Source organism: Martes martes (genome assembly GCF_963455335.1).
Source record: "Martes martes genome assembly, chromosome: 2".
Taxonomy (NCBI): domain Eukaryota; kingdom Metazoa; phylum Chordata; class Mammalia; order Carnivora; family Mustelidae; genus Martes; species Martes martes.
Genome location: NC_137889.1, coordinates 100,748,572 through 100,820,660, shown reverse-complemented (window position 1 = coordinate 100,820,660; position 72,089 = coordinate 100,748,572). Strand labels below are relative to the sequence as shown.

Genomic DNA, 72,089 nt, shown 5'->3' with positions numbered 1-72,089 from the left:
TAATACTCCTCCCATGTACTAGCATCAGCCATTAAAGGACTTAACATTACCTACTGTTATTTCTTGTTACACTGTCTGAGTCCTCCACTAAACCAGAAGCTCTACGAAGACCAATTCTACATCACGCTGCTCTCCAATTTATCCCCACCCGTACCAAGTCTTGGTACATATTAGTTCCTCAAAATATATTTGTTGAAAGAAGGAAAGAACTAATGAATGGAAGTTGACTGGCCAGGGAAAATCACTTCTGCTTGAATTCAGATTTTATGTTTGAACATATTTATGGATTCTTGTATAACATGTTTAAATAGCTAACCATAGGCTTCACTTCTCTTCCATTCTCCGAAATTGCTCCCACTGCTGGCAAAAAAAAAAAAAAAAAAAAAGCAGATGTTTAACTGAGAACAAGGCAAAAGATTATTTTAAATGGAAGCCACTGTAATTGTAAATGCCTCCCTGAACATTTCTCTTTATAAGTCTCAGCAGATAAGGCAGCTTCCGTGCCCCTAAATCTGGACCGCACGCTCTGGGGCTTCCTGCTCTGACCAACTTGCTATTTGTTTTAACCAAAATATATTCAGCTGGTTTTACTAAAAAAAAAAAAAACAAGAAGAAGAAGAAAAGAAAAAGAAAGAAAAGAAAAGAAAATTAGCTAATATTCAAAGTATTATAAAACATATATAACATTGAATTCTTTACTTAAATTTATCATATTTACTCTTTAAAAGCTAAGTAACTAAAATGTAATTTCCACTAAATTCTCTTTTTCTCAGGCTAAAACCAAACATGAGTTCTGACAGTTCACAAAATTTTAGTTTGTCATTTCACATTTGAAAATACAAAAGCATTTTTATCATGATCAAGTTGATTTATGGAAATTCTAATTCCACGTTATAAATCATTATATTGGCAATTATCTACTTCTGTTATGATATTATGTTTTTTAATACCCGCTAAAATTGTGTTGTGTCTAAAGTACTTTCCTGCTCATTGTAGGAAGTTTACATGAATACAAAGCAAGCAATTATAGGTTTAACGCTTATAATTAGAATGATGAATGATGAATAAGGACATTCATTAAATCCTCAGGATTCATGTATCTATTCAGCCAATTATTTACTAAACACCTATTAGATGTCAAACACTATGCTAAGCATGGACATAATGGTAAACAGTACAGATGTGGAATAGCCTCTTGGAACAGAATGCAAACATTAAAGGAATTTATCTCAAATAAATACATAATTAAAATTTTGATAAAGTCTATAAAGACAGTAAAAGTGTTAATAACAGAAGAAACCTAATTAAATTGGGGTGTTAGGAAAGTCTCCTCCAAGAATGTGATATTTAAAATGAAATTTAAAACAAATTTGACATCAATTCTACACAAACTCTTCCAGAAAATACAAAACAAGAAGCACTACATTAATCATGTAATAAGACCAAAGTTACCCTGATACCCAAACCAGACAAAGATATTACAAGAAAGAAAGAAAATGCCATAAAATGTCCCTCATAAAATAAAAGCAAAAGCCCTCAGCAAAATATTAGTAAACTGAGTCCAAGAATATAAAAACAGGGATGCATCATAAGAAGACCTAGGGCTTAGGGTGCCTAGGTGGCTCAGTCAGTTAAGTGTCTGACTCTTGATTTTGACTCATGTCATGATCTCAGGGTCATGAGATCAAGCCTCTCTCTTTTTCCATCTGCCCCTCCCCCATACATTCTCTCTCCCTTCCTCTCTCTGTCTCTCTTGTTCTCTCAAATAAATAAATAAATACCCAAATAAATCTTAAAAAAAAAAAAAAAAGAAAATGTAAGGTTCATTCAACATTCTAAAATCAAAAGATGTGATTCATCACATCAACAGATTAAAACAGAAAACTGTGTAACCATCTCAAAAGATTTTGAAAAAAATATCTGACAAAATTTAACATCCATTCATAATAAAACCTTTTAGCAAACAGGCAACAGTAGAGAATTTGCTCAGTCTGGTAGAAAGCATCTCTAAAACACCTACAGCTAACCTCACAGTTAATGATGAAAGGCTCAATCCTTTCCCCCCACCAGTGGGAATGAGGCAAGGATGTCCTCTCTCACCTCATCCATTCAGCCTCACACTTAAGGATCTCGTCATTGCAATAAAGGAAAAAAATCATAATAAAGACATACAGATTGGAATGAATGAAATAAAACTGTCTATTTGCAGATTGTGGAGAAAATCTCAAAGAATTTATTTAAAAATAATCAAATTAATAAGTGAGTTTAGCTAGAGTAAAGGGAACAGGTCAATATATTTTTCTTTGGTAAGCTGTATTCCTGCATTTCTATATAGTATTTCTGTTCTTCTGTTATATTTCTGTCCGTTAGCAATGAACAATTGGAAATTGAAATTTTGAAGTAACATTAAAAGAATGAAATATTTAGCTATAAATCTGACAAAATTTATGCAGTTTCTGGATGTTGGAGTCCATAAATCTGTAAGGAAAGAAATCAAAGAAGACCTGAATAAAGTAGAATTTGTATCACGTTTATTGTTGGAAAACTCAAGAAAGCTGAGATACAAATTGCTCCAAATTCAATGCATTTCCAGTCAAATCTCAAGAGACATTTTCTTTCAAAATAAATAAGTAAATTCTAAAAGCATATGAAAATGCAAAGGAACTAGAATGCCCAAATAATTTTTTAAAGATTTTATTTATTTAAGAGAGAGCACACAGGCAGGGGGAGGGGCAGAGGAAGAAGTAGACTCTCCGCTGAGTAGGAAGCCTTCAGGTTGTTGTGAGTTGGGGTTCCATCCCAGGACCCCTGGGATCATGATCCAAGAGGAAGGCAGAAGCTTAACTGACTGAACCACCAAGGCACTGCTAGAAAGCCAAAAAATTTTGAAAGAGAACAAATTTAGAATATTCCCACTACCTGATTCTAAGGCTTGTGATACTGATGAGAAGATAAATATATAGATTAATAGAATACAATAAATACCAGAAATAAAGTGATGTGTGTGTGGTCAATTTATTTTTCATAAAGATGCAAAGGCATTTCAATGGAGAAAGTATGGCTTTTCAACAAATGGTACTAAAACATTCGGATATCTATATGAAAAAAAAGTTTCAACCCACACTTTATGCTGTATATAAAAAGGAGCTCAAAATAAATCATATATAAGCACATAAAACTATAAAATTTCTAGAAGAAAACATGAGAAAAACCTCTTTGATCTTGATTAAGCAGAAACTTAGGTATGACACCAAAAATGTGACTTAGAAACATATTGATAAATTGGACAATATCATAATTTAAAACTTCTCTTCAAAAGATTCTGTTAGAAGAACAAAAACACAAACCACATACAGGGAAAAATTATTTGCAAAACACACATATGATAAATGGTTTGTATCCAGAATTTCTAAAGAACACTCAAGCCTCAAAAAATCCGATAAAAATACAGAGGCGAAAGATTTCACTATACATTTCACCAAAGATGAGATACGGCTAGTAAAGAAATTCACAAAAGGATGTTGAACGTCATGGGTCACTGGGGAAATAAAAATTAAAACCACAATGAGATATCTTTACATTCCTATTAGAAGTGCTAAATTAAAAAAAAAAAAAGGTGAAGGAGGATGATAGTATCAAGTTCTGGCAAGGATATGGCATGTCTGAAACACTCATACACTGCTGGTGGGAATGCAAAATGAAACCGTTTTGGCAGTGTCCTACAAAATTAAACATACACTTACCATGTGATTCACCAAGCCTACTGCTAGGTGTTTATCTAAGAGAAATGATAATGTATGTTCATAGACAAACCTGTGAGCAAAGATGCATACTGGGTTGACTAATCATCATTAAAAACTGGAAACAGGGGCGCCTGGGTGGCTCAGCAGTTAAAGCCTCTGCCTTTGGCTCAGGTCATGATCCCAGGATGCTGGGATCGAGCCCCGCATCGGGCTCTCTGCTCAGCGGGGAGCCTGCTTCCTCCTCTCTCTCTGCCTGCCTCTCTGACTACTTGTGATCTCTGTCTGTCAAATAAATAAAAATTAAAAAAAAAAAAAACTGGAAACAACCCAAATGCCCTTCGACTAGTAAATGAATAAACTAACTTTGGTACATCTGTACGGTAGAGTAGTACTCAGAAATAAAAAGGAGAAAACTACCGATGCCCATAACAACTCAGATGAATCTCAAGTGCATTTTGCTCAATAAAAGAAGCAAGACTCAAAGGTCTGTATAGTGTCATCCCATTTGTCTAACACTCTGGAAGAGATTATTGATTGCCAAGGGCCGCCACTGAGGCAAGAGGTTGATTGCGATACACACAAGGTAATATTTTATGGTGATGGAACTGTTGTACACATTGAGCGTGGCGTTGGTACTTGCATGACTGTAGGGACCGTTCAAAATTCACAGGCCTCCATGCTGAAAAGAGGGATATTAATATATTTAGAGCATACCTCCACAAAACTGACCCCCCAGTATTGGTGGTTACTACTTACTGAGTACACTTTCAAGAACTTTCAAATCCTCATACGTATGGAAAAGAGCTACTATTTTTCCTAAGACGAAGTGAGAAAGTTTAAGAGTGGTGTTGTCCTGTATTTCTTAAGGTGAGTCATACCGCAAGTCATATAGAACATTTTAAGTTTTCTAGTAGCTTCTACATAAAAAGAAGCAGGTGAAATTAATTTTAGTAATATATTTTATTTAACCCAATATATCAAAATCCTACCATTCCAACATGTAACTAACACAATAATCATTAATGAGATTTTTATGTTCTTTATATTCAGTTAAATCTTTGAAATCTGCGGTGTATTTTATATGACCTCACTTTGGACTAGTCACATCTTAACACTTGTCACAAGTGCGTAGTGGCTATGGAATTGGACAGAGCAGACCAAGAACATTCCCCAGACTGCACTGGAGTCCATGCTCACACCTGTAATCAGTAGAGACACCCACAAACATTTGATGTACTGCCTTGAATTTAATTTCAGATTCTGCTGTGAGCTGTAACAAAGGCATGGTTTGCAATGAAAAGAGAGAAACGTCATTTAACTATTTGAACATCGAAATCAAGTTACAGGCATCCTGTAAGTTTTTTATTGAAGGATATTTTTTTCTGCTCTGATGGATATTTTCTCCTTAACAGAAATCAAAGGGCCTTTGGCTTCAATAAACACAGCAATGACCCCCACATAACAGAAAAATACCTGATTGACAATATAATACAAGTAGTGGAAAATTATATATATATATATATGCATTCTAGTTGCCTGAGATGGCCGATCAGTAAAATCATATGGTCATTGCAGGTATGGCCCCACTGCTTTCCCTCAAAAGTCAGGAATCAGGGACGCCTGGGTGGCTCGGTTGGTTAGGCGGCTGCCTTCGGCTCAGGTCATGATCCCAGCGTCCTGGGATCGAGTCCCACATCGGGCTCCTTGCTCTGCAGGGAGCCTGCTTCTCCCTCTGCCACTCTGTCTGCCTGTGCTCACTCTCTCTCTCTCTCTCTGACAAATAAATAAATAAAATCTTTAAAAAAAAAATAAAAAAAAAATTAAAAAAAAATAAAAAGTCAGGAATCAGGAAGTGTATAATACAGCTCCAGTTTTTCCTGAGAATTATCATTAACACTTCCCATTTGTAGTTTCCCTCTTTTTAAAATTAGGATAATAATATCATTCCTACCTAGAATAAGAGAAATTACTACTCCTTAACAATGAGTTTCTAGGGGTGCCTGGGTGGCTCAGTGGATTGAAGCCTCTGCCTTCGGCTCAGGTCATGATCCCAGGGTCCTGGAATCGAGCCCCACATCGGGCTCGCTGCTCGGCGGTGAGCCTGCTTCCCCCCTCTCACTCTGCCTGCCTCTCTGCCTACTTGTGATCTCTCTCTGTCAAATAAATAAATAAAATCTTTAAAAAAAAAAAAAAAAAACAATGAGTTTCTAGGGGCGCCTGGGTGGCTCAGTGGGTTAAGCCTCTGCCTTTGGCTCAGGTCATGATCCCAGGGTCATGGGATCAAGCCCCGCATCGGGCTCTCTGCTCAGCAGGGAGCCTGCGTCCCCTCTCTCTTTGCCTGCTTGTGATCTCTGTCTGTCAAATAAATAAACAAAATCTTTAAAAAAAAAAAAAAACAGTGAGTTTCTAGAGCGTGTAAAAACAATACAGAAAGGTATCATATATGCTTAAAATATATCTGAAATAAATGAAGACTTGTTTGAGAGACTATGAGGAAACAGGAATTCGTATGCTCTCCTGGTAGGTGCCCCAAACTGGACAACTGCTATACGGATAATTTATCAAGATGTTTCAAACTATATTTTGCCCATTAATCCTTTGTTTCACAAGTCCCTCCTCTGAGTATTTATCTTATAGGTATACTTGCCCAAACCAGAAGTGACTTATGAATAAGATTATTTGTTACAGCACTGCACGTAATTGCAAAAATCTGTAAATAATCAAAATGTCCCTCTGTGAGGTACTGGTTAAACAAAAGCAGAACATTGCATAGCTGCAAACAGAGAGAGAGAAATGTAGTCATATGGAAAAATCTCAAGCTATGTTGTCAGTGCAAAAAGGTAACATACAGAACCTAAGTATGATATTTCCCTTTCGAGTGAAAATGAAAATATATGTTAGTATGTGCTTTTAATTTCATGAGGAAATTCTAGAAGAACACATAAAAACTAACAAGTGTGGCTACTTTCTTTGGGTAGGGGGCAAAAAATCACATGACTGGGAGTCCGTAGGAATTTGACTTTTCACTTTGTAATTTTTAAATCGGCTATTTGCAAATTCAAAGTCAATTCTGTTTTATTCTTTATCACTTTGTTTCAAGTTTTCCAGACCTTCTTCAGCAACACTTCCCTGGACTACTTATTTATTTATTTTTTTAGAAGGAATAGGGGCAGAGGAGCAGGGAGAGAGAGAATCACAAACGGGCTCCACACCTGGTGCAGAGCCGGACATGGGGTTCAACTTCACCACTCTGAGATCATCTCCTGAGCCAAAATCAAGAGTTGGGTGCCACCAGGCACCCTTCCGCCAGACTACTTTAGAGTAAGACAAATATTTAAGGTCATTCTTCTAAAACTAATTTTTGTAGTTAAATTTGTGGGATTCTACCTACATCATTGCCTAAAAGGGTTGTAGCTTTATGATGTCAATCTATAAACAGCTCCCTGATACGGAAAATACAAAAATATTCCTGATCTATAGAGCTTTCATAGTAACTGTTTAAAAACAGAACACATTAAAAATACTTTTTAAGAAGAACTTTATATAGAGATTTCTTGGTAGGCAGCAATATTTCAATAATGGTTAAGCTAAAAAAAAAATGCACTAGATAAGGAACTCTTACGTTACACATAAATGCTAAAAGTAGGGCTTCCAAGAAAGCTTCTTCAAGATACGTACACTGAACAAAAAAAAAAAAGAAAAAAAAGAATGTATATTTTAGAATTAAAACTATGGCTGTGCTGGTAGATAGATATAAATAAGATCAATCTTAGTTCACATGGTAGTTACACAATTATAAATACTACTGCTTTGCTATTTGCTAGCATAATATCTGGTATTTCTCCTTTATTCCACCAAGGAAGAAGTTAAGTTGAATGCCAGTCATTCTCACCCCCCTTACCATCCTCATCCTCCTACTCCATAGACCCAATGCTCATGTGGAGGATTTGAATCCAATGCAATGTTGAGACTTCGGGCATGGGGGTGGGGGGAGATGAGACAGCCACCCTCTAGTCATTTGTCTCCCACAGGTTAAAACCAAGATGGCCATCACTGGTGCCCTCAGCATAGCATCAGGTCTGGTTGTTTCCTGCTATTCTATGTGATCCTCTGGGCACAACAGGAATCGTTCTCAACTATGGGAACCCTGTCCACTTCCTCTCTTTCTACCTCCTAGACACACTAAGCCAGGGCCTAGGCTCCGCTGCTCTTAAATCTATAGACAACTCCTGTCCAAAGACAGAGTTCAAGCTAGCATAAAAACTATCATGTGGAGCCAGGTCTCCTAATCCTCCAGCTAGAGCACTCTTTTTTTTTTTTTTTAAGATTTTATCTATTTATTTGATAGAGAGAGAGAGAGAATGAGAGGGGAGAGGTCAGAGGGAGAAGCAGACTCCTCACTGAGCAGGGAGCCCAACGTGGGACTCAATCCCGGGACTCCAGGATCATGTCCTGAGCCGAAGGCAGTTGCTTAACCAACTGAGCCACCCGGGTACCCCATAGCTAGTGCACTCTTGACTGTTTATCATGGGCAAAAGAAAACCCCCTATCATCCTGAAAAACCCAACATGGAACTTGATGAATTATTATAATATGCATTAGAATTTGCATTCACATGAGCAAATTTACAAACTATGAGTTTTGGGGATAGCCACCTTGGACTTAGCTCTTAATATGTAAGACTCTTGTTGCCAGAAACTTAACATACACTGTTCCACTGAGCCTTCCATAGTCTAGATGAGAAAGCTGAAATTCAAAGGATTTAATTTAATTGCACCACGCCTACTTGTATCCAAACCAGACTTGGAAGCCTCATCTGGTTGAGTTAGAGCCTAAGGTCAGATCACGAAGGTGGGCTGTTCTGTTATACACACAGAAGTGAGTATTTCTTTTTGTATTTAGTATATGGACATCAAAACCTACTGCAAAAGTAGTTACGTATTGCTATACACTAATCTGTTAAGTACCATTCATTGCTCAGCTTACATATCATGCATCAATAATATCACACAGCTGAATGCACTTCAATGTGCTTACAGCTACACTGACATCTCCCAAAAGGCTGTTTCAGCAATATGATTTATAACCTCCACCATAACCTACATGCCACCCATAAAAATAGTTCTCAATTACCTGCACCATATTTCAAAACACCGAGGCAATGTTTTAAAGTATATTTTATGTTATAATAGTGGAAGAGACGAATACTTGCATAACTGTATTTACCCTCTCCAGTAAATTTGGAAGTAATCAGATCTATATCTTTCTGTATTACACCCTTCCTTCCAAATTTGTTGTCTGCAAACACAACTTTCCGCAGAGTGATTATTTTAAATACACTTAGCAAAGTAAGCCCATTCCATATGTTACATAATTGGCTTCCATTTCGACAAGGTTGAAACAATTTACAGTTTGACAGTGCCTCAAGTTTATTAAACAGGATTTTATTTTTATACAATACAATCTACTCGGAAAATCAGACTGTTTTCATGTAGCTGGGCATGATTTTATGAGCTGGGCCCAAAGGTTGAAAGCCACACAGCACTGACTAGATTCATTCGGGCCATGATGTCTGACCAGAGCTATGGAGAATCAGCAAACACTTATCTGACCCACCTATTGGTCAAGGCCACGCTTTGCATATAGTAGGAACTCAATAAATTTTTTTTTAATTAATTGGCCTAGAATCAGTTTTACAAATGCTGAGATGGCCTTACTGGTTTTTACTCTTTAATCTGTGCTTCTCAAATTTTAATTGCATGCAAGATGAATCATCTAGGGATCTTTTCAAAAAGATGATTCTGTGTCAGTTGGGTTCAGGACTGATGTTCTGGATTTCTTACAAGTTCCTGGAAGGTGTTTGTGCTACGGGTCCAGGAAACATACTGAGTAGAAAGCATAAACCTTCCTTCAAAGTATGCTAGTGCTTATACCATTAGCTGCCATAGCTCCCTATAGCACCCTAACTTATCACGCAAATTATAACCTCATTATTTATTTGTCTACATTCCTTTCTAAACTACAATCTCCCAGGAGACAAGGACCTATTGTATTCCCAGTGCCTAACGGACAGTTAATACTCAACTAAAACTTACTGAATGTCAGTTGGCCAACAGATGAATACATTAAAATTTTATACATACCCTCGAACACATGAGAACACTTCCCTTAGCTACCTTTTCATAAAAATGTCACCGAGGCATTGGGGATTTTTCAAAGTCAGAGCAAAATTCGTAATCATAATCAGAACTATTATTCTCTGAGTGTCTTGCACATTAACTATTTTAATCCCCACAACAGTCCCGCATTTGGAACAGTTATTATAATTCACATTTTTAAAGGTAGAAATGGAGACACAGAAATGTTAAGTACCTTATCAGAGTTTATACAGCTAATTAATGTCATTGCTAGGATATGGCTAGGCAGTTAGGCCCCACAGTCCATACACCTAACCACTAAACCATGAAGATTAAAAAAAAAAAAAAAAAAAAAAAAAAACAGAATCTCTCTTTGACTTCGTCAAGCTTTTTTTTTTTTAAAGGAGAAATACAGTTCTTGTTCTTGGGATGCTTACGGTTTAGCTAGTGAGAACATACATGGGATTATTTGCAGTGATAGAAAAGTGGTCAGTGTGGTTGTGGTTTAGGTAAGTGGTTTTCTTTTTTTTTTTTTTTAATATTTTATTCATTCATTTGACAGACAGAGATCACAAGTAGGCAGAGAGGCAGGCATAGAGAGAGGTGGAAGCAGGCTCCCCGCCGAGCAGACAGCCTGACACGGGGCTCGATCCCAGGACCCCGGGACCACGACCAGAGCCGAAGGCAGAGGCTCTAACCCACTGAGCCACCCAGGCGCCCCCTCGTCAAGCTTTTTAACATTAATGTTCTTTATAGAATGGGGATCAGACCCACTCTCAAGACAACCAGATTTTTCTATCTGGTCTACACATGGGCATTCTTGGATTTAATTATTTTCTTGTGCAATCCCACAGGGTTATGTCACAAAGCAATGTGGAACTTTTCCGGGACACCAATGTGAATGACAAAAATTGTGCAAAGCTTGTCCATCAGAATAAGACACTTGGCTAGTACAGGGAGGGGGACCAATGAAGGACTACCATCTACCTGAACACATAACTATATTTTCCTCTTCTTATCTGTACGCACACACGAATTCCAAAGGAATGGTATACCATGGTGGTATTCCCCAACTTGGAACTTGCAAAGGTTTTAAGGTGTATCCCTAGAAAAGTGTCAAGGACCTTCTCCATGCTCCTAGCTGACATTCTTTTATGCAGGCTCCTGAATTATAAATCTTTGTATAATAGAGGAAATCAGAGATGGTGTCACATTTAAGCATGTCAGCTTTCTTTATTTCAAGGGAGATAATACATAACATTGTTTATGAAAAGAAAAAAACATACAACTATTTTAAGAGATAAGTCACTATGGTAACCATTTCTCTGCTTGAATTTAAAGAGGCAATGCCTTCTGCTACTGGAAGGTTCTCTCAGCTTTTAGTTGCAGATATTATGTATTATTTTCTACTGGTTTTTTTTTTTTTTTTGGTCTTATACCAAATAAGTCTTCATGTTACCTTACTTAATGGAAAATCTTGTTATTCTATAAACTAACTCATTGCATATTTCATCATTAAATGGAAATTTTATTGGTTGGAGCACCCTCAAAGACAAAAACAATGATGACATATCTCATCCAGTGTTCACAGGGGGTCATACATGCCTTGAAACGTTTGAGTGCTTCTTTAGGCAATGATCTCAAATATCTGTGATTTTTTCCAGAAAACCAATTCCTAGATTAATATAGGAAAGTTAATACATATAATTCTGTATTTTGCACCAAGACAACTTTGTACCCACATTATTTTCTTATTTATCATTAAAAGTCTCCTTCCTGCACTCCCATTAAGTTACGCATGTACTATCATAGAAAAAAAGTCATCTTTCCCAATCAGTGGCAAATATTTCCCGTACTTCCTACAAACAGGAAAGATGATAAATTTTGTTCTGTTTTAACAATACTTCCCCAACCCCACTTAGCCCCATTAGCACTTGCTGCAATAAACAGAGAACCACAATCTCAGAATAATAATTGCAGTAATAACAGCTATCACTCATTAAGCACTAGCTCTGTACCAGACCCTGTTCCAAAAGTGCACATAAGTACTATATTTACAAATTTGGCATAACCAAGGAGAGCCAGAGATAATGTGCATTTATTTTAAAGATTTTATTTATTTATTCAAGAGAGAAAGAGAGTGCGAGTTACCCGGAATTGGGGGAGGGGGGAGCAAAGGGGGTGGTAGAGAGAATACGAATCAGACTCCATGGTCAGCTCACCACAGAGCCTGATCCCACGATCCCAAGATTAGGACCTGAGCCAAAACCAAGAATCAGATGCTTAACTGACTGAGCCACCCAGATGCCCCAATAGTGTGCATTGAAAGATCCTGGATTTCTTTATAAAAAAAGAAATAATATTTAGCATTGATTATAAGGGTTTCTCTTTTCATCTCATGACAACCACATGAGCTTGCTAAGGGCATTCCGTGTCCTGTGAATCTTCCCTGAACCCCTTGTACAGATTAGGAAACCCAGTCATTTTTCCTCTGGTGTCATAATTCATGAAATGAAATTAGCAGTGCACTGGATGTAACCGTATTAATAAGACCTCAAGAACAATGGCTCGTACTGGATAAGGAGAGAAAATTGGCTGATAAAACATATAATAAATATTCAACACTCCAAGTCATGAATGCACAAAACACCACTATCTCCCAGAATATTATATTAAAGCATCATATTCGTTTTTCATTTTTTATAATATCCCTGGTGTTCTGAATTTATGCTGTATGTAAGCAATGATATTATGAATACTATATTTAGACAGGAGGGGGTCATGGAACTTCCATATTTGTATATACATCAGATGAACATACGGTTGTCACGTGTTACCACTATTTTTCTTTTTTAGGTGGATGAGTAAATCATAGTAACAAAAAAAAATCATGCTTAAATCAAAGGCCTTACTTATGACTTTGGTAGTTTGTTATATTACACTGGTTTATGCAAGACAGTCAAGTGATTTAACCAATCTCTCTTCATATTCAACTACCGTTTCCAGCAAGCACCCTCACAAACTCTTTTTACAACCCTAGAGAGCATATAACAAAAGAGCAATGAAATGTACTTCAGCACTAAACACCTGATACACCCCTGTGAACCTTCCATGATATTTAACTATATCCAGAGCATGTAAAAATTAATGGACTAATGGTAAGCAGGGCTCAGAATCCAGGCCTCCTCTCTGTTCCCTGGGCGATGTGCCTCAACCACGAAATGTTCATGGCTGGCTGTGGCTGTGGTCCCTGACTGTCTCCTGTTGTAACGTACATCAACCTTTCTCCTAAACCGGGCAAGTGTATGCACGTTCTAGGCCGGTCATCTCTTTACAAGACTACGATGGCATTTGGCTCTATGATTTATTTTTAAAAGTCGGGTCCCGCAGAGATGAAAACTGGTGATAGAATGGATTTTTTTTATCCCTTAAAAAGTAGATGAGAAAGACAATCTCCACTAATTATCCCAAGTATGTGTTTCACATCATCATTCCTTATGCCCTGTAATTCCCCAAAGCTAGGCCCATTCAGCCAAAGAGAATATTATTCAGTCTTTCATACATAGGTAAATTATTTTCTGCAGTAAAATCCCAAAGGGCTTTGCAAAATTTCAGTTAGTCGGGTGAGCGAAGAGTAACTGCTACGTTCTAGAAGGCCCAATAATCTTTCTGGCCCTTCGGGAGTACTTAGTTTACACATTTTGCCTAAATACCTAAGGGAAATGAAATGGGTAATTTCTTTATTTCACTGGTGTAGGTTCAGAGCACTCATTATATTAATCCTAATCACTCTCCTTGGAGGCAGGGAGGTGGCCCCTGCATTAATATCGCCACCCAGTTAAGGAAAGGACTCTTGATGGCTTGCGCATCCCCTCCTCTCCCCCCAAGACAGCTAGGCAGCTGCCCTGGGAGATGGGAACAGGGGCCCATCTATGGGTCCTGAGCATACTAGCCACTGAAACTGCTTTTTAATCAGCTTAAATGGGCTTGTTTATCTCCCACTTTTCTGTTATTTAACTAGAAGTGGAAATCTGCTTTCAAACCAGCCTATCAGCATCTCCCTCCTTGGCTGGCCTGACCTTCCGGCAGTGCAGCTGCCTGAGTCGAGTTAAAAATGGACTGTCAGGCTGGCTTTCATTTCTGCTGCCCTGCCTCCCAGGGTCCTCCCACTGATCTGTTTATCACACCCTCCTTACCCCTTCTGTTGTTGTTTTTCTTACTATGAGTGTTTAGCCTGGACAGCTGAAACTGTTTTTCAAGGCCCTAACCTACAGATCCTTGTACACATAATCCAAAAAAGACCAGGAGCCAACACTAGATCCTCCTACTTGTACACAGTCTTCCCCTCCAGGCATCGCCTCCCTTTCCCTCCTGACCCACCACCTTCTTCGGGAGTGACCACTCTGAGCAGACCACCTCCTACCGCACATCAAAGCAGGAGAAGGGCGGCGTAGTAACTTTGGAAGAAAACATAGTATTTGGCCTCCTGCTTAAGGGTTGTGCGAGCATGTTGCGTCTGTGCACGGTCCTTCTGCACGTGCGCTCAGGTTCAGAACTGCCCATCAAGCCTCACAGGGAATATTCCTGGCAGTTTCTAAAACTCCTCTGTATCTTCACCCTCCAAGCCCCTTCAAGACTGCCCAGGAGCACAGGACTGGCCAGAAAGTTCTGCCTCTGGGTATGACAACGGCTCCAGGCGATCCGGAGGCCAGCCGAAAGAAGCAGCTAAGGTCCCACCAATGGTTTTGCTTAGTTTTTGGCAAACTCCCCTTCATTCAAGCTCCCGGCGCTCTGGAGCCAGGTCTAATTGGAAGAGTACCAGGCTCACCCTTCTAGCGGAGAAAACGCATTAGTCATAGATGAAACCACCTTAGGGTGCCAGGAGAGGAGTGGAAGATGAAGACCCTTCCTAAATTGCTGGAGAGCCTCCGATACGGAAAAGGCGAGCTAAATCTGATCTCGGGCAGGAGGGAAAGATGTAGAAACCCACGGAGTAGAGTTGACTTGGTTAGAGGCCAGAACTAAATGCATAAATGATGTTCATTGAACATCCAAACAGATATTAACAAAGTTTCAGTACGACACAGCGAAGCCTCAGGTCAGGGTAATAGACAAAGGACGGAAAGCTCTCGCTGCCCGGGACAGAATCTTAACACGAGCACCAGAGGCGTGAGCGTGAGCGCGCGCTGGGGGTGGGGTCGCGCTGAAGAATCCAAGCCTGTAGTGGAAGCAAGTGGTCAGTTTTCGGTGGGTCGTACACCCGGAATTGCAGCCTCGGTGACCTGCGGCCCACCCAGGAAACAGCAGGTGTCTACCCTGCCGCAAGCCTATCCTCAATTCCCAGCGGCTCCCCTTGGGCCGCTGCAAGTGTCTGGGTTGAAATGCAATCCGACCCCGGGAAGGGCGGGGCGCAGGGCTGCGGAGGGGTGGTGCAGGTGGGCGGGCCGCGGCAGGGTGAGGAGGCTGGGCCTATAAAGCCCTCCCGGCCCCAGGGGCGATGCTGCTCAGTGGAGCGGGTGCTGCGTGGGTTGGGGGTCGACCAGTGCTTGCGTCTGCAGGTCCCCGAGCCTCCGAGGGAGGAGGTTATTGAGAAGAGTCCGTGCCTCCGCTTACCCCGCCGCTTTGTCCGCGAGCGCCCGGGTCCTAGCGAATTCACGGCAGGTGAGCTAAGCAGCGGCCTCTGGGGACGGAGCGGGGGCGGAGGGCTTCGCTGCTCCCCGCCCAGCGGTGCGTTCGGCGGGTCACGTCGGCTCTGAGTTTCGCTAACTTTGACTTAGTTTTAGGTCGTGACTGTAGCTGGCGTCTCCGCTCCCGGGGCTTTGGAAACTTGAGTTGAGGAGGCCGGTTCTTCCCCTTTGGAAACTGACTTCCTCCGCTAGTGCGCTCCCGGGGCGCTGGGCGTTTTAGAAGCCTCTGCACGTCTTGCCTGCTTTGCAAATCCGTCCTTCTTCTCTTCTTTTTCCAGCGCCCCGGAAAGGCCGTTCCGCCCCCGCGAGGGAAACAGAGCCGTTGACCATGGTTGCAACTGGCAGTTTGAGCAGTAAGAACCCGGCCTGCATTTCGGAGTTGCCGGACCATGGCTTCCACCGGGAGAGCCTCCTAAATGGTGAGTGTCTCAGCTGCCTACCTCTCTCTCCTCCAAAAGTCGCGGCCCCTGGATAGATGAGATGGGAGAGTGGGCGATGTGGCCCCCTTCCTCGATGTAGGGTGTGCCGCCAAATCCCTCTGAAAAGACTTCTTTCCAAACTTTCTAGCATCTTCTGTTCATGGTAGTGAGAAACAAAAGTAGCAAACACACACACCCAAAAAACAAAAAACAAACAAACAAACAAAACGAAGACTGCACGGTTTAGTTTGCGGCTAAGAGGGTGTTTGGGGGTTAAAAGTTAGAGAGGTTCCTTAAGGGGTTGTGAAGTTTTGGTGAATTTGAAGTGTACAATTTTGAATTTTAACAACGTATCCCCCTTATAACCACTGCCATGGCTCTCTACCCCCAAATTCCCATGTGCCCATTTGCCATCAATTTTCCACTCTCCCTCTCCCCTGTCCCCAGGGAAACACTGATCTGCTTTTTGTCACCATAAATTAGTTTTGCCTCCACAGTTTCATACGAATAGAATCATGTAATACGTACTCTTTTGCATCTGATTTCTTTCTGGCCGCTTCATAATTCTGAGGTCCTTTAAAGTGGTTCCTTCCACCAGTGTTCCTTTTTATTGCTGAGTAGTATTCTATTTGTGGATATACCCAGTATTCTGTTTTTAATGCAGGAAGGAAATTTTGAAACAGCAGTGGTGATGGACATACTTTGATTTGCAATTTTAAACAGCAGTTTCTAGGTTAGCATCCTGCTCTGCCACTAAGGAGCTATGTGGCATCTGCAAATTGCTTAATTTCTTTGGGCCTTCCTCACTTAGAAGGCCAAATGGTTGATGATCTAATTTTATAGGCCAAAGCTCTAAAATGTTCTGTCTTCAGTATAGGTAAAATATGGAGCCTTCTCATTTGGAGTACATTTGTTTCATTGAGTTGTAAAAACGAGAACAAAAACAATGACCTAACTGAATAGGTGATGTGGGGAGAGGAAGAGACAGTAGCCAATGAAGGTGAAGTATGCTTAGGGGGAGGGGTTGCCCAGTTGACTGCGTGTGTGGTGTGTGGTGTGGCATCCTGCCAAGAGGTAGGATTAATTTGGAAGGTAGGTGACCAAATGCAGAGCTATCTCTTTTCCTTTGAGCAAATCTAATTTTATTTTCCTAGGACAGTTTTGTTTTGCTTGGCGAGGAAAACTACCCAGCCAGTTATAAATATCCTGGTGGACCTCAAAGGTCTTCCCTTTGAGCAATTTTTAATCAAAGAGGTTGAAGCTAAAATTGGGATCCATAGACCATTCCCATAGAGACTTTTAAAGAAAGACACAAATTCGATATTTAATATAGCTCATCAAGTTCATTTTAAGTTCATTAGTAAGGAGCAGTAGCAGAAATCCTGCATTTTACAATTACAAACACATGTAATTCTTAGAAACGAACAGTCTCTTCATCAAAAAAAAAAAAAAATTATGACCATTTTTATTCCCAAAGTGAAGCCTGTTCTCTGTGAAACAAAATTAGAAAACCCTCAGAGCAAGTAAGGAAGCAGGAAAGAAAAGACAGTCACTGGTGTTCTAGGAAAACCATATATAGATTTTTGATCCAGCCTGTAAGACACATGTACATTTAAAGGAAAAGGGTCCAACCTATTTATCAAAACTTCCATAGATGCATTTTCAATCTGCGAGAGGTTCAGTGACTTGCCCTGTTACCCAGCTAGGCAGCCCCAAAGTGAAGTCTGCTGACTCCCCTACAAATATGAGCAACAGGCTGGCATGGTAGATCGAAGTAGCCCGCGTTGCTATCTTGGTGTGCTTTACCCACTCTGGAATTTCTTTCTTTCTTTCCTTCCTTCATCTCGAACTTCTGCTTCCTACAGATTTTGACTACTGGGATTACGTTGTTCCAGAACCGAACCTCAATGAGGTGATGTTTGAGGAGACAACTTGCCAGAGTTTGGCGAAAATGCTGGAGAACTGTCTGTCCAAATCAAAGCAGACCAAACTCGGTTGCTCGAAAGTCCTCGTCCCGGAGAAACTGACCCAGAGGATTGCTCAGGATGTCCTGCGGCTGTCCTCCACGGAGCCCTGCGGACTGCGAGGTTGCGTCATGCACGTGAACTTGGAAATCGAAAACGTATGTAAAAAGCTGGATAAGATTGTGTGTGATTCGAGCGTGGTGCCCACTTTTGAGCTGACCCTTGTGTTTAAGCAGGAGAACGGCTCGTGGACTAGCTTCAGGGACTTTTTCTTCAGCCGAGGTCGCTTCTCCTCTGGCCTCAAGCGAACTCTGATCCTGAGCTCGGGATTCCGACTTGTGAAGAAAAAGCTTTACTCCTTGATTGGAACCACAGTCATTGAAGAGTGCTGAAGAGCAGAGATTTCAAAGGTCCTTTTTATGATTGGGTCCTTAACACTACGCAGCTGCTCCAAGAGAGTCATTTTAGTCACCCTGCCTGCTCTCTACGAGAAACCCCAAACTGAGTCATCTCCCTTCCAGGCTTCATATTTACGGCAACCCAACTAAAAGGCTGAGTTCATGGCTTTGAGAAAGGACCAGAGAAAGTGTACATTTTTTTGCCTATATCACATGTTTTTACAAAATGGCATGGAATAAAAGAAGCAGTCCACTTTAGTTTTATATTTGACCTTGCTTTTTCCAGGTAGTCTTGCTAAATAGACGATAAACCAAATGTGCCTAATTCGATTTTCATGTGGCTTTTTTTTTTCTGTGTTTTAAGGATAATCCTTTCAATCACAGAAATGTCATGATGCTTAGTCCGTCGAAACTTCCAGAAGCCCACACCACTTTCCTGCCCCTACTCAAATATGAAGGGTTCTTAGACTGGAGGTTAGAACTTTGTGGGTGAATGTAATTAAAACTTCACCCCATGCAAGAGTGAATAAGAAATGCCGGAACAAGAACAGAACTACTTCTGCGTTTCTTTGCATTTTCTCTATGCTTCTGTTTTAGAGGTGGCAAAAGGCTGTATTGTCATCCATGTAACCACAGTATTGTTTAAAATAACTTTATGGTACATTACAAGCTCCGTATTTCTAGTTCTCAAATACTGAATGTTATCTTTAAGCTAGAGAAGTGGAAAGGGTTGAACAGATTTTTTTTGCAGTACAGTTGATCCCTCTTCCTTCCCCTGAGGGCATGGTGACTGTGTAAGGGGCTGGGAAGTGAGTTCTCAGATCTACTTCCTTTCTCATTCATTTGATAATCTAGCCTCTTTTCATTATCACAGATGCTTATCCTCAGATGAAGCATCTCACCTGGTCAGTGATATCTGGCTCTGAACTCTCTTGGGAACTGAGGTGTTTCTCCTTAACTTGAATCTTCAAAGGAGATCATAGGTACATGTTACCATTTTCTTGATCAACATGGGCCTATTTGTAAAGTCTTCTCTGGCTAAGGATAGCTGGTGTACAGTACAGACCAGGGAATGAAAATCATGGTCTAGATAACCAGTTTTCTTCAGCCCTGGAGACGTGTCCCTCGGGAACAAGAAAGGCCTGATTTTTTTTTCTTGTTCCTCCTAGGTAGGTCCTTAGCCATTCTTGTTTTATGTTAATGAGAGAATGTAGCCTCCAGACTGCAGTATTCAATACAGCGAGGCCCTCATATTTTTGCTGTAAATCACGGAGAAGGAGCTCGGTCACGTCTTCTGCCCAAATTATTAGTACCACTTTAGGTGCCTGAAGCCAGGGTTATAGGGACAAATGTCTTCATCCTGGTGTTGCTCAAAAGCGGGTATGATCCTGTTACGGATCCTATATGTGACCTAAAATTTCACAACTCAAATCAAGCAGTCTAAGAAATCTAACTCCTCACCTGTTTGAAAAGATGCGGCAAGGCAGATTCTTACGGGACTGGGCCTGGAGCAGTCGACCTCATTTGCATGTCTGTTACTGTTTTGGGCTTAAAAGTCACCGTGATTCTGTGGGCATGGCTTCTCTGGCTTGGATGTAGAACCATTGTCCTTCCACTAACAGTCGTCATTGACTCTTGTCTTTTGTGCTCACAAAATGGTGATGGCTTATGGAGATTCTTAAATTAATATTCCTGTTAAAGGAAATTAAAGTTTGTCTATTTTTGACAATAAAGCATCATATATTTTTAATTCTGTTGTCTTCTTTGTCTTGAATGAGTTTATGAAATAATCACCCGAAAATGTATCTGACAATATTTAAGGGAAGATGACAAAACAATTACCCCTTTTTGACAGGACTCTTTTTACCCTTACTTATAATATTCCTATTGTATTTATCACATGTGCATATGTATCAATAATGATTTGCCTCATAATTTTCGATTACAATAATACTTTTTCTAGAAAAACCTTAATAATTTGCGTTCCTTTGGCAACCACTTTTTTGCAAACCAAACATGACTGTGTAAACTTTTTCTGTAGTTTTTTGAATGACCAAATGCAGACATATCAGACTAAGATCAGTGTACATTTTGATTTTCCTCAGTTTATTCCACGTGAACAATATGTCTTTCTAATTCCACTCTTACTCATCAAGTTGAATTTTTAATCTTTTTCACCCATCTTTTCTGTCTCCTTATGGTCATTAGCTCAGATTTCTCACACTGCTGAGCCCACATTTAATGAATACTGAGTATTGGGCCCCGTTCTGGATGCTTTACATAAATGATCTCCTTTACTTCTCCCAGAGCCCTATAAAATGAGACCACTGTCCTCTTCATTTTGTAGGTAACTGACCAGACACAGGTTTAGTAACTTGCCCAAAGTCACCAAGTTATGCTGGATAGCCAGAGAACTCTGTAAAACCAAGTCAACTCCAGAGACTTTCTTAGCTCACCATGCTGACACCAAGTGCCCAAGACAGGACAGAGACCTTATCCACATCACCGAAAGACTGGAAGAAGGATGTCAGACACCTCTGTCTCTCAATTCAAAGAAAGAATTAGTAACGTGGTTTCTTTTCAGGTAGGAAAAATGAGGAAGCTACTATCAATATTCACCATTCACTGGAGCAGAGCTATGCTTAGAACAAAAAAAACATCCAAATGTTTGAAATACATGCATTTCAGTCCTGGCACCTGCATGCCTATCTTATATAATTGACCTGGCTGCTTTCTCACATGCCTTCACAAAAGTTATAATCTTGGGGCACCCGGGGGGCTCAGTCAGTTAAGTGTCTGCCTTCAGCTCAGGTCATGATCCCAGGGTCCTGGGATCGAGCCCCACATCAGGCTCCCTGCTCAGCTGAGAGCCTGCTTCTCCCTCTCCCTCTGCCTGCCACTGTGCCTACTTGTGCTGTCTATCTCTCTGTCAAATATATAAATAAAACCATTAAAAAAGAAAAAAAAGTATAATCTGTCCCCTATCTCCTCCAGCAGAGAATAAACCCTTAGCTAGAGTGGTGGCCACCTAAAATAATGGGATGTTTTATTTTCCTCCTATAAACAAAAAAATAGTATTACAGTAACGGATTCAGTCTCCCGAATCTATTTCACCAATAATAATCTAGATCCTCATGGAGTCAGCTTCAAGTCGCACTGCTGACAGTTTCCCATTTGCATAGCAGAAGAATGTGCAAGCATAAAAATCTTAGGTCTATGACACTTAGTTCTCAATGATCCATGTTAGTTTAAACAAGTGATGATAACAGAAGTCCAAGGCAGGTAGATGGCAGGATGAGAAGGGAAAGGTACATGGGGGTGCGCGGGGAGGACCATCACATAGATATTCAGAACCGCATACTCAACTAGATTCTGCCGTTGATTAGATAGACTCACACAACTCCATTGGATCCCCCTCCATCTGCTACAGGCAAGGGAAGAGAGAAACTGGAAAGGATTTCATGGGAAATTCAGGGGCCCAGTGTGGAAGTGTTCTACATGATTTCCGTCCACATCCCCTGTAGAACTTAAGTCACCTGCCCCATCAGTTCCAGAAGGGGCTGGGAAATGTGGTGGGGTGGGGCCAGAAGGAGGTGGGCTTGAGGAACTGGTTCTGTCACAGCAAAATAAGTTAGTCTGTGAACCAACAGAGAGCCCAGACCCAGCGCTAGCCATATAAGGAAAGTTGATTTACAGCAGAATTGGCACTTCAGATCAACTGGTAAATGATGGTGTTTTTAAGTAATTGGCTATAATAAGCATTTATCTGCATGAAAAAAAATGGAACTGGATGCCTACACATCAAGCATAAAAATCCATTCCAGAATGATAAAAAACTCAATGTGAAAGGGAAGCTTTCAGAAGACAATATAATTGTCACAATTTTTGTGTAGGGAAAGATTTCTTAAATAAGAAGCAAAGAAATCACTGAAACTCCTGTTTATCACGTAACACTATAAAGAGAATGAAAACATAAGTCACGAACTTGGGAGAAAGTAGCTTCTCTACATATAACTGAGAAAGAGTAACCAGAATATATTAAGAATCCTTTCCAAGCAATTAGAATAGCACAAACAACCCAAAAGAAAAAATATGGGCAAAATCTTGAACACACTACAGAAAAAGAAGCCCATATGGCTGATAAGCATATGAAAAGATGCTCAGTCTAACCAGTAATAAGGGCAATGCAAATTAAAAGCACAAGAAACCAATGTGTAGACATCCATTGTAGCTTTTAAAAAAAAAAGATGGAAGAAGTATAAAATCTGAAAATTCCAAACATTGGTGAAGATATGGAAAAAAAAAAAAAAAAACTTACTTCGACATGCCAGTCAATACGTGTATCCCTGCACTCCGGCATTAGTTCGTGGAGTTAAAGTTTAACAGATTTTATGAGTCATCAATTCCATTTTTAGTTATCAAACCTAGACCAGTGTTCTTCAAACTTTTTTGCTTGTTGCGCTTCTTTAAAATTTTTATAAAAATACATCTCTGCTATATTGCTAAATTGCCGTCCAAAAGTTTCATCCTCAGTCTAAAAAGTTGCAAATGATGTACCTTCCAATATGTAGCAAATACCAATCTTTTTTAAATAAAATGATCGCATCACCCTGTTAAATGATTCCAGTGGGATATAAACACAGGGTGATTTATTTTTATTTTTATTTTTTTAAGATTTTATTTATTTATTGACAGAGAGACAGTGAGAGAGGGAACACAAGCAGGGAGAGCGGGAGAAAGAGAAGCAGGCTTCTCGAAGAGCAGGGTGCTTGATGCGGGGCTTGATCTCACGACACTGGGATCATGACCTGAGCGGAGCCACCCAGGCACCCCAGCAGAGTGATTTAAAACAGCAACATTTATTTAGAAAACACAAAAATAAGATCTTCAACAGGATACAATTCTTCAGTGTTACTTTTTCTTTTTTTCTGTGCCTTCCTAAAGTCTACTTTTTAAACTGAATCTTATCTTCATATTTAAGCTTGAAAGTCTTTTATTTATATTTCTTCTCTACAATAAAAGCAAGATTATAAATTAAAATTATATTTATAAAAATTTCTCACAATCCTGACTTTAAATGTTAATGTTGTGATTGAGTTAATTTTACAAATAATAATCGTACACAATTACCAAAACAACACTAAATGTGTTTTTGAACTTTGTAAATACTATTAAATTCAAAAATACTATCTCTTAGTGAGATGAGTCTTTTAAATTAGTGAATTAATTTATGGATCAGTGCTGGTTTTTTTGCTGGAACTAGAGGATTTAGTATCGTTTCCTATGTTTTGTTTCTACAAATGTAAGCTCAGAGAAAACATTTCTATCAATAAGTAGATGGGGATTGAGGAGATTTGATTATTAAAATATAAAATTGTAATCAATCTTTGAGCTACTTTCAAGATATATACCAAAATCACATAAATATTAATCACCAAAAATTATTTTCATTGATCAATATGCAGATAATTCAATCTGGTTTTCTTTCAACATTGTTGAAATCAAAGGATTAAAAACCACACCTCATTTGCAAAAGGACTTGTTATTACCTGGATGTATTAGTTTGCTTAGGCTGCCAAAAAAAAACCACAGATGGGGAGGATTAAGGAGAAATGTGTTTCTTTGTTGTCCTGGAAGCTAGAAGCGTGAGTTCAAGGTGCTGGCAGAATCAAGGTGTTTCTTCTGGAGGCATTGTCCTTTGCTTGGGCATGGCTGTCATCTTTCTCAGTCTTCACATTATCTTCCCTTTGTACTGTTTGTGACCAAATCTCTTCTTACAAGGACATGGATTAGGGATCACCTTAAGGACCTCATTGAACCAAATCATCTTTTTAAAGACCCTGCCTTCAGATACAATAACATGCTGAGGGACTGGGGGGTTAGGATTTCAACATATGAATATCAGCGGTACACAATTCAGCCCATAAAACCAGACCTTCAAATAGTTCCCTTTCCCCATATTATCCTACAGCAATATTTCAAAACTGTCCTTTTGTTTGGTACCTCACAAGCCAGGTTGTTAGACCCCAAAATATAACCTTGTGGTAAGAGAGACCTGTCTTTTGTGAAAGTGGGGGAAGAGGGTCATTACACAGGAAGTAAACAATCAAGACTTACAGCTCAGGTAGCTTCTAGGGGAGACCAGATTTTAGGGAAGGGTGTTTATAGAGGCAAAGGGCTTGGAAATCGGTTCCCTTAAAATTATGCCTGCCTCACATCCCCCAGAGAACACATTTGTATAGTCTTGCACTCCTTTCCCAATTTTAAGACTACTGCCTTGGACTCTCACACCTACGTGCCAGGAGACTGACAATTCAGCATGATAGCGTTCGAAGAGCAGTGTGGAAACAACACAAGTGTCTGCAAATGTAGTGAAGTGTGATACGTGAGTTGTGGTATAGTCATGAATGAAATGCTAAACAATGAAAATGAGTGGAATTTAAATCTCCAATGACCTGTATGAAACGTTAAGACATAATACTGAATATAAAAGAAATCACGAAAGAATAAATGGTGGGGCAAGGGGGTGGGGGTGGGGGCCCTAGGTGGCTCAGTGAGTTGTGCATCTGACTCTTGATTTCAGCTTAGGTCATGATCTCAGAGTCCTGAGATCAAGCCCCACATGAGGTTCTGTGCTCAGCAGGGAGGTGCTTGGGATTCTGTCTCTCTTTTACCCTCTACTTCTCTACCCACCCCCAACTCTCTATCTCAAATAAATCTTAAAATAAATAAATAAATAAATAAATAAATGGGCTATTTTTCTGTTTAGGTAATAACTAAAAACATAAAAAAAAAAAAACTAAAATGTTTAGAGATACCAATATATGTGGTTTATCTATTTAAAAAAAAATCCAGGGGTACCCCTAGGTTGCTCAATTGGTTAAGCATCTGACTCTTGGTTTTTGGCTCAGGTCATGATCTCAGGGTGTTGAGATCAAGCCCCAGGTCAGGCTTCACACTCAGTGAGGCGTCTCCTGGAGTTTCTCTCTCCATTTTCCTCTGCCCCTTCCCCCCACCTCAAAATAAATAAATAAATTTTTTTAAAAAAATCCAAGGATTTATAAGCATAGATTTTTAAGATAGCGGAGGCTATCTGAACAGATAGGAAAGTATGCGGGTGGTAGGCATGAGTATATTGTCGAATCTTCACTCCTTATTGCTTCACATGCATTTTATAAACCTCTTTTTGTACCTATCTAATAGTTAATAAAATATTTAAAAATTGTAAAAAGCTATGAGCATTTTAAAAAGTTAAATGAAGTTCCAACTATAGTTCTACTTAAGAATTTTCTGCACTTACAAGTATATTTTCCCTATACTGGCTCTAAGAAAGAAGATCTGATCATTTATTTGGGTCACTAATTTTTCCTAGTATAAATATTTTGAACAAAGGTCAACAATAATTATAGCCAGCTTTCAATTATTCTCACCATGGAAGGAGGCCACAGAATAAATAATGAGAAACAACATAAAATGCAAAAATCATTACCATTTGGCCATGGGGTACATATTATTACTCTTATGACACATTTACCTTTGCAGAAGACAATATAAAATGATTTTTATTGCCTGAGCACACAATATATGAGGAATTTTGACAGAGCATGCTGAAAAGTGCAGACTATTTGAAAGAGGCTGCCTAGGAACTTGGCCATCTGGATAACTAAGGTTTGGTCTTATTTTCAGAACTGATAATTAGGTCAGGTTATTTACATAAATATATTAGTTAATAAAAACCAAAACTTCTTCAATCTACTTAGAACATGCTGAGGAAAATGCAAAAGCAAAAATGTCAGATCGCAAATCAATATCAAATCATAGTTCAAGTGTGACTCATCTGGGAAAGATGAGGGTAATAAATGTGTTTCAAGGGAAAACTCCAGGCTAAAGCCCTTTGGAGCGAGTATAAAAGAGCCTTTTTGCAGTGTCCTATCAGCAACAGCATAAAGATATTGAATCAACTATTACTGTTTCAGAGAATTCTCCAGGTAGCTACCACACAGATCAACTAGAACTTGCTATAACAGGCACTGTGGAATATTCGGGAAGTCTTAGCAGCAGCACGAATAACTTGTAACAGGAAGGGAAGTGTCTGGTGTCAAGGATTCTAGAGAGCCTCAGATTTCTCCTCCTTGAGAGGTGACGTGTTAGCCTGCCACAGTTTTGTGGATACATGTATAAGAGTCAAGCCTCCTGGGTCAGAGACAAAGGACTGTATTACTCACATGAGTAAAGCACCATGAGCATCAGCGTGCCTGCATCAGTCCCCTCATCCCCATGTCCCACAGGAGCAATGGTGTTGGTGTTGAGCCCAGACGGATATCTAAAAGAAAGAAACTCTGAACTGAGGGAACCCCAGCCTGTTATAAGGGGCACGCTAGCCCTTTGCTCCAGCGGGAGATGCTACTTATCTTCCACTGTTCACTCTATGGACGTACGTGAAAAGATATTCCAGCGGTGCCCGGGTGGCTCCATCAGTTAAGCATCTGCCTTCAGCTCAGGTCACGACCCTAGGGTCTTGGGGTGCAGTCCCAAGTAAGGCTTCTTGCTCAGTGGGGAGTCTACTTCTCCCTCTGCCTCTGCCTCTCCCCTCACTCTTGCTCACTTGCTCTCTCTCGAGCTTGCTCTTTCCCTCAAATAAATAAATGAAATCTTTGGGGGAAAGGAAGGAAGGAGAGAGGGAGAGGGAAAGAAAGAAAGAAAGGAAGGAAGGAAGGAAGGAAGGAAGGAAGGAAGGAAGAAAGAAAGAGAAGGGGGGAGGAAGGAAGGAAGAAGGAAGGAAGGAAGGAAGGAAGGAAGGAAGGAAGGAAGGAAGGATAATCGAAAACCGCCTCACTTGCAAGACACGCAGAAACATGACCGCCCACAGAGGACTGTTTCCCAAAAGCCAGTGTGGAGACCAGGGCCTGCCATTTGTTGTTACCAAGCAAGCGCAATGAACAAATGACTTCCATCCCGAGTAATACATGTGTACCCGATGACTTAGTCTCAAAATGTTAAGTGCACATTGGGCGCCTGGGTGGCTCAGTGGGTTAAGCCTCTGCCTTCGGCTCAGGTCATGATCTCAGGGTCCTGGTTTCGAGTCCCACATCGGGCTCTCTGCTTGGCAGGATCCTGCATCCTCCTCTCTCTTTCTGCCTGCCTCTTTGCCTACTTGTGATCTCGCTCTGTTAAATAAATAAAATCTTTTAAAAAAAAATATTAAGTGCACTGTTAAGGGCAAATTCATAAAATTAGATAGTAAACTGAATATAAGCCTAGTCAATGTTATCAATACACTTCTCTCAATAACTGAGGGATCAATTTACAAGAGAATTAGAGAAGTGAAAGATGGGATGACAACTATGTGTTATGTTTAGTAACCATGCCTAGAACTATAAACCTCCACTTAGTAAATACACATCGCTTCTGTGTATACAGGAAACAATCCCCAACATTTACCACATTTTATAGATAACACAAAGCCAGCCTTAAATGCACACAGACTGTTTTGTAAAATAAATAACCACAAAACTGCCATAAGTTTGGTAATTTAAACACAATACACACACTTCTACATAACTCATAGGTGAAATAATTAGAAAAGCCTTTAAGTTTAATGATAATGAAACTTGAAAACTTGAAAGTCAATCAGTTAAATCTCCATGATATTAGAAGAGGAAATTTTGAAATCCCAAAAATTAGAATGAGGGAAATGATAAATATAGAAACAGCAATTAAAGAATTAAAAAAACACAAAAAAATAAGATCACAAAATAAATACCAAAACCCAATTTTTCAGGAAAGACTACTAATAATATTAACCAGCTGGGGAAAATGAACAAGGGAAAAATAGAAGGTACCTATGAGCAGTCCTAGGCATGAAAATAAGAATACAAATACAGATGTAATAGGTAATACAAGAAAAATTGAGGCACATAGTTTAACCTAACTAAATGGCAATCTTGTTTTGACTAAAAAAAGAGGAACAATCATTAATATAGTATAATACATACTGTTTGCGAATCCACACATATGTAGTAACAGGATAAAACATACATGTAAAAAGTACAAACAATTCCATATAATGCTTACCCATAGAGAGAGCATGGATGAGATCTGAGAACAGTGCACAAGAGCATCTCTAATGAATTCCTGATCAAAGACTAAAGATAGGGGCACCCAGGTGGCTTAGCTGGTTAAGCATCTGCCTTCTGCTCTCGTCAGAAGAGCAGAAGGTTGGGATCCTGGAATCGAGTCCTCTTCAGCGGGGAGTCTGCTTCTCTCTCTTCCTCTCCTACTCCCCCCACCTGTTCATGCTCTCTCTCAAATAAATAAAGTTTTTTTTTTAATATAAAATAAGTTTGCAAACTGTTAAAATCCAGTACACCAATGATTATTTTCTAATGTGCTATTTTTTTCTGTGTGCTTAAATATTTTATATATATTTTTAAAAGGATTGATATTCAATGAGAAGATTTATTCAAGAGAGAGAGAGGGTTGCACATTAGAAAGAATATGGCAATGGAAAAAATTTGAAATCATTTTGTGCACCTTGAAGGCAGAGACTTAGATTTTTGTCTTTGTCATTATTCAGTAACTACTCATTAGAATAGTAAGCGGTCAATATGGTCCAGAATGGGAGGTCTTTGGGAAGCAACACTTGAGAAAAGCAGTTTCTACGTAGTTGAGTTATTCCATGTTTGTAACTGCTGAGGTGCTATTACAATACAGATTTGGGGAAAATCAATTGGACAATATTGTATATAATGGTTAAGGAGTCATAGACAGGACGCAAGAGGTCAGTAAAGAACAAACTGAAGTAGCCTAAGTGAAAAGGGAGAAAAGTCAAAACCAGAGAAGAAACCATTTATATTAATATAATAATAATGATGACAATAATTAGTTCAAGAACCATTGCAAGGACAAATGAACAGGCGTTGGTGGCTGGGTATAAGGAAGAGAGAAAGGAGGACATCGGTGAACTTCTGGTGTTCAGGTGTTTAGTGTAGAAAGTAATAACATTACCTAAAACAGGTAACGAGAGAATTGACTGAAACTTCTATAAAATGAGATTACCACAGATCTTACACTTGGCACCATTTCTGTGTTAACAACTGCCTTAGGTGGAATTCCTGAAATAGACTCCGAGGTGGAGATTTGCCAGCAGGAAGTTAATGCTTCTCCATCAATGCCTCTGGAAGAGAGAAGGAAGTAGAACAGAGAAAGGAAAAACGTGAACAGTTGATACATTCTCGAAAGACGAGAGGCCTCCCCTGATCCCTCAGGAAGCTCGAAGTTCCAATGCCCTTCAGAATTGTTCTCTCTCTGAAGTAGCAGGATTTGACCTTTATCCCCTCCCCTACTGACCAGGCCTTAAAAAAATGGGAATGGAAGCCTAGGACTCCAGGGGAGGGGGCAGTGGGGGAAGGTAGGGGTTGGGGGGGTGACTTTGGACAAGGCAGCACTGTTCAGCTGAAGGCAGTTACTGAAGCGCTGACTCAGCTCTGAGCAGTCAACCGCCAACATTTCCAGCAGCTTCGGTGATGCCAGCCTCGGACATGAAGAGGGTCACGGCATGCACCCCAGTCCTTTGCATGTGCCACTCAGGTCCCCTCGTTTCCTATAATAAATTCCAGGTCCAGCTCTTGCAGGATTCTGTTTGATCTCTTTCCTGGGGAAACTGACAGAGGACAATGAGTGGGACAAACTGCAACCCTGCTAATGCAGGTGGTCCAAAAGCCACAAATGAGCGTCATCTCTTCCTTACAACAGTTCCGGATTTCCTGATTTCTCTGCCATCCCCTCTCCAAGTCAGGGAACTTGCTAGCAGAGTGACCCAGACCTCACTGCCAAGAGGTCTAAGTCCCGGTCACCATGTCCTCAGGCCACGTGTGCTGCCCTTGTCCACATATTCATGGCTGTCCCCACTGTAGTGGTTCCTACTTACCCAAAGCGCTAATACGTTGTGCAAACTACCAAATATCCCCACTGGAATTACACGTCTAGGGACGGAGGAAGTAATTTCTAGGAGGTTGTAACGATGTTTAGGTGCTAGATCAGCCGTGTCGACTTGGACCTCACATGGCACACATCTTGAAATCCCGTGTTACTCCTTTTCTAACATACAGCTGTCCAAGTAAATCCAAATAAACAGGTCACTTGGGGAAGAATTGGGGTGTCCTTGTTGTATGTGCTTGTCAGGGAATTGCTGGGGTTTCAATTCCAGGAGTTTCAACTTCTTCTTCAGGAAAAAGGGGCTAGGTAGGAAATGGGCTTGGTTCTGAAAACTGAGTGGAGGACTGTGACTTTTTATTGGGGTGCTGCTCCAGTGGGACATGGCTTGAGGTGAGGGCAATGCCTGCAGAAGGAATCAACCAACAGCTGTCAACCCCAGCATGTGGGGAATGAGCACCCTGGACTCCGAATGTGCTCCTAGGTATTGTATCCTTTTTTTTTTTTTTTTAACATTTTATTTATTTGAGAGGAAGGGGGAGAAAGAGAGTGTGTGCACAAGAACAGGGGGATGGAGAAGCAGACTCCCCGCTGAGGAGGGAATCCAATGCAGGGACTCAATCCCAGGACCCCGGGATCATGACCTGAGCCAAAGGCAGATGCCTGACCGACTGAGCCACCCAGGCACCCCTGGCATCCTTTTAATAACCAGTTCTTTTAAGATGAGTGTGGAAAGACTGAACTGAGAAATAAGTTTTGTTGAAAAGGAGAAAAATCTAAGAATGTTTGAAGTTCTAAATTATCAGAGCTCTGGTGGGTCTTAACTCTGCCTCAGTCTCAAAGGATAAACTTGCAATATAGTGTTCTCAGGCTCGTGTGGAATAATTCTGATACACCAAACACAAATCTAACTAATATATTGTGTATCTATAATTAAACAAAGGAAGTGTTGCAAGTGAAAAGGGTTTTTGCTAGGGTCTCATGTATTTGTTGTAGGTGGAGAGAATAACTGGAAAATCCTGACCTGACTCATTGAAAAGAGCATAAGAATAACTCCCCGCAGGGCAGGATCAGCTCTGTAAACTTTTGTGTGCCCTAGACTGCTTCCCTTACGATCCCAGGTATGATGAAAAACAACCAGGTCATGAGAAAACTGTTTTGTTTTGTTTTTTAATCCATTCTCCAAATGTGAAAGGGCTCAGTTGAAGAAAAGGTCCAAAATAACATATTATTGTGTACAGCACCATAACAGATGGTCTCTTACAGTTCCTGTGGGGGCGAAGAGTACTTTACTGCTTAAGTTACAGAAATACTGGTGCGTGCTATGAGAGCCCAAGTTCAAGGATGTTCCTGGTTCAAAGCCCTGAAAGGTGTTGCTTTAATTCTTCATGACAATCAGTTCAAACTTCTGTGCATTCCAATCCTTCCAACCATCAGCATTTGAATCCTTGGAGAGAGTAGAGTGTTGTCAATTCAAAACAACTATTTCTCATGGCTCACAGACTGGTATACGCCGTGTTTCCCTTTAAGAAGCAGAGAAAGTCACAATAAATCTGGGGAAATGTTGATATAAACTAGGGATTTCCAGCCTCAGAGGTGTAACTAGAAGAGCCATGAACAAGGTTGTTTTGGAAGGAAAGTATTTCTGGAATTCAAGGACTGCCATTATGAGTTGGTTTATCTTTATTACTCTGAGTTTACTGAGCATTACAACAAATTACATAGTTTATAATAAATCTTTTATGACAGCCTTACAATGTGTCTTTTCTATACTTTAGCTCAGGCAGGAAAAATAAACAAAATAAATTCCCTCTCTTAAAAATTCAGGACTAGACCAAGCAGGCAAACAAAAAGTGCTTAAAACAAGCAAACAGAAATGACCTCTAAACATAAGGTGTCTTTCTATTTAACTGCATTTAAAACTTCTTTAACTTTGACAAGTACCTTTCCCCCAACACCTTTGTATATCTTACCCATCGCTGGAACCCCATCTTCACAAGATTTGCACTTAGTATTTATAAAGCAGCTTAAAAATTCTATTATCCTATCTGTATCATTTAAAGAGAACAATTTTATTACATCATAGTTGATAATTACTATATTATACAATAAAGATATGAGCAGGTCCCTTATGCAGGGCTGCTTGGGCTCATCATTGGTGTGAATAGATGAAATGAAATCTGAGGAGACTTGCCTTAAAAGAACTACTGCAGGGGTGCCTGGGTGGCTCAGTCCGTTAAGCATCTGCCTTCAGTTCTGGTCAGAATCCCAGGGTCCAGGGATCGAGCCCGGCAGCAGGGAGCCTACGTTTCTCTCTCCTCCCTGCTAATGCTGTCTTTCACCATCTCTGTCTCTCTCTCTGTCAAATAAATAAATTAAACCTTTAAAAAAAAAAATACTGTAAATAAAAGCAGACAGCCTGGAGAACCCTACAGACTCCGATGGATTTAAATCATAAAGGTGGTAGAGTTATAGTTAATTATTTTTAACAGAGGGCCTTAATTTTAATTAAGGGCAATACCATGTTAATGTGGAAAAAACAACAACAACAACACACAAAACACTCTGACTATTGCTGGCCACAGAACAAGCAGTCTCCTTACCTCGTATAAGGAAAGAGTCATCGAGGTCACATGTTAACAGATTGCCAGAGCCATGCCCTGGAGATTTGTGATCAGATCTGAGCAGGTTCTGAAATCTGTGTTTAACAAGTCTCTCTGGGATTTGATGTGACTGGGCAAGCAAGGGCATTTCCCATGCTTCTACTGGAGCCCGATGTAGCATTTTTAAGAAACCTCCTTTCCTGCTGAACTGTACTCCAAAAATAACAGAGTTCACAGGGAAAAAAGTAGGATTAAAGACAGGCATACAAACCCTCTGTAATGTAACCACAACGCTAACAAAAACACTAACAATTCTAATTAAGAAAATAAACACAAAGCTACACAAGTTAAAACATACACACACACACACACACACACACACACTACAGTAAACACAGGATTCTACCATTTAAAAAAGTGAAAGCTAGCTTAAAGTGTGAGGGAACAGTAGACTGTCCAGTCACGGAGATGAGGACCAAATCCATAAAGTGATGTCGGAGAACCAAGTCATATGCACTTCGAAGACAGAGTATGTGGCTAGGATGATGCCAGAGGAAGCCCAGGAGGTGAATGAATGCACCCCATACCCCCATAGCCAGTACCACATTCCGTGGCTTGCCACCTCTCACCGTGTTCCTGTCCTCTGTGCTCAATTTTTGTTATTTCTTGACCACTGTGGTGACACTGGTCATGACTGGACTACATTCTACATTATACTGACCTCTTTCCCCAATTTAACAATGGCTTTTGAGATACTGTGTCTTCTGGAAACACATTTTAGAAGTAAAGGGCTTAGATGGGGTATGCTCATGGTTGCAGGAATGCAAGTTAAATTAGTCTTTCAGAGGGCATGTTCTAATCCAATGATATCCCCAAGACTGCTGCTGGCACCACTGCCACTGTCCACAAGGGGAACTAGCTGCCACCCTTCTCAGCACATAAATTCTGCATAGCCCGTCTTCTTCTGCGTGCCATCCTTCTATTCGAGGTCTAGGAGAGCCCAGGCGCTAGCAAAGGAGGCTGGGAAATCAAATATAGGCCTTATCTTTCAGCTTCTATGGTGTATGTGTGTAAGGGGGAGTCTCTCAACATAAGGAGGGGATTCACATGCTAAAAGGAAAAAAGAAACGCTATATCCTTTAAAGATACTAATTCTATAGAAGTAAAATTTGGAATTTTATCAGGTAACTTGTTAATTAAATATGATATGCCCATATACTCATAGGATGGGATTCATATGCCATCATTTAAAATCTGTTTTTCAGGGGTGCCTGGGTGGCGTAGTCAGTTAAAGTGACTGACTCTTGGTTTTGGCTCAGGCCTGTTCTCAGGGTCCTGAGATGGAGCCCTGTCAGGCTGTGTGCTCAGCTCCGGAGTCCACTCAAGTTTCTCTCCCTCTCCCTCTGCCTCTTTTCCCTCCCCGCTTATGCATGCTCACTCACTCTCTCTCTAATAAATGAGTCTTTAAAATAAAATAAAAACTTTCATAGCCAATTTAACAACTTGGGAAATTCTTATCTGTATTTCCTCTTATTTTATCTTTATTTACTTTACAATTAATAAAGAAAAAAGACTAGAAGGGTACACACCAAAGTGTTACTCTGATTTATGCAATTATAGGTCATTTTTATTCTCTTTTTCATACTTTTCCATGTTTTCCAAATATTCCAATAAGTGGGTTTTTTTTAAAGTCAAGTTCATTTGAACCCCCTAGACTGTATTACACAACAAAAAAAATACGTAGTCAGATAAATATAAGCATAATCATTCAGAATTTCTTTATAAAATGGTAGTTACAAAATGTACAATAAAATTATGTTTCTTTCATTGCGTATATACTGTAAGCGATCATTCCAATTAATCATTCCTGACAAACTCATGTCTCATCAATTGTTCTCATGGGTTAGGACATGTTTAGAGCCCAGTTCTTTAAACGTGGATTTGCCAGCTATCAAAGATCACAAGTGTTTTCATCTTTTCCTGGGCAACCACCTGAGGCTTAGGGTAAAAGCTGAGCTGACATTTTAAAGGTCTGATTAGGAGTTACCCAGTTATTACTGCCTAATAAAAATTATCACAATAGGAAGTATCTTTGAAGGCTTCTGTGTTAGACACTGTACTAGATCATTTTATGCGTGTTACTTCTTAATCCTTTTAATCCAATCCAAATATAATTTCTCCATTTTGCTAAAGGGTACACCTTGAAGAGATATCTCACTTGTTCAAAGTCTCATAGCCAATTAAGTGGTAGGAGCCAAATGCAAACTTGTCAGTTTGGGATTCAAGGCTCCAAGCCAACATGAGCCATTAAACACTCAAGTCAAGTTAGATTAAGGTTCAAACACAGAGGGTACCAAGTACAAACCCCAAATTCTGCGGTCAGGGTCTCCAGTGACAGTAGAGCTTGAAGTTCAATATTGGATGAAGACAGGAGGCATCAAAGCAGGTTAGCATCAGCAGCAACACCTCCATGGCCATGCGTGGACACAGGGGCTTATTTACTGCTGTCTGTGGGCTGGTAGAGAGGTGGGGTGAAGCCCCTGGGAAGTCAGAATGGCTGAGGGCCAGACACATGGCAGCGAGTAGATCAGAGTCTCTACCAAAGTTGGTATTTTTCACCATCCCCATTCCAGTCTGTGAGAGAATTTAAGTTGGTATTGAAGACCCAGGGACCTGGGATGAACTATAGGAAGGAAGATGTACACATCCTATTATAAAACATGGGGGTGTGAATCCATGCTTTATCACCAATTAACTGTGTGGTCTTGGCTAAGTTTCTTGTGCTTAGTTTCCTTGTCGCTAAAATGCAAGACTACACCTCATAGAGTTATTTTGAGGATTTAACAACTTAATGTATAGGGAGAGCCATACACAGCACAAACTTAGTAATCTTTATTACTAGTGTTTCAGCATGTCCTTGCAACCTAATGGACACTGGCCACACACACAGAGGGAATTAGTGAGAAAGGATATAGTCTAAAGCTCATGAAGTCACCAAGGGGCTAAATTTCCTCCAAGTTCCCTCAACACCAGGTTCAAACACAACAGACTATTTTAGGATCCCACTCACCAAATATCCTGCCAGCCATGCTCTCATAGGTTCAAGGACTTGGCAGGAAGGAGCCCACAGGTGGCAGACCTTTAGAACTCTGCACTGAGTAGACCAGAGATTGACAGTCTCCAAGCAATAGACCAGTTGTCTTGACTTTGATTTAAGGCAAGATTCTAGAATACATTATTAAAGTAACTGTTACCATTTGGATGGGGAAGAAGTGAGCACTAATACTGAGCTGACATTCATTACCATTCATTCATAACAGACTAACAATGTATTTCTTTGACTGGCTCTCCAGTCCCTAAGTTTAAGAAGAGAAATAGGATAAATAACTTCAAATATTTGAAACACTGGTGTGTGTGTGTGTGTGTGTGTGTGTGTATGTGTGTGTGTGTGTAAAAATTACATTTGTTCAACACGACCTTAAGACCCAAGGAATCAAAGCTATTGAAAAACAGATCTCATTTCAATCATAACAAAAAACTTTCTAATGGTGTAAGCCAGAAGGGGCAGACTGCCTACCAGTGGGTCAGATTCAGTTCTTGTGCAATCTTTTGTTTGGATCACAAATAAGCATAGTGTGTGCTGCTGCGTATGTCCGCTGTACTTGCACAATTGGTGCAGTTGTGCAAAGTGGCCCAGAAACTTTCACATGAAAATCCAGATTCCTGTCTTTTCGGGAGAAGTCCCACAATACGCAGCAAGGACAGCATTCTGGTAGAGGAGCAGCACGCCGTCCCTGAATGGACCACTCTCCCCATATGTGGGTGTGTGTGTTAGAGCAGACCCCTATCCCCACCTGACATGTGGCTAGTTTATATCGCCCACCTGGAAGGCCTTTGAGTTATGATCCCAAACGATCTTAATAAATGCAGAGAGAGGTCCCCTTCAGTCACTATGAATCTCTGATTCTTTAATTTCCTGAGTCTAAATGTCATTCAACAATCTCCATGGTTTGTTGTCATTAGCTATTTACGAAGTTACCAGGCCCTGTGTGTCCCTCTCAGGAAGAATCTAACACCGTTCTTTGGTTTAAGCATATGTCTTACTCGTAGTGCTTTGGCCAGCAGCTGCAAGGCTGTTCCTCCTCAAATTTCAAAGCAACTTTAAGAATAAGGACAGGAAATTCAAGTACTTCAGCAGAACCTCTGGATGCTCTCCTGTGACTGATAAATGACATGCTAAAGAGCAAATTGCTACGACTGTCTATTTTTACAAGACTTGTGCCACATTACTTCAATACGTGCTCTGAGAAGATTTACTGAATGTTCTGATGTTTAACTACATCAAGACTTTTTCCTTGGACTTCGCAGATTTCATCGGTTTGTATTCTTGAGAAAATAAAAATCATGAGAAGCATAGAGTTTAAGTAACATGTTAAGGCAGGTCATGTTATTATCATAAATGAGAAAAAAAAAAGAATCACGGTAACATTGTTCAAATTAAAATGGTGGCTGAAAAATAATCATGATAACCAAACCAAAAAACCGAATACCTAGGTAGTGTTTCTGCATGTTAGGTAAAGAAAATAAAGCTGTTTTTGCAAAAGCTAAAACTGTTGGCTAGCATTTGAATGCAGGAACATGTGGGAAGTGATGTTTCTAAATATAATGTAAATTAATCCTCTTGGTCATTAGGTATCATGTAATCTTACTGTCCTCAAAAGTCAGAAACAAGAAAATCCTCAGGGAAGTTCCCAGGAGAAACATTAGTTAGCTTGGTAAATGTGTCTGCTAAATATTATAGAGTAAAATACTCATTTCTGTGATTAATATACAGTGAGAAAATATATAATAAAATATGCCTTGATAGAATGCAAGCTACCTAATCTTTTAAAAAGTGAAAAAACTTCTAAAATGTTTCCTTGCTTAAAAATGTCCAGAAGCGCCAAACACCAAAGATGACCTATGTTGTTTCTATTATTTAAAAAAATAAACTTAAATTCTACTGAAAACTTTTAGAAAAACAGATATATTTGGGGAGACTTGTAGGATTTCTGAAATTAAAAAAAAAAATACTTAAAGACCTCTATCTGCTCCTGAAATATTTCCAGTTACATTTTATTTTATTTTTCAAACGTTTTATTTATTTATTTGACAGAGAGAGAGCGCGAGCACGCAAGCAGTGGGAGCAGAAGGGAGAGGGAGAAACAGGTTCTCTGCTGAGCAGGGAACCTGATGCGGGGCTCGATCCCAGGGTCCTGGGATCATCACCTGAGCAGAAGGCAGATGTTTAACCAATTGAGCCACCCAGATGCTCCCAGCTCCATTTAAAATGAGTAAGTCCTGCAAAAAATATTTGGCTCAAATATCTTTGTTTCAAAAGCATGACTGACATGGTCAGTCCTCTGAAGGTTTAAGTTATTTAAGTAAAATCAAGCAGACTTAAAATGACCATAACCTGAACCCTTGTGGCCACTTTTTCTCTCTAGATGTGTGCGAGGTCTATGAGCTCAGAAAGTAAGAACATCTGTCTGGCGTCAGGGAGCCTGGAGAGCAAAAGGTAGAGTCCTGCGTAGAGACGACTGAGTTAATATTTACCAGGACAAAAATGTGTGAAACTTTATAGGCAGAAATGACTACATGTGAAGAAATATGGTGAGGAACATTTGGTATTTGGAAAAAATCAATTTCTTGTGCCCAAAATTTAGGTTATAGTGGAATAATACAGTGCTGAGAATAGCCTATCTTTGAAATCGTATGGGTCTCAATTCAAATCCTGACTCAGGTATTCATAAAATCTTCTTTTAGATTAAAAAAAAAATCCTCATGGCAGTAGGGGACAGATCTGGTGTGACAACAATCTGCATGAAAAAATACTTGTTAATCAGGTCTGTTCTGGGCTCTGCAATCTCAGGGAAACATTAGCAACCCATAGAGATCAATTAAGAGAAACTTTGTTTAATTTGAAGGAAGGACTGTCTCTGAATATTTGAAGGATTTTCATATAAGAAGTAGGAACAATTATGTGATCATTCTGAGAATGGTAGATTTTGTGAAAGGGCATCTCCTTCAGACCAACAGAACACCTTGTAGCCCCAGGAACAGCCTTAGAACATTTCACGAACTCAGGAAACAAACTGAGGGTTGCTGGAGCAGAGGGGGATAGGAGGGAGGGGTGGCTGGGTGATGGACATTGGGGAGGGTATGTGCTGTGGTGAGTGCTGTGAATTGTGTAAGACTGATAATTCAAAGACCTGTTCCCCTGAAGCAAATAATACATTATATGTTAATTAAAAAAAAAAAAAAAGAATGTTACAGGAAGAGAGGAGCCCTTTCTCTCCAACAAGACAGGCTCGGGGGCACACAGCAGAGAGGCTGTGGATGGGATTCCTACAGTGGGCGAGACTCCCTTGGGCTTTTCAGATCCTCTCAAACTCTAAGGTTCAATCGTTCTATCATTTCAAATGTTGGCTTGCAGAAGTCAAGGCAGTTCTCATTGTTCTGATTCTGTTTGCTCTTACATTCACATGAGTTTTGAAATCTCTTTCATTATTCTTGCCCTCACCCTTTTCATTTTGCTAAAATTCCTCTTAGGTTTCCTTTTCCCCTCATCACCCTGTCAAATCTATTGCCCTGGTACCCACAGGGATAAGGTGCGCTTCTCCCTAAACAGCCTAACACTGCACCAGAAACAAGTATTTCTGCCACTACCAACACTTGAAAAACGGGAAGAAGAAAGAACAAGATTCACTCATACAGAAGAAAACGGATTTGGAAAAGTAATGACCTCCTGTTTACAACTTCAAGTCAAAAGAGACGAAATTACACTTTCTTAAAATTATGAAGATAAAAATAGTGTGATAGAAATACATAGCGCAAGCCCGGTGCCTTAGAGAGCAAGCTCTGGTTAGAGGCTCTGCCTTTCGCTGCCCACCTCAATCAGCAGGGTCCTCCAGGGCAGAAATTGCTGTCTCCATTCAAACACAGGAACGGAGGTTTAACGCAGTTAAACCATTTACTAGTGGTCAAAGAGCCAAGAGAACTGGTTTTGAACTTGTGCTCTGATTCCGAAACCTGTGCTTTTTAGGTTCCACAAACTCTCTCTTAATCCCTTAGCAGAAGCAAAATGGCATTTAGAACAGAAGCCGTGTTTTAAAAATGTTTAAGGAAATGATAGGTGGCTCCTTCCTGCACTGTTTCTCTTTTTTGCTCTGGCCAGTGGCGCCAGGGAGGGATGGGCAAGTGTCACAGTCTTCCTACTGCCAGGAAACTCCGTAGCCACGGATGAGATCAGAAGTGGCATGATAAATAGTCCAAGAAAGCCGATTTGGGTCCAGCCCCAAAGGCCAAGCCTTTTTGGAGGAACTTCCCACGCCAAGGAAATCATGCTAGAAAAAGAAAGGGTTGAAGCCAAACAACCAAATTCTGCTATCAGGAAATGTGTCGGGGTCCAGCTGATCAAGAATGGCAAAACAATAAGAAAAAATTAAAAAGTCACAGCACGCGTATCCAACGATGGTTGTTTGAATTTTATCGAAGACAATAATGAGGTTCTGATCGCTGGATTTGGTCACAAAGGTCATGCTGTCAGTGACCTTCCTGGAGTTCATGTTAAGGTTGTCAAAATAGCCAGTGTCTCTCTTTTGGCCTGATAAGAAGGCAAGAAGGAAGGACCAAAAGCATAAGTTTGGATGGTGAACACATGACAATAATAAATTTTCATATGCCAGGAAAACCAGAAATCATAAATAAAACATCTAAGGAAATAACAGTGAACTGGACAGTAGGGTTTTGGCACACAGTTTTCAGAGTAAGAGATAAAACATCTCAGTTAGGAGTGGGGAAATGTTGCAAGATCTGTGCAAAAACTTAGCCTGAAGGAGGTAAATGATAGCGCTCCTCGGCATCACCAAATCCGAGAGCAAGTTCCTCCCAACAACTGAAATTAGCTAGTAAGAGAATTTCAACTGCTGATACAGAATTTGTTTTTAAAGCTGTTTAGTGCTTCTTGAATTTCAGTACAATGAATCTATGAGTCTTTTTCCAAAGAGGTATCTAGACATCATACACCATCACTTGGCACAGCGTTAGCATACTAAAAGTAACGTGTGAGATAAGACTGACTGACTGAACGAATTCATGAATGAATGAAGGAAATTACACAAAACGAAATCATGAGAAGAGTCACCAGAAAAGCACATATAACAAAAGATCTCCCTGCACAGAACACTCCGTGATTCAATGACCTCAGTCACATTTGCCAATTTATAGGATTTCCTGGTTGATAATAATTCATTTCGTGGAACATTTCCTCTGTGCCAGGTGCTGGGCTAAGTGTTTCGTGTGGATTTTCTTAGTGATTGCCCATGAAAACCCTTTGAGACAGTAGAGCATGGAGATTGAGAGCACAGACTGAAGCCAGACCAGGTGGACCTTGCTGTATATTTACTGAGCATGTCCACTTGATCAAGATGCTTAATCTCTCTGTGCTCAGTTTTCTAATCTGTAAAATGAGATAAAAGTAGTTCCTATCTTAGAGGATACAGAATTTTTAGATCCGTGCCTGGCATAGAGTATGTCCAAGTGTGTTAGCCATTATCATTCAGATCTCGAGTCACACTGCGCCCAGGCTCTAACCCCACCTTCACCACTAACTAACTATATATGACTGGGCACAAATAATTTAATCTCTGAGAGACCCAGTTTTGTCATCTGCAAACAAATATTGTAACAATACGTCCTGAGCTTATTCACTGATTACATAAGTTAATGTGTCTGTGCTTAGAAGAGTGTCTCGCATACGAAAACACTCAATAAATGTTGACTGTTATAATCCTCATTTTAGAGATCAGAAAACTGAAGTTCTCACGTGCCCTTTGAGTATGGTCTAGGGCTCAACTCCAGACAGACTAACTCCCGCAGCCTAGTTCTTTTAAGGTGGTCTCAAAGCAAATGTTGAAATTTTAAAGAAATTCTACCTGGCAATATTCTAAATCATATCCTAATTATTTTGGGAGAGATCTATATGTGTTGGATTGCAAGTAGTCCTTTTACTAATAATCCTTTCAAATGGAGATATTTAAATCTTGAGGCAACATCAGAAAATGTTCAGGAATACCAGTTTGATAGCAGTAACTCTTGGCGCAACTGCTCTGAGAGAATCTCAGTCTCACTCTTTGTGTCTAAATTCCAACTGCTTCCAATCTCTTTAATCTTCTGATTTCTGATATTCTTCTCTCTTGCCCTGAAAGACCACAAGCTTGCCCATGGCCAAATATGGTGCAGGGGGAAAAGTATGGGTTTTGTAGTTAAACAAACATTGGCAAATTAACTTAACAGTGGACATAATTTTGTAAATATTAAAACAATGTTCTTAATTTCCCCTTGAAGTCCTTTCAGCTTTTCTTCAGCAATTTGAGCCTTGAGTTGTTGCTGTAGGGAGAGGAAATAGCCTCAAAGACACCATTTACCAGCACTGAATCTCAGAGCTGACTTTCTTGACCTCTTAAAGGGAGAGAGTAGACTTGAAAGGCAGACTGTCAGGAGAAAGCGAGAAGGCTAAATCACAAAACACCACTTTAAGAATATGGAGAGTCAGGGCTGGTGTCCCTGAAGACAGAACCCAGGGTATGAGGTAAAGAAGTTAGAAAGCCAGTAGATGAGACGTGTGGGTCCCGCTCTCCTGTAGCAAAGCTCTGGACAGGAGAAGCATATTTGATTTCGGAGAATGCCTGAATCATGAAGACTTCATCTTTCTTCACATGAGGGAAGGAGTGGTAGTAAGAGTAAAAGTTGTGGCACGGTGAGATTAGGCAGTAGAAGGTTCTCAGTTGAGTCGTCCTAAGATGGATATTCCCACCTGACCCCGAAGTGGTGCACAAATTCAGCTCCTTTGGGACCCTGAGAAATCAGGGTGGTGATGGCAGCGCTCAGGGACTGAATGGATGTCACAGAGAGCTTGTGTCCAATAACCAAAGAGCTACTTAGCCCTCACCCTGATTTGTAAAGTAGACAACAACCTCGGCTTTCTGAGGATAACAGGGAAGAGAGGTCATAGGTAAACAAGAAGCATTTCCACAGGGACTGGAAGACAGTACACAGCCTTGAAAATAAATCTTCGAGACTGTTTCTTTCCCTTCACCACAGAATACCCCTCTCCAATCCACCCAGACACCATGTGGGAGAAAAGCAGGTTGAAAAGAAGGAAGCCAAAATACCAAAATTTAGATGAAAAAACAAACAAACAAAACCAGGTTGTCTAAAGACTTAAATTTATTGGATTAAACGAAAATTACTGGATTAGAATAAATTGTCCCATTTTCCTACTCAGCATAGATTAGGTACTTACAGAAAAAGATTAAATGAGAGAGAACATAAACTGCATTTTCTTATGACATCTATGTACACAGTACACGTACATTTATGATCCTCCTCACACTAATAGATTTTTCTTTTTTAAGCAGCCAATTGTTTCCAGAAATTTTGTTAGCACAAAAGTCGACCATACAGGAAAGAATTAATTTATATATCATGTGATATGCTGAACGCTGAGAACACTGAGACTCAGAAGGAATAATAATATACATTAAATGTTAACTACGTGCCATTCCTTGAACTAAGCACCGGATGTGTATTATCTTAATTAAACCTCAGGTAGTAGGTACTAATATTAGTCCCTCTTTATAGATAGAGAAATCAAGGCCCTAGAGGTTAAATAACTTGGCCACAGTCATTAGATACATGATTCATTCGAACTTAAGTCTCCTTGTCTCCAGGGCTCTTAAAACTACACAGTCCTTAGACTCCAAGAGCAGAGCATCTGCCCAGTAAGTTGGTGTTAGCGCTGTGATATGGAAGAGCTCTAAGAATAGCCTTATACATGGGAAAGGAATTCACAGAGGTGCTTGTAGGTGGAAAATAAAAATAAAACAGAAGGTAGGAGTGATGTGTAATAATTATCTCAGATTCATTCCAAGACTACATTTTAGCAAGAATAGACAGTCTCTTTAGAAATAAAAATAAAAATATGGGGCGCCTGGGTGGCTCAGTGGGTTAAAGTCTCTGCCTTCGGCTCAGGTCATGATCCCAGAGTCCTGGGATCGAGCCCCGCATTGGGCTCTCTGCTCAGCAGGGAACCTGTTTCCTCCTCTCTCTCTCTCTCTCTCTCTCTCTCTGCCTACTTGTGATTTCTGTCTGTCAAATAAATAAATGAAATATTTAAAAATAAATAAATAAAAATAAAAATAAAAATAAAAACAATGGGGGGGAATTTTATCAAACTGAAGGTAATTCACTGTGGATAATTTCTTTAAAAATAAGCTTTTCTCCACAAATGAGAGGCAAGGGAAAAAAGGGGGGGTAGGAGGGAGAGAGAAAGGAAGAAAAGGAGGAAAGAGGGGAGGGAGGGATGGAGAAAGGAAAGAGAACTTTTCATAGCAAGGATTCTAAATTCTATGTAACACTTTTACTTACTTTGTAGCAGCGGTTACTTTGTAGCCATTGGCCATGGTTTCAGAATTGATTTGATACCAGGATTCCTCTACTGGAAACTCAACGTAGGTATTCACTTAAACAGATGAAATTTAATCTATGGAGCATACACATAAATAGATTTTAAATTAATTACAAAAAACTTTTTAATAGAAGTGTATGAATATATATTTATCACTTCTAAATTTTCTATTTCTCATTTCCATGTAACTTTATAAGAGTAAACATTTAAAAATATGTGTTGAATGAGTAAGTACTACAAGGCTTGAATTCTGTTTTTCATCCTCATAGTCTAAGATAAATTTGAGAACCGTGTGCTTTTAACTTCTGGAAATTTCTTTTGTACAGTGGAAAACACATTGCTGTTTCTTTTAGATTAAAACTTGTGACCTATAAAACAATTAAAATTTCATTTCCAATATTTTTTCACTTAGTCTGCTTCTATCAAATATCAAAACTGTAGACCAAAAAAGAAAAAAAAAAAAAAACAGTTGAGAATCTAGATCAGTGATTCTGAAAGTGTGGTACACAGACCTCTGAGGATCCCTGAGTCACTTTCAGAAAGACCATGAAGTCAGAACCATTTTCATAACAATGCTATCATGTTAGTGACATTTCCACAGTGTTGGCATTTGCACTGATAGTACAAAGCAATAGAGGGAGAAACAGTGCTTAAGCACAACTCAAAGCAATGGTGCCCAACATACACACAGCATATGTGCAGTAAAAATACTACCAATGAGAAAAACTAATTCAAAAACATCCAGGCGCCCTTATGTTCACTACAGCATTATTTACAACAGTGAAGATATAGAAGCAACCCAAGGGACGCCTGGGTGGCTCAGTTGGTTAAGCGGCTGCCTTCGGCTCAGGTCATGATCCCAGCATCCTGGGATCGAGTCCCACATTGGGCTCCTTGCTCGGCGGGGAGCCTGCTTCTCCCTCTGCCTCTGCCTACCACTCTGTCTGCCTGTGCTCGCTCGTTCTCTCTCTAACAAATAAATAAATTTAAAAAAAATTTTTTTAAAAGAAGCAACCCAAGCATCCATCAATAGATGATTGAATAAAAATATTATGTGTGTATATGCAATAGAATATTACTCAGCCATTAAAGAATGAGATGTGGCCATTTAAAACATGGACAGACCTAGAGGTAAAATGGTAAGTGAAATAAGTTAGAGAAAGAAAAATACCGTATATTTTCACTCATATGGGGACTCAAACAAAAAGCACAATCAGACCAACGAATACATAGAACACACTGATGGTTGCCAGAGGAAAGGGGGTTGGGAGGATGGGCAAAAAGGCTGAAGGAGAGAGGGGGATATAGGCCTCCAGTTACGGAATGAAAAAGTCCCAAGAATAAAAGGCACAGCACGGGGAATACAGCCAATGATACTGTGATAGCATTGTAGGGTGACAGGCGGTAGCTACACTTGTGGTGAGCATAGCCTAAGGTACAGAGAAATTGAATCACTATGTTGTGGGCCTGAAACTAATGTAACTGTATGTCAACTATACTTCAAAAAAACAAAATAAAGTAATACTAATGATGAATATCTGAATAGCTGTTTCATTTAATGATGTCTTTAAAAAACAATAGAACTGTTAATTTTATTAAAAGTTAAGACTTAAGTACACATATTTTTAATTGTCTGTTTGAAAAAAATGAGACATAAACATATACCACTTCTTTATTATTTAAAGTTTTTTTTAAATTTATTAAGATACAATTGACATATAACATACTACTTTCAGGTGTACAACATACTGATTCAACATTTATATAAATAGCGAAATGATCGCAGTAAGTCTTAACATCCTTCACCACATATGGTAACAATTTTTTTCTTTGTGATGAGAACTCTTAAGATCTCTGCTTTTAGAGCACTCCTGCTACATAGTGTAGAACAATGTTGGTCTTGAGGAACACTCACACATCCAGGCTGTGATCCAAACCAGCTGCTCTTTTCATGGAACATCATTTTGCCTGAAAGTTCCCGGAGAGTTCTGATTACGGTTACTCAGGTTGGGTATCTGACAGATATTTTCTCAATAATGAATAATGGAAGCCTGTTGCTTTAAGGAAAACAACAGATAATATCCGTTGCCAGTGACTGAACTTGAGTTTTCAACAAAAATTAACAATTTGAACACCTCATACCCAACATTGAGGTTGACAACTTTGTAATACAACTTTCTGATAGGATCTGTGGTGATATAAATGAACGTGATTTCATCATATTATATAATAAAATGTGTTAACATTTGGAAAATATGCATAACTCAGTGAACCAATATTTTCCAAATAACCAGCACATGATGTTATAAAACCAAGCATCGTGAAAACAGTCAGTCACATTACAAGATAGACAAAAAGATTCGAATGTAACAGATACATTGACACGCTTCTGAGTCCACATTGGAACTAACCTTTAAAAAACTAACACTTGTCTAGTGTAGGGGTAATATCAAAAAAAGATTACTCATAATGACCTTTTTAGGGCTACTAACATACTCTTTTCAAACTATATATCTGTACGTACTTCAACCAAAATAACATATTGCAACAGATTGAATTCAGAAGCAGATATGAAAATTCATCTGTCTTGTACCAAGCACAAAAATTTCAAAAATGTGAAATGAAAAAATGTGAAACAATGTCATTCTTTTCATTTATTTTAGAAAAGCTTAATATTTGCACAGAAATATTATTTACAGGACATGTATTTGGTTAATTATTTCAGAATTTTAAATGAATTGATATTTTTTATTTCTAAAGTGATATAGAAAAATATTTTTTATTTCTAAAGTGGTATTGATAAATATAAACCATATATATATTATATATATTATATATATATAAGCGAAAACTCTTTGGGAAGTCTCAATAATATTTATTTTTTAATTAATATATAATGTATTATTTGTTTCAGGGGTACAGGTATGTGATTCATCAGTCTTACACAATTCACAGCACTCACCATAGCACATACCCTCCCCAATGTCCACCACCAGCCACCCCATTCCTTCCAATCCCCTCCCCTCCAGCAATCCTCAATTTATTTCCTGAGATTAACAGTCTCTTAGGGTTTGTCTCCCTTTCTGGTTTCATCATGTTTCATTTTTTCCTCCCTTCCCCTATGATCCTCTGTCTTGTTTTTCAAATTCCTCATATCAGTGAAATCATATGATAATTGTCTTTCTCTGATTGACTTATTTTGCTTAGCATAATACCCTCTAGTTCCATCCACATCATTGCAAATCCAAGATTTCATTTTTTTTAAAGATTTTATTCATTTATTTGACAGACGGAGATCATAAGTAGGCAGAGAAGCAGGCAGAGAGAGAGGAGGAAGCAGGCTCCCTGCCAAGCAGAGAATCCGATGCGGGGCTCGATCCCAGGACCCCGGGATCATGACCTGAGCCGAAGGCAGAGGCTTTAACCCACTGAGCCACCCAGGTGCCCCCAAGATTTCATTTTTGATGACTGCATAATATTCCATCATATATATGTACACCACATCTTCTTTATCCATTCATCTGTTGGTGGACATCTAGGCTCTTTCCATAGTTTGATTATTGTGGACATTGCTGTTATAAACATTGGGGTGCACGTGCCTCTTCAGATCACTACATTTGTATCTTTGGGATAAATAACCCATAGTGCAATTGCTGGGTCATATAGTAGCTCTATTTTCAACTTTTTTAGGAACCTCCATACTGTTTTTGGAAAGCCTCAATAATATTTAAATAATATTTAAAAATGTAAAGTAGCCCTGAGACCAAAAAGTTTGAAATTATGACCTAGATTAGTATTACATATTCAGATATTTAAATATGACAAGATGAAATATTCAGTCCAGATACATCAAGGGGCCACATCTTGAAATCCGAACTTCCATTTACCATTTTGACAGCATGCCTCTCCTGCCAAACAATCTTCAATCCTAAAGGCAGAGTTAGAACCATTAGGACTAAAAAGATCCTTCAAAATACAAATGTCAACTCAACCTTCTCTACCAGGAAAATTCAAATTGGAAATAAATTTGGGGATGTAGAACGAAGATGAAGAGGAAAGAATTCAAAGCCACAAGCCAAAATAGCTGTCTCTCAAATTACGTACTTCATATAAATTTTCCTTAAAATTGTTTATGGATACAAATAAAATTTAATAATCTTGCAATCAAATACACTGGGGGTTTCACCCATGTTGAAAACGAAAGGAGGCAAATAGCGCCCCCCCTCCACAGCCAGTCCCTTGGTCTCTGAAGACACAGGCTGCCCAGAACTGATTGATCCCATGGGACTCAGCAAATCCCCACCGCTCAGTCCCATTCGGAGGACAGATGTTTGTGTTGCAGAGCTAATGAATGCTACACCTAAAGCCACAGCAAGCGGAGCTCCAGAATTAGGCCAGTAATGATTCAGGGATGTTTTCTGGCTTTCTTTCAAAACAGACAACTTGAAAAACCAGCTTTCACTGTGGGACAGAATTCTGAAGCAATCGTTGAGACTTTTTGCTGTGATACATAAACTTTCCTCTCTTAGGTAAATAGAGGTACATATCAAAAGTGTGATTTCAAGACAATCGAGACCAAAATAATCCATATTAACCTGAAATATTCTCAGATAATTAATTGTAGGGAATTGATCTGGGAGTCTGTTTGTTTGGGGAATGAGGATTAGAAAATAACTTGAAAGTGGCTGGAAAGTGGCTTAATTCTCAAAGTTTCTTTCTGCATTCTGAAAGAGTAAGATGCTGTTATTTGTACCCAGACCATCAATGAAAAAGAAATTGCCTAAAGTTTTTTGAGATTTTTGGAAGTGATGTTAAAAAAAAAAAAAAAATCAAGGGAGAGATGAGAAGAAACTGCAAAATCTCCCCTGGACTGGCATGAGAAGCAGCAAATTACTTTTTGGCCCTATTATACATCCTTATGGCCCTATATCGTACATGAAATACATGTTTCCTCTCCCTTTCCTTTATATTGGGTTACATAACTATCCGACTGAACTTTATGATGGACGGGTGTGTAGGACTGTCTCAAACAGCAGAACTGTTCAGTCTTGTGGCCCAGTTCAGTTATCAAGGGAGTTCTAAGCTCCAAACCAACGGCAGCATTTCATCTATTAAAGAGCATTTTTTTAAAAACAGATTCAATTGTTAGAAACTTTATGACCAGAAGTTAAAATCAAATAAGAAACCATTCTGTATCTTCGGGGGAGGGGATAAAATTGAATACAAACTTAATTTTGTAATTAAGTACAAAATTCTGTACCCACTGGTTAAGAAGACCACACAAAAATGTCTAAGAGGCATATGAAAGAATAAGTAAAAACAAGTTAGGATAGAAAAATGGACTTCCAATTGATCCAAATATTTCATATTTTTGTATATGGTTTTAAAACTATGCTGAGAAAAAAAAATAGAAAGGAATGATTATATTAAAAATTGAACTTTTTTATTAGAATAGAGAACATTCATAGTTTTTCATCTTTTCTCTGTTTTCCAAATTTTTGTCATCGTGTTGCTACTATTTTCAAATTTGAAAGAAGTAAACACAGAAGCACCTGGGAGGCTCAGTCCATTAAGCCTCTGACTCTTGGTTTTGGCTCAAGTCATGATCTCAGGGTGGCGAGACCGAGCCCTGCATCTGGCTCTGTGCTGGGCGTGGAGCCTGCTTAAGAGTCTCTCTCTCTCCCTCTCCCTCTGCCCTCCCTCGATCCCACTTGTTCTCTCCCTCTCTAAAATAAATAAAGATAAAAATAAAGATAAAGATAAAGGAAGTAAACACAGTAAGTCTGAAGACATACTATGGGGAAAAAAGTGATTGAGACTGAGATAGCACTGACCTACATCCAGGCCAAGGAAGAAGGGAAAAGAAAGCTGCGAGCACACTAGCTGGTGGTGGAGGTGACAGCCCCTCTGGGGTGAGCTCCCAGTCCCAAAGATGCAAGTGACAATGACCACTTACTCCTCCATCCTTGAAGCTACTCTAGTGTTCTCTGTGTGGCTTACTCCTGACTCATTCTCTCCAAGGGCACAAGGAATGTTTGAATAGGAAAGGGGATAGAGGCTGGGGCTGACTCCTACCTGTGTCTGCCACCCCAACCACCACCCAAAGAACACCTCCCTTTTACCTGGTTAGAGCCGATTAAATGAAACTTTTGTGGCCCACAATTATATCAGCCAACAATTTTGATGACAATATGGCAGCAAAATTTGAAAAGGTTAAAAATGCAAATACCTACATGGCTCAATGTCTTAAGGCAAAGGGCAATCATCACCCAGAAGGGAAATAAAAGGATACAAGAAGGGAAAGGTGGAGCTTGGAAAGACACACTTTTTAGCATTCACTATCACATCTAAAGTTGGTCCTGTCCACTCTCCTGCATTGGGTGTTTGAAATGGACAAATGGCAGTCACATGCGGGGGTGTTCTGACTAACCCTGTTCTGCTCTCCAGTCCCAGTTCCAGCCTAATTCGTGTACACTTACAGATTTGAACACGTGCAGGCACGTCGAGAGAACAGAGCAGACTCATCACAGCGTGAGTTGGATGAAGCACATGGGGACCTGTGGGAAATAACCTATCCTAAAGGAAGAGTCACTCAGGAACACAACCTGACGCAGTCTGAACTCCATCGTCCAAAAAGGGATTATTAGCAGCAGAAGATGAGATTGAGGTCTAAGACCTACAGTTGATGCTGAAGGAATCCATCAAACCTCCAACATCACTGTAGGGCCTTTGACCTAGGAGCAAGAGAGAAGGCTGTCCCCACTTCAACAGCCTGTCCCGTGTGGTCTACTTGAACAAGAGCAGAGGCATCTACCATTTACCATTACTCCCTACGTGCCAGTGACTAATGTGGAAGAACAGCTCCAGCCCAGCCCAACCACAACGTATGTGAACAAACCATGGCAGCAGCAGCCATGGGGAAGGAATTCTCCTTGCCTCAATGAAGCCCAGAACTTAGAGGAGGTTGCCATGAGTTTTGACACTGTTAGAAATCAGCAGGATGTTGGAACTGTGGAATACCTTCAGTTTGGTTGTGTTGTCACTCTGGGCATTAGTGAGACATGGCATGGTTAGAAGTATATAAAAGCCCTTTTTCTCTACTACCCATCATTCCACACTACCCACCCACACACCCACACACCCCCACACACACATACACACAAGCATGCACACACATAATTCATTCTTTCCACAATTTTTAGAATGCCTACTTATAAGGTCTATTCAGTAGTGATGAAGACAGATGTGACTCCTAACCATGTATCACTTAGCAGCGACATAACCCCCTCATCTTGCTGGCTGACCACCACTGATTGGTCCAGGAGTGGGACGTGCCATCTCTCGCTGAGCCAACCAGAGTATTAGTACCCCACAGCCACAGCGGATCGGCCCAGGGGAGAGCACCTGACCCACACTGAGCCCACAAGTTCCTTGTCTGAAAATTCTAGAACTGAGAGAGTTGACCCTCTTTCTGGGGAGCCTGGATTATGAAATGCAAGGATTGGATACTAAGAACATGTGGTTTGGAGAAGAGGAAGCTGGTCTGAAGATGAGAACAAAGTAGAGGCAAAAAGGTGAGATGAGAAAGAAAGGCTCCTGACAAGGCGGGAGTAGTCTGATTCCTCATGCCCTTGCGAGGGCTGCAATCCCCTCGTTGGGTTTCATCAGCCAGTCTGGGTAAAATTAACCTGGGCTTCTGTCACTTGCGACCCAAAGGGTCCCAACATATTAATTCACACACATTGCAAGTATGTTGCAGCCGTTGAAAAGGGCTCTCACGAGACTTGCTGAGAATTGAGGTTCTCAGAAATAGGCCCTTTAAGAAGTTAAGAGTAGAAGAAAAAGGGTTGACCGAGAGCTAAAAGGGGTTTATCAGGTAACTTAGAAAAAACACACCTTGGGTGTTTCCAGAAACACCGGGTGAGGGGAGATTCCGCAAAGACTAGAACTAGTGAAATAATTTGTTATTGTTAACAATGTTCAGTGTTTACATCCTGACTCATACAACCGAAAGAATCAGAGGTTACAAGGGTAGAAAACATAACAACATTGCTTTACACAAGTTCTAAAATAGCTATTTCTTCCTTATTATAGCACAGGCAATTTTTTTTATAGAAAAATACCATATTTATCTCACCAAAATTTTGAGTCAACTAGATACCGTCTCATCTTCTCTCTTCCTGTCCCTCTAAAGGACATCTGTCTTCAATTCCATTCTCTTGACAATTTCACTTCGAACTCAGTGTCACAGTTTGGTGAAGGCTGGTGGCTCGCAGCTCTTGGAAATGGTCGCAAACCCATAACTACAATGGTGTCTGTATCAGAGAGTCAAAGTTTTGCTCTCTCCCTTTTCAATTTAATGTTTTCCCATCTGTTATACCTCTAATCCAGATCCAGCTGCTTTTCTTGACACCTGTTGTGTTTATTTAGAACCTGTTTTTACCAGAATCATTTCAATACAATAAAAATACCAAATTTGCCTTCTATGGGCTTTTCAGAGAAGGCAACACATAATACAGGAGAAATAAACGAGAGAAAGAGGAAGGCTGCCAGGCATACAAAGCAATACGAGTCAATTATCTCACTGTATATATGATGTTTTCTTGGCAGCAGGAAGGTACAAAAAATTATTTTATTATTTTTGGCTTAAATTCCCACCTTCCTTCTTTGTAGGACAGTTCTAGTCAATTAAAAGGAACTTTTATTTTTGTGTGAAAGCCAATGTTTGCAATTTAGTAGCACACTATGGACCTTATCAGATAATAAGAAGTAGACACATGTTGCCTGTGGGTAAAGCATACTCATTCACCCACACACACACACACACATCTTTTCCTTGCACAGAGACACACACACTATACTACCTTGTACAAGCTTATTGTGCTCAGAGAGTTTGCTGCCGTCTTACATACTGGCTTCCGTTTAACCCTCTTGTTCAACCAAAAAGGTGTTATTCATAATTTGAGATTAGAGTTTAGCAATCTCTTGACTTCTCATCAGAAATGAAACTGTGGAAACAGGAATGAAGTTGAAAGACACAATGATATCCACTTATTTTCTTTGTTGGAAGCAAAAAAATGAACACTTTTATGACCAAACAGAATTTAGGTTCGACTGGGCAGACTGCAATTTCAATACCTTGTCCATCCTAACAGAAATACATCTGTTTGGAAAGTGATTAAAATCCCCCAAAGCCCAAGGGCCTCTGAGGCATAAACACAGCTTGGGGCTTCAGAGCTCTTGGCTCTGGGACTCAGCCAAACCTTCCAGAGTGCTGGCAGAAGCCCCACTCAGTATCTCCCTCCAGACCAAAGGGAGAAGTAGTAAACAAATCCATCAATCACCAGCAACTGGGAAGTGCTGAGAGCCATAAGTTTTAGCCACCAATATAGAAAGAAACTGATAAATTGCCATCTGTCACCGATCCTGCTAAACATACATGGAGATTTGCTCTAAGTATGGACTACATTTGCTCTAAGTATGGACTACAAGATACTCAGCAGAAAGAAGACAAAGGCATGAGTCTACCTAGGAAACGATGTCTAGCGAGATTCATTTTGTTTTTTCATACAACTTAGGGTACTTGCTTTTATTGTGATACTTAAAATTCTTAATAAACTTTGCAAGATATTTATGATTTTAAGGAGATATAATTAATATTCTGTCACCTCAGATACAAGGATCAATTCTTCATTCATTAATTTATTCATTCTTTTTTAACACATTTATCAAACAGCTACTAGATTCCTGGCACCATGTGTATTCCAAGGAAACATGAGCGAGATAAAAGACTAGGACATAATAGACCAAAAAAAATTGATTTATTGATTGATTTTAGAGAAAGCAAGAGAGAACCTGTGTTGAGGGGGGCAGAGGGAGAGGGAGAAAGAGAATCTTAAGCAGATTCCCACTGAGCACAGAGTCTGTCACAGGGCTCCATCTCACAACCCTGGGATGATAATCTGAATTGAAATCAAGAATTGGACACTCAACCAACTGAGCCACTCAGGTGTCCCCAAAGTTCTTTCAAAAGTTTGTCATCCAAGTGCAAGGACAGGGGATCTTTCTATATCAAAATTTTAAGGGGCGCCTGGGTGGCTCAGTCGTTAAGCATCTGCCTTCAGCTCAGGTAATGATGCCAGCGTCTTGGAATTGAGTCCCACATCAGGCTCCCTGCTTGGCAGAGAGTCTGCTTCTACCTCTCCCTCTCCCTGTTGTTCTGCCTGCGTGTTCTCTCTCTCTGTTAAATAAATAAATAAATCTTTTTGAAAAAATTTTTAAAAATAAAAAATAAAAATTTTAAAATAGTGTAAGATAATATGTAAAATTGAATTAAAAAAGTAAGAGTTTACAAAAATTAAGAAATTATTCTGCTGGTGGTTAAAAATGAGGAACTAATGGTTATTCATTTTATAGTAATACTTGTGATTTTTTTTCCCCTTATCTAAGTGAAACCCAATAAGGTTTTAAGAGAAGCTGTTTAGTAATGTTTTTCTAAGTTAACTTCCGATGGGTACTGAGTACAAATGAGTTCAAGGGTATATTCCCTGACATTCTTAACACACAGAAGTTACTCAGTAAATAATAAATGAATGAAAGTGAAAATTTAGGAAATGCTCAAAAAAGTTGACAAATTAACAAGGGAAGAGACCCTACTTCTCAAAGTAGGACCAGGAAATCCTCCCCAGGTCTTTAATTTAACTTGAAGTTTTTGTTTCTTGTGTTTTTATCAGCCTCACAATACAGAGAATTACTAATCAATCAGCAAGTTCTCTAAAATATAAAAGTTCAAGAAAATTTAATTGATTGTGTGAATCGCAGTGAAGCAAGCTTCAAGGTCTAATGGACAAGTGTACATGACCTTTCTTGCTCAATCAATGCTACCTATAACTACATCTTAGAATCCACTCTCATTATTGGGTCTGATAGTCAAACTTAGACCTCTACATATTGGTGTACTACATTTGAATTTTCTCGAGGTAAAAAGTTTATAATAAAATTTAAATGGGACAAAAATCCCCAGTTGGCTTCTTCCAATTTTTATTTCTTTTACTACTTTAACCTGACAAGGGAATACTGGCTACCTTGTTGCTTTTGTCAAGAAGGATATTAAGCTGAGTGACATACTTGTCTAGAAAAGTGAGGAATTAGTTTTACATTATCAGCAACTTGTTCAGAGTTGGTGACAGGAGAAAATATTCTGTGATTTTTTTGCACTGTGAGGCAGAGTTTTAGAAGATCATCATATTGGACATGTCACTGATAGAGTATAAACACACTAGTCTTTTTATTGTTCACAGATGCCTGACCTTCCCCCTTCAGCCATGAGTGTGGATGGACCTTAGACGGCAATATTAAGGAATAAAAGGAGGGAGAAATGACAGTCTTGGTCCCAGGTTAGAATAGCTGCTGTGAAAACTGTGTTAAGAGAGAAGTTTAACCTAATATGATTTCTGGTGAATGGGTAAATCTCCCTCAGATTTCTATCATGGACTCTTGGGCAATACCAGGGTCTATTCATAAATGAGCTTGGTGAAAAACATGCCACTCAGAACAATACTTTGGGGCTTTCATATACTCATCGACTAACAACTTGACATAAGGCCCCATTTCTTCCTGTCCCGGCTCCTTATACACAAATGATATTCAAACTCAACAAAAGCAAATGAGGAGGGCCCACAGGTTCCAGTCTTTTCCCTCACCATCCAGCTAGCAGCGTACCAGGAGAAGGCTCTTATTTAAGGGGTTAACTTCAAGAAATCTACCTGATCCAGAGAATCCCAACTGTTGATGTTTCTATGTGCTAAAGCCACTGCTTCCAGGGAACAATTCAATCTGGATTTGTAAAATTGGAATGAAATGGAAGATATCATGAAAAACAGTAATAAACAAAAAGAGATACACAAAGATGTAGTCTCATGTAAACAAAAGAACATGGGCAACAATACTGATATCAAATAAGCTAGAATCTAAGGCCAGAACATTAGTTAGAACAAGGAATATTTTTAAATTATAAAACTGAGCACCTGGGTGGCTCAGTGGGTTAAAGCCTCTGCCTTCATCGGGCTCTCTGCTCAGCGGGGAGCCTGCTTCCTCCTCTCTCTCTCTCTGCCTACTTGTGATCTCTGTCTGTCAAATAAATAAATAAAAATCTTTCAAAAAATTATAAAACTTAACAGTGCACAAAAAGGATACAACAGTGTTGATACATCAAATATCAAAAATAATCCAAGCATATAGTCATTCAACAAATATATATTAAGCACTTGCAGCCTGCTAAGGGTTATTCACTAGAAGTATATCAGTGAATAGGTTGATTCTCACATGACAGACACATTTCTCACATTCATAGAATCTACATTGTAGCATGAAGGATAATAGTCAATGAATAAAGAAATATATAATATAAGAAAGCAGTATAAGACACTGAAGGAAGATACTGAAGACTAATTAGGATCTGATTTTCAAAGAGGGTCTCTCTTAAAATGTGCTATTTGAGCAAAGATCTTAAACAGATAAAGCTAGAAAGCAATCTGGAGCTCTGGAGTCAACCCATCCCAGGAGACATGAGGGACAAACATGCAGACCCTGAGGCAGGAACAAGTTTGACGTGTTCAAAGACTTGCTTACTAAGCAAGTTGGTGTGGCTGGAGCTGATGGAACCAGACCGACTGGGAGATGGAGTCAGAGGGTAGTTGGGGCCAGATCGAGTAGAACTTGTGAGCCATTGTAGGGAATTTTTATTTTATTAAGAGAATTCGGAATCACTGAAAGATTGTAAACTTTGCTTTATACAAGATTACTCTGACTGCTGTCCTAAGAACTGACTGAAAGGAGGTGCAAAGAAAGCCAGGAGGAGGGGTGAGGAGGTTTGGAATACACCAAGAGAGATGACAGAAGCTTGGATGAGGGTGATAGCAGTGCAAGTGCTGAGAAATGACAGAATCTCAGCTATATTGTAAAGCTGGTATATTGATGTGGGGTGTGAGGAAAATGGCAGAACCAAAGATAACTCCTAGATCTGAGGCATAGATAATTCAGTGAATCATGGTGTCATTGAGAAATGAAAGACTAAGATAAATCAAGAGTTCTGTTCAAAATACCTATTAGACATCTGGGAGGTGATATCAAGTAGCAAGTTGGGTCTACCAGCCTAGAGCCCAAGGGAGAAGCCAACACTGAAGAAGCTAATTTAGGAATTGTCAACATATAAAGCATTAAAACGCCTTGGTTGAGAAAATTAAGAAAAATCTTGTATATGGAGAAGAGAACTAGGTTGTTGTCCCAAGCCCTGGGGGCCTTCCAGCATTTAGAGACAAGAAAGAGGAAAGGAGCTATGAAGGAGACTAAACAGGAGTAGGCAAGGAGGTAAGGGGGACACCAGGACAGGGATGTGTCCCAGAAACTAAAGGATGCCTTTCAAGAAAGAAGCGATTGACTGTATGAAAATGCTGGTGAGTAACTGAAGATGAGGATTAAGAACTAAGAACTAATAACCGGATTTAGCAGCATGGAGGTCATCCATAATTTTGGAAAGATAGCTTTGGTGTGCTGGAAGGACACAGTCTGAATGGAGTAGGTCCAAGAGAGAGCATAAGGTGAGAATGGAACACAATGAGTATTTCAAGAAAACAGAAATAGTGCAGTATCTGGGGGGAGAGTGTGAGATCTGAGAAAGGTTTGTTTGTAATGGGCCTTTTACACTATGTTATATACAAATGGGAATGATCCCTTAGATCATCAGAGAAGGAAAGATTAGTGATACAGAATGGAAGGAAAGAGAAAGAACACTTAGCAAAACAGACAAATTCATGAGTAGAGAAGGGGTCAGGAGACTGAATACAGAAGGGATGAGTTGGTCCTGGGAGGCCACAGAGACCCTTCATTGTGAGAGAGGGGAGGGAAGAATCTAGGGAGGCAGATGTGTGTGAGGGCCTAAGCCTGGTGTTGAGAAGAACTGGGACTCGTCTTCCGGGGGCTCCTGTTTTCTCATTGAAATAGAAGTGATGTGATTAGCTGAGAGTGAGGAGGTGGGAAGAGACATGAAGTTTCTATAAAGGGGAAACTGCAAAACAGTTTCCTAAATGAGTGGGGGGTGTAGTGGAAGTAATCGATAGCATCCCTTTTGCGGTCATAAATGAAAGCGAAAGCAGCCAAGCTGATGTGTAACTTTGCCCAGGAGCATCCCAGTGTTCTCTCTTGAGCAGGGGAACATAGAGAGTCACATGTAACCAGAGTTGGAGTTTTAAAGCAGCATAGAATGGAGGAAAAACAGAACAAGGGAACTGAGAGTTTATACAAAGGAGTGATCATAGTCATGGACCATGGAACTTAGGCTGTTGTAGGAAAAAGCAAATATGACGGAATGATGCACAATGGAAGCAGTGGGATCCATGGATCGGATGTGGCAGATGAAGAAATGTTACCATGGAACATGAGCTGGACAGATAGGAAAAGACGGTGGACAGAATGTCAAATGCTTGAAGTTAAACCCATTCTGATTATTGGTAATGGAAATTTTTAAAATTATTGTTAATAATAAGATCTAGATGTGGGAGTAAGTGGCTGAGGAAAAGTAGAAGAAAAATAAGTGATAATAAGAGAAAAAGGTTTTGAGCAGTTCATCCACGTGAATGCTGAAATCATCAAAAGAAAGGACAAGAGTAGTGCTGAATAGTGTTGAAATCTTTAAAGAATGAAAAGGAGTGAACAGAATATTTATTGGTAGGTAATTTTGATCATAGCAGTCATGATCACAGTGAAGGATTTTAATATATCTCTTTCAGAACTTGGTAAATCAAGCACAGAAAACATTCCTAAGGCTCTAAAGAAATGTAATTCACAATGAATAAACCTACTTTAATAGAAATATCTAGAACTAGGTACCACGTTAGCCAAGAATACACGTTGTTCTCTTGTATTTATTAAATTTTTATACTGAACTATGTACTTCACCACAAAGAAATCTTTCAGAAAATTCCAATGAAAGAAAGGACAAAAAAAAATAAAATTCTAATGTTTTTATATAGATGTAAGGAAATTATTAAAAAGATAAGGAAATTTGTCAGAATATTCACAGTAGGAATGAAAACAGATGCTTCACCTTAAAAGATGCTATCATTTATTTAATTTGTTCCCTGCTCTTTTCCACGAAAAAGCTGAACTTTGTTTAGAGTCCCTAAGTAGTATACTGTATTTAACAACTTGTAATAGGAATTATTTTATACTGAGTTGGTCATCGATATTCCTTCTACATAACTCAAACATCCAGATACTTTATTGCCCAGAACTGTCATTTCGCTTGCTTCCATGTGTCTGCCCTGCCAGCCTTGTGGAATAAATATAGCTACTTCCCTGCTCGTGCCAGAATTGTAAGACTCAGTGAGACACTGCTTCAAGAGTTCTTTGAATGCTTTAGACAAAAGAAGCTGTAGAAATGTAAAGGCAGAATATTATCGCTATCCACCTACTCCAAATAAATAACTGTAATTCGAGTAAGTAAATAACTGTAGTCCAAGTAAAGTTATTCACTTGTAGTCCAATAACTGTAATTCAAGTACTACCAATATGTGGTACTCTGCAACAGCAGTAGAGAAAGACAACAGACACTCGTCCCTCAAACCGATTACTAATCCTTCAAAGATATAAACAAAAAGGGCCCCAAATAGTCAGAATATCTCTTTACAGCTCCTAGGTTTACTGTCTTGACAACATACGGGTATTGTGAGTATGATGATAAGGACATTTAAGTTTGACATTCCAAAGTGTGTTGGGGGCACCACAGTTTTCCCAAGACCACTAGACCATGTCCTCCAAAAGGTAGGATGAGGAAACTGTAAGTACAGAAGAGCCCCAGTAGCTCAGCAGCTTACAGTTTACGACAAGCGCCTACTGATTCCGTTACTTGAAGACTTTGACTCAGCCGGGCCCAGCTGCGCTCGGCAGGCCTCACGTGTCCTCTCCCTCCCCAACGCAAACACCACTCTCTGACACCATTTCTCATGGTGGAGGGCAGGAGGAAGTCAGCCCAAGATGAAGCACCCCACTGCATTTAAGCTTCTATTGGATGAGACAACCATCTTATCCACTCCCATCTCGTTGGCCAGAGAGTGTGACAGAGAGCAGACAACCGAGAATAATCCCACCTTTCACAATACTATGTCTCAATGAAATCTCCCATCCCCTCCCCATCTGATTGTTCACACTGTGGGAGCTAAAGCTAGGGATTACGCTTCCCCAGAGCTTCCTCTTGTGGAATTCTGTGCAGCTGTTTTCAAGGCTTTGTGAGTGCTTTGCTCCCACTGTGGGCAACCCAGTTTTCTTCCTCCAAATAGCCTTCTTCTTTTTTTTTTTAATTTGTTTGTTTATTTATTTATTTATTTATTTATTTATTATTTGAGGAAGGGAGAGAGAAAATCTGAAGAAGACTCTGGTGAGCACAGGGCCCAGTGCAGGGCTCGATCCCACAGCCTGAGATCATGACCTGAGCTGAAGCCAAGAGTAGACCGTTCAACCGACTGAGCCACCCAGGCGCCCCTCCAAATACGCTTCTTATTGGTCTTCTTTGGGATGGGAGGGAAGCTTGTGCTATTCAGATTCAGATGGGTTACAGTGACAACCTAGATCTCCTTCTGATTGGTACACAAATTCAAGAGTCTCAAGACCCAGTGAGAGACTATTTTCAATCCCCTATAATCTAAGCCATTTCACTTTTTTACAATCCTACATGCAAATTAGAAACATAGATTTTTATTCATTTTCATTTCCTCTTCAAACCACATGATATTCAAGATGGAGTAATAAACCCTCACATAACAAGCGCTCATGTATACAGGGTATACCCTTAACACAAGACTGTCACCAAGACCATTTCTTTAAGAACTGATATTTCTCTCATCAAAATTTTTAAATAAGTATTTAATGCTAGGTTAATAAATAATTACTAATTAATAATTATTATATGCTAGATGCTAAGCATTTTACACATATAATTTATTTCCTCCGTGTCCTGATGCTGTAAGGTAAACGCCATCATCACGGTCCCTGGCTGACAGGTGAGGTCACTGAGGAGCAGAAGGGAAACCACCTGTCAAAGGTAACACACCAGGGTAGTGGCTGAGTTGGGATTCAAATCTAGGCAGTCTGGCTCCAGGGTTCATGCTCTTACCCATTAGGTATGCGGCCTTGTCCCCTTCACACAGAATTTTCTCTATTCCAGAAGACTTCATGTTGAATTTCTCAAACAAAGGAGAAAGTTACAGTGCCTATTTACTGCTCTGTTCTGAACTTTCAACACTTGCATTTTCTCAAAGCCTCCACATTAGAAGAATATATACAAACACAATGGAGTTTATATTTATTCTACACTTCAGAATTAGCCATGCTGAGACCCAAAGGTATTAAAAGGGACTTGCCCACTTACATACCTAGCAGGAAGCAGCTGGAACTTCATGAAGACATGAATCTGTATCAGCCCATGTATTAATTGCCCAGTTCCCCATGGATCATTGGCAGTGAATGCCCTTGCTAATGTCAGCTTTCCTCTGAACCAGCAGTTCCTTCTTAATAAATGGTCATTTCTATTTTACAACTGAGCATTTGCTAAACTTTTTCCTTTTTCTTTTTCAATATGCCACACAAAGCTGGATATGTTTTAAAATAAAAAATATACTGTGCTGGGGCACCTAGGTGGCTCAGCTGGTTAGGCATTCGACCCTTGGATTCAGCTCAGGTTCTGATCGAATGGCTCTTGGGATCGAGTCTCACATCAGGCTCCCTGCTCAGGGGCGTCGGCTTGTATATTCTCTCCCTCTGCCCCTTCCCCCTCTCGCCCACTATCTCTCTCTCTAAAAAAAAAAAAAAAAAAAAAGTGTATATATATATATATGCATATATATATGTGCATATATATGCATATATATGCATACACACACACACACACACACAGAGAAATTTTTAAGGATAACAATCTCAAACAAATAAAATTCACATTTTCAACACCCTGTTAAAGATTATAGGTTCAAATTTCTTCTTCAAATCTTGCAATCAGATGTAAAATAGTGAAAGTTTCATCAAAGAAGGTGGATAATTACATGGGTGAGGAAGTTAACAAGCAGTATAATTTGCAGGGGAGATAGGCCTCAGAGGAAGAAGAAAAAGAGAATAAACAAAAGTATAGCTGAATAAGCTCTAGACTATGGAATTCATTGCTGTGTAATCAAGAACTGGCTCTCAGTGAATATGGTTAGTAGCCTTCTTGGCACATGAGATGGTTTGGTGATGTTGCTAAGAGTATATGTAGATTCTCTCTTCAGAGTTAGCCAGCTTTGATGCAAATCATATTCTTTGATCAATCACTAATCAAGATTGCTGTTTCTTAAAAGAGACCATTATCATGCCTGTAGGCAAAGCAAGTTCACAATTTTATTTTGGAAATAAACTCTGCATGAAAAAATATATATCTACAGATATAGATATCTGTATATATATATATATATAGTGCTATTTTTAAGGATAAAAATACACACACACACACACACACACACACACACAGTGTGTGTGTGTGTGTGTGTGTACCCTGTGTGAAACAGTTGCCACCTTCCAAAGTGAATAGCTAAATAATCGTTTCTACATAAATCACTTAAGTCATGTTTGCAAGTTAACATATATGGGTAAAGTGTGTAGGACAGGAAAAGTTATTTTTCTGTATTGTTAAAATAATTATATGTTAGCTAGATAATGGCCTAGATCTTTATCATAAATATTATTTTCTAAAAATATTGAATAAGACCTAATCTTGTTTATAAGGCTTATGAATTTCAAATACACTTTGGAAATTCAAAGATAATGTCTCCTGAATCATACTTGTAATAATCAATTATGACTACCATCTATTGAGTATTTATAACATGCAAATCCAATGGTTAAGTCCTTTACTCATAACAACACTAAAAGATAGGTACTGTTATCTCCATTTTGCATAAGAAAATGAGGTCCACAATGGCTGAGTGTAGCCCAAAGTCACAGAAAGTGGGGTTGCCTAGATTTAGACACAGGTATATGTCGCTGCAAAATCCACGTGATTATTCAGTATACTACAGAGATTCTGTGTCCCAGAATAGAAGCTATAGAAAAGAGAGGCTATCTCTGTTTCATTGTCTTTTGCAATAAAAGTATAAACATGCTTCTATTAAGTATACCAGTAGAGTTTTGTCTTCATAAACACTAATACAGCTCCTCCCCAGAACAAATGTGATTTAGAGGGGAACATGAAGAAGACAGATTAGATGTGTTTGGTCTGCTGTCTTTGCCTAAAACATTCATGAAGATAGAAGAAAGAGACAGTAAGTGACAATAGCAAAAGAAAAAAAAATGACGTAACAAAATTTCCAAGCAATATCCCCTAAATGTATCGGAAATGGGGATAGACTGAAAAGCAAATTATTAGACTGTACCATAACCATCTGACCCAGAACCAAAAGATAGTCACTAAAAATAAAAAATATAGCCTCTAACTCATTTCCCCTTTGTACACCTATTCCCAGAATGTAGATGTTGGGATCTAGAAAAACAAGCAAGTGATCATTTTCAGAAGTAACCAGAGTCCTGTCCTCCTTTTATATCTCCTTTTATACCTATCTCTATTGGCTATTTTCTCATTTTATTTTTCCATTCTATTAATAGGAAGTAGAGAGGAGTATTAAGATAGTATCCAAGGACATTTTGTATTGGAGGGGGTGGAAGGGAGAATACAAAAATCAAAACAGACACAGGAGAGCCGAGAGTGTTGAGAAGGGTGGGCTCCTTTGCAAGTGTTAGAAGTACGCTTGAGTTAGAAGCTTGTCAGCTGCTTCCCCAGCCCAAGGATCACTACAGCACCAGCGCTGTCACATGTGATGAATGCAGTAGGCATTACAAACAGAATAAAAGGAAAATGCTACATCCTGACTTTCAGGTTTGTATTTGAAAGAGGAAAGTTGTCTGAGCCCTAGTGAACAACAAAGAGGACTAAGGAAACTGAACTTTGTTGAAAAATGTCATGCTGGATAACTCTTCCCAAGTCAGTGCGTCCAGGAAATAAACAATGGAACCTACTGAAACGTAAGAGAGAGAAAACAATTTGGCAGAGAGGGACAGATTTCCCTAAAGACTAGGGGAGGTCACGGCTCTGAAAATTCTTTTCTTCAAAATTATACAAGAATTTTTCAAGACTCAGTGTGCTCACAGAGATCTCAGAATGCCTATAAAATAGAAGCAGGCATCTCCACGAACCTAACTGCTGAAATAAAGGTGGAGATACAGAGGATATTGGCTGAAATAAGAAAAAAATCACAAGACCAAAATGAAAGTCTGCTTTGGGTACAATAATAACCAGAATAGACACTATAGAGAATTTTTAAAATTTATGTGGAATAACTACTGTGAAAACCCATGTTGAACATAACACAAAGAGATAAAACAACAAGGAAAAAAATACATATATATATATGAAAGTGTATATATATATATATTCATATATATATATGAAAGTGTATCCACTCATATATATATATATATATATGAGAAAGTGTATCCACTCTGAATGGAAGAAACTTAAATGAGGTTACTGAAAATAGAACTATTAAAGACATTATCTAAAATCTTGCAGAAATGAAAAAAAATAGAACTTTTCTAGAACTTGAAAGAGTTTATCATATTCTAAATTTGATTACTGTTTATGTGAAAAGTAATGGAAAGACATTCTTGGCTGTATCCTTTCTGTTAACAGACCCCCACTCAAACATGCTTCTATAAATAGGGAGAGTCCATGAAAAGATACTTAAGTAGCAGGCAGAACAAGCCAAGTGGGGGCCATGGAAACATCTGAGCCTCGCAAGTAACTGTAACCTCAGTGCAGCCAGAACTCTCCACACTCTTCTCTGAGCCTCTTAGTATCTCCGGCTCCATTTTTCTCACAGAGTGCAGAATCACTTTCTTCATGTGGTAGAAAAGTTGGCTGCCAACAGTCATGAGAAAACATTGAACACAGGGCCAAGATCAAAAGCCATGGGGCTGGACGCGCTTTGAAAGAGGTGTCCAACCTGAGACCAATTACTGTCATCAGAAAGAAGTGTATAAGGCAGACCCCGAGTGCTCACAGTATCAGGCTGTAGAGGCAACCCCCGAAGAGGAGGAATTATAATCCCACAAAAGATGGTGAAAGACATCCAGGAAGGAAGAAGGCACTCAGACCAAATAATGGTGATTCTCTCAAAAATTGAATGTACTGCTACCAGTTTCTCACAACGATCCTAGATGTGAAAGGTCAACACAAATCAGAATTAGAGAAGCCCAGACAGAACTCAGCAGAGGAGGGGTGCCTGGGTAGCTCAGTGGGTTAAGCCTCTGCCTTCGGCTCCGGTCATGACTTCAGGGTCCTGGGATCAAGCCCCGCATTGGGCTCTCTGCTCAGAGGGGAGCCTACTTCCCCTCTCTCTCTCTCTGCCTATTTGTGGTCTCTCTCTCTCTGTCAAGTGAATAAAGAAAATCTTTTAAAAAAACAAAAAACAAAAAAACTCAGGGGGGGAAGCTAAAAAGAAAAGAAAAATTATTTCAGAAATAAAGACTAAATAAGAAGGACTACAAGAATGAATGTTCACAGTAATGAATGATTTTAAAAGTAATAGAAAGTAAGAGTAGAAAAAATTTTAAATCAAAAGATGTGAAGGGGAAAAAAGGATTCAAAAGAAAGTGACAAAGACTGAAGAAAAAAAAATTGCATATGCATAATAAAAATCCCTAAAAAGCAAACAAAACCAAAAACAACTATAACAACAACAAAAAAAGACAGAGACACAAAACAAATTAAAAAAGCTAATTCAAGAACAGTTCCTAGCAATAAAATAAATAATATTTTAAACTATATTATCAGAATATATACCATGTACTTGAGTATGTCAACACTTGATCGTGTTTTGGGATGGGATTCACATTTAAATCAGTAGATTTAAAAAAGCAGATTGTTCTCCATCCGGTGGCGGGTCTGGGTCTCATCCAATCAGGTGAAGGCTTGATTAAAACAAAAGGTAGAACCTACCCCCCAGTAAGAGTCTCCTGCCCAATGGCCTCTGAACTGAGTACCTTAGCTCTTCCTCTCTCTTCAGTAGCCTGCAGCCGTCAGACTCAAACTAGGACAACAGCTCTGCGGATTTTGAATTTGCCAGCTCCCATAATCACTTGAGCTACTTCCTTTAAATAGATAGATGGTAGGTAACAGAGAGAGAGATTGATCCTGTTGGTTCTGTTCTCTGGAGAACCCTAACTAATGCACAGGAACTTGAACAAACCAGCTCTTAAGGAAGTTTAAAGGGACCTTTTTCGAGTTAATACTATTTTTCATCCACACCAGAGAAAACACTGCTCTTCCTTTTAATGATATCTTATTCACAAGCCCTTTGGAAATAATATAATAAATGTAAAAAGAAGACACTTAGTGAATTAAAATCTATTTTTATTCTAAGTGATTTGGAACTAATTAACATAACACGCAGAAGAGCGCTTATTTTCAGTTGGAAATTCTCCAAGTATCACCTTTACCAAGAGTGATTCACTACTTCGGTGAAGTTGATAATGATGATGATGGTGGCAAAGATTCTGATGATGGTGTGAGTGGCTCAAGATTTAAGTCTCTATGATATTTCTTTTTTCTTTTTGTAAGATTTTATTTATTTGGGGCGCCTGGGTGGCTCAGTGGGTTAAAGCCTCTGCTTTCGGCTCAGGTCATGGTCCCAGGGTCCCGGGATCGAGCCCCACATCGGGCTCTCTGCTCAGCAGGGAGGCTGCTTCCTCCTCCCTCTGCCTGCCTCTCTGCCTACTTGTGATCTCTGTCTCTCAAATAAATAAATAAAATCTTTTAAAAAAAAGATTTTATTTATTTATTTGAAAGAGATCAAAGTAGGCAGAGAGGCAGGCAGAGAGAAGCGGGGAGGCAGGCTCCCTGCTGAGCAAAGAGTCCAATGCGGGGCTCGATCCCAGGACCCTGAGATCATGACCTGAGCTGAAGGCAGAGACTTAGCCCACTGAGCCACCCAGGTGCCCCTCCATGATATTTCTCATTGAAACATTTCTTTTAGTGTCTGAAAAAGTGCCGATAAGCTAAAGAATGAGCTGAGCCAATCAACCCAAGTAACAGTGATCCGATGATTAGTTTTATATCAGGTGTTCTTGCATGGAAAATTACTTCTTCTATAAAATGTTGGTCAGTGAATTAAACTTGAATTCTCACTAAAATGTGAGGATTAGTTAGGAGATTTAGCTTGATAAATTTGTGTCAATGGCTGGGCATTTTTTATTGTTGATTATTTTCATATTTCAAGGCAACATTCCCAACCTTATGTGTTCATCACTGTGGAAATACAATTTGCCACTGAAAAGAAGAAACAGCAACTGTGTGAAGATATGTGACTGTGGTTTTTGTCTTATGGACAGCCTTTAATCGGAATCATGAGTGCGCTCAAATAAAATCTGCATAATTAACTTTTGCTTTGCTTTTAAAGAGAAAATTGCAGCAAATGCATGAACATTTTGCTAAGTATCTCAGTCATGTTCACAATATTCACAGAAGCTAAATGAGATTCTAACCCTGAATGTAGGGATAGTGGTCAACGTCGTTATATCTATTAGTTACACCAATTATCCTTTCCCACCTTAACATGAAAGGATAAACATTACAGGGATCATTTGTTAAAAGTTGAATTCAGTCATCAAACTTTTACTTAACAAAAACCAGAAAGAAATTTTTGCAAGCTTTAAAAATGTAATACCGTTTATGTGGATAACCCTTGAATAAGTTTTAAAGGAAAAAAAAATCTAGAAAAAAATGTGTCATTCCTATTCTATCTGCTTGGTTTCCTTTCTCCCCGGTAGGTTTGTTTACTGCTAGAAATGTTATTTCTTTATCCCACCTGAAATAATGTGGCCTTCTTTATCAAAATAGGAGAATTGCATCACTGAGAGAAATTATCTTCATCTTACCCCACTTTTCAAGATTGATCTTAGCACAAAGTCACTGGTTCAATTTCACTTTAAAACTGAGAACTTAAAGCAAATGATATTTATCTAGGAGAGGTGCCAAGCAGGAAAGAGTAAAGAAAGCCTTTTTAGAGTCCTGTGCTCGTTCAGGAAAAACATCACCTGATGTTATCTGAGACAGAATATTTTAGGTTGTATCAAAATGTCCTTAGACTCTGCTGAAGAATGGACTAGTCCTCAGTCAATTGGCTATTCTGCCTGCATAACGCCAAGCAATTGCTTTTAGTTTGTTTGTTTATTATTTATTTATTTATTTTTACTCAAAGTTGAATCCATAGCTAGGATTCAAACTCTTCTGGGCTCATTGGAAAGACTGAGACATAAGGAAAGTAGCCAGAAATCTATACTCACATGTGACTAAGGCTCTTCTGAAAAGGAGCAGACTCACCTTAAGAGTACCTTTTCAGTCAGCTTGGCCCAATGACAAAGCCTCAGTGACGATGGGAGACATGAAAATCTGAGTGTGGCCGGAGTCTGCCAGTTAGCGTATAAGATCTATGAGAAAGGGATTTTATCTCTTACAGTGTTTTCAGCACCTGGAACAATGCCTACCACAACAGTAAATGCTCAATAAATACAAATATTGAATGAATGAATGAATGAATGAACGAACGAACTAGTCCTTGGGCCAATTCTTCATAGAATTGTATTTGAATCAAGGTGTTTCAATTATGGGAATCTCTAAATGGAGAAACAGACAAGGGGAAATTGTGAGCAGAAAGAACTATTATTTCTGTTTCTATGTTTTGTCCCAATCGTTGGGGGAAAAGGCAGAGGTACAATCTGCCCTTCTGCAGGAAATCCTGTGGTCATTTCCCAGAGATCCTCCTTCAGGATAGGAGTTACTGACTCCCCCAACTGCTGGGAATATTTGTGGATATTGGCAGTTGCCCTCGGTCAAAGGGAGCTGCTCGCCCAAGGTTATGCTCCCTGCTGGGGTAGCCCATATCCAGTAACGGGGTCAACAGGAGGGTACACAGCCTGGTCCCTTGCCTCAACACAGGTCATTTCTGAATGGCCATCCTAGCTTCCAAGATCTCCACAGGATTGGCTGAGGCCTCTGTGGCAACTGGATTGTAGTTCAATTTCTGCCCCCGCTCAGTTCTGCTTCTCTTACTCCATTGCAAGTGTCGCTGCTGAGGACACCCCTCCATTAACCCTTGCAAGAAGATCTCTATACCAGAGTCTGTCTGCAGGGCACCCAACTGAGACACCCTCAATAGGGAAAAAAACAAGGAGGTAGAAGCATTGATCCCACTTTACTTCCAGAACCATGCCATGCTTTAGCCAAAAGAGTAGAGTTATTCCAAGTGGTGACTCTGATGCTGATCCGATGACCATTTCTTAGACTTATATCAACCCAAAGGGGAACTCCAGTGAGATACCGTAAGAAACAGTGTTTGTCATGATTCATTCAAAATCCCCCCCCCCAAAATCCAAAATAAAATATCTTCTAATTATAAAACAAATGCTTGTTCATTTTGGAAAATTTACACAATAAAGAAAAATAGAAACAAGATTGTAAAATTCACCTGCAAGTCTGCCACCAAGATAGAATTGTAATAAAACTAGTACACAACCTTTCAGATATTTCTCTGTATATACACAGACTCATCACACACATACATACTCATCTTTTTACAAACAAAATTCTACTTCTCAGACTGTCATTGCCTATTTTTTACCCATTTAACCATATAAAAATACATCTTTTTTACTGACTGCTTAATATTCCATTATAAGAACTAAATAGATTTAATCCAATCCTCTATTGATACATTTAGGTCTCCCTATTTCTCAGTATTCAGAATTATGCAGAAATAAATATCTGATTCTCACTGATCAGATTAAATCCTTCGGATTATTTACTGGAAGAAAAATGACTTCCAAAAGAATGTACATTCTTTGAAATTTTGTGCCTAATTGTCTATGAAAATAGACTGATAATCTATGAAAATGACTCTTTCCACCCACACCTTTTCATTCTTTTACTTCTTTTCTAATTTCATATGTAAAATGCAACCTCATTAGCATTTCAATTGACATTTCTATTAAGTACCAAGACATGCTTATCACATGAGCAATTGCCACAACTGTAAGAAATAAGACATGCTCTTGACAGCAATAATCAAGATTCAAAAAGATGAGATCATGCTGGAAAAATAGGCTGAACAAATAAGTGAATTTTAATAGGGGTCAAAATAAGTTTTCAAGATAATACTTTTCAAATAACCATGGGAAGAACAGGATGGAGGAACATTTTTGTTGTTGGTGGCGGTGGTGCTGTTAACAAAGTCAGCACAAAAAAGGTCTAGGTATTTTATGGAGTGAAAGTTCCGACTGAGCCACGATGAGATGTAGCTACCAGAAACCTCAAGGGAAACTTAGTTTTCAGAGTCCAGGGCAAAGATGCTCCCTCAGTATGCTGAAAGGAATACCCTAGATCTGAAGTATCTTGTTCAGTCCAATGTTTCAAAGGTCCATTGACAAACTCTAACACATCCAGAAACCAGGAGAATAAAGTGTCCATAAAACAGATTATATAAGGCATAGTTGAAGGGATCAGTAATACTTAGCCAAATAAATAAAACTTAAGACAGTTTGGAACATGGTAAGGATGGACTGGAGAGCACAGGGACGTAACTCAATTATCTTTAAATGTTCGAAGGATTGTCATTTGGAAGAGGGATAGGATATGTTCTTTGTCTTCCCAGAAAGCAGAACTAGAAGCCATGCATAGAGTTACACATAGGCAGATTTCATTTCCACATCGAGTAAGAAATGTCTAATGACTGGAGTAGCTCAAATGTGGAATAAAATTAACAGGTCAGTTTTTCCTTCCGTTAAAGCACCACTGAGACCTCTTTCTGTGCATGGTCATTCCAGTACCTTCTAAGCCCTCCTCCCTTCTCAGCACTGCACCTGGCCCTGTCATATGGAGGGGATAGGAAGTCCTGGAAAAGCAGAGTGGGCTCCTTTGTTTGTGTCCTCTGCCCCTGCCACTTTCCCTAGAGCTAACCATTTCACTCAGGCTTGGGGAAGTGCAATTCAATGTCCGATTGGTACTCTGCCCTCTTACTTTCCAAAAAAATGTCTTGTTTGAATTACAGACTGTTTCCAGCATTAAGCTAATGTCAAACCACCTAAACCAAAACGTTTAGAAAACACAGGGAAAAAATGCAAATAATTTCGTATGGTTCTACTTTATTGCCTTTTCCAAAACCAAACCTTTTATGAAATTTGCACTAATCAGACATACCTGATTTCTCCCTAAGAAACACACTAAGCAAAGCCATTCTCAGCAACTTACGCTTTCATTCGCATTTCTCCCAGGAAACTGCTTCCTATTCACAGGCTAGTTGTCATGCATAGAGATGTGGATTCTAACACTTTTCTTTTTTTTTTTTCTTTTTTAAAAGATTTATTTATTTGTTTGTTTGTTTGTTTTTATTAACATATAATGTATTATTAGCCCCAGGGGTACAGGTCTGTGAATCATCAGGCTTACACACTTCCCAGCACTCACCATAGCACATACCCTCCCCCATGTCCATAACCCAACCACCCTCTCCCTAGCCCCCTCCCCCTGGCAACCCTCAGTTTGTTTTGTGAGATTAAGAGTCTCT

At 39.5% G+C, this 72,089-nt stretch overlaps 1 protein-coding gene and 1 pseudogene across 6 annotated transcripts; both read left to right on the top strand.

Moving 5' to 3' along the window:
- Positions 1-15,342: 15,342 nt before the first annotated feature.
- On the top strand, positions 15,343-20,096 carry DDIT4L (DNA damage inducible transcript 4 like). Of its 5 annotated transcripts, none has more exons than XM_080797592.1 (4): positions 15,343-15,541; positions 15,846-15,986; positions 17,852-18,108; positions 18,187-20,096. In XM_080797592.1, the coding sequence occupies exons 2-4, from the start codon at positions 15,896-15,898 to the stop codon at positions 18,340-18,342; spliced, it is 504 nt and encodes a 167-aa protein (XP_080653718.1). In that variant the 5' UTR covers positions 15,343-15,541; positions 15,846-15,895; the 3' UTR covers positions 18,343-20,096. The 5 variants fall into 5 exon arrangements, with proteins under 5 accessions (XP_080653718.1, XP_080653719.1, XP_080653717.1 ...); XM_080797593.1 differs by having other exon boundaries at positions 15,386-15,541; positions 17,882-18,108; XM_080797591.1 differs by having other exon boundaries at positions 15,386-15,541; positions 18,184-20,096.
- A 20,020-nt stretch (positions 20,097-40,116) lies between these two features.
- LOC308338951 (small ribosomal subunit protein uS12-like) lies at positions 40,117-40,534 on the top strand (annotated as a pseudogene). The gene has a single exon. The product of its transcript is annotated as a small ribosomal subunit protein uS12-like (transcript).
- Positions 40,535-72,089: the final 31,555 nt, after the last annotated feature.

Coding starts and splice junctions, on each gene's coding strand:
- DDIT4L (XM_080797589.1), top strand. CDS start 15,896: ATGGTTGCAACTGGCAGTTTGAGCAGTAAGAACCCGGCCTGCATTTCG. Junction 15,987..17,851: donor CCGGGAGAGCCTCCTAAATG/GTGAGTGTCTCA, acceptor TGCTTCCTACAG/ATTTTGACTACTGGGATTAC.